Source organism: Amblyomma maculatum, chromosome 6, assembly GCF_055883805.1.
Source record: "Amblyomma maculatum isolate TAMU_Amacu chromosome 6, ASM5588380v1, whole genome shotgun sequence".
Taxonomy (NCBI): domain Eukaryota; kingdom Metazoa; phylum Arthropoda; class Arachnida; order Ixodida; family Ixodidae; genus Amblyomma; species Amblyomma maculatum.
Window position 1 is genome coordinate 111,749,095 of NC_139349.1, and position 71,271 is coordinate 111,820,365.

Here is a 71,271-nt window from a genome sequence, read left to right on the forward strand (position 1 = left end):
GCAGGTTCACACGACACAAGGTCCGTATACCGAGTTTTCAGTATTGTTTCTGCCGTCATATGATTGTTGGAGGCGGGACCGAAAGTGGTCCGCCCAACTGGCATCTGTTTCCAGTGTTTCCACCAATAAGATGAGGACGGAAAAGATACTTCTGAAAACGGCACCAACTATAAAATACGAGACCAGTAGAGATACGAAAGAGGCATTCTCCCATTGTGAACGCATATTTTAGCCTGATTTGGTGATTCACAATGCGTGGGAACGCTTGACTGCCGCATTCGACTAACTAGCAAGCATACGGGCCGCTCCGATTAGTTAGAAACCAGGAACAGATTCAATAAAACGCAGACTTTTTACCGAAGGCCTTCGCTGTTATTGCAGCTATTTCTAGTCATTTTCATTAGTTATTAATTCGCGTAAAATGCTCTAGTGAGCCTCAATTACCTGATTCGGCTCTCATGAGCGAGAAAATCATAATCTGCTGACGGGCGAAGTCGTCTCGCGCCACTGCCTAACGATGTGCGTATCCCTTCGTATTTCAACCTGAAAAACGAATCGTATGACGCTGGCTATGCGCTCAAGTGATGAGGACAGCTCCTTGTAAAGGCGCAGTATAGAACTTACCTCATCTCCCAGTAGAGTGAGTCAATTCTTTTGTCGCTCTGTGGTTCGTCCAGCACTTTCCACAGCCACTTACTTGTTGCGATGGCGTGAAATGTTTGTCCGACATGGTCAAAGGCGAGCTCGAGTAGGTTTCGCATGCCTGCATCTGCATTGCCTTTTGGTGAGTCAATCAACCAGTCGAAATGCTTGAAAGTGAACTATACAGTAACTCAGGGATAGAAATGTTGCGCGGCAAGTACGATTTTAACACAGCCGCTTCTCTGTCGTAGCTTCAAAGACTTCCACGCGACTTGAAGAAAGTAAGAATTTTTTTTTTTTTGTATGCTGCTGCATTGTCGAGTCGCTCTATACCTATAGTTTAAAGATTAACTGTAAAGCTGCTGCACTACGATACAGCATTGAACTGTAATAAAATTCAGCATTGTATACACCCGCCGTGACTCAGAAGTCGCGACTCTACTTTCTTGCTTACCAGTGCTCATCAGTCCCACCCCAATGTGTTCTTGAAGAGTCCGGGATTGAATTCCTAACCATGACAGGGCATCAGCAACAGCTTCATGGAAACCTAGGAGGGGCAGAAAAATACAAAAGCGATTGTTCCCCAGTTCACAACGATCGAATTAGACAGCAACATAAGACGTACAAAATCCCCATTTCCCTCTTCTTATTTTCTTTTAGACAAAACACGACTAGCCCTTATTTTCTGTATTTATTCCTTGTCCATGAATGTTATTTCAGTAGGCAGCTCGAGTCAATAAGTGCACGCTTCCGAAGATTATTGAAAACATTTGCCCTCTTCAATCATGACCATCATCGTCGTCGTCATCGTCATTAGGAGCAGCAGCAGTGGCGTCGACTGCGGTTAGAATCGCGCACATTTCCCTGCCTGTGCTGGTTGAATTAATTAAGCGGCGAGTGCAATTAGAAATGAGTGCAATATTTGTCTGGGGAAGAGAAAATTCGCTTGCCTGGGTTCGCTCCTGTCCGGAAGACGTGGGGTAGGTGCTTGTACTGCATGAAATAATACACGTGGGCCAGCTCGTGATATGCAGTTTTCAGACCGCTTAGCGTTGCTTCACTGCGCATCTTGATCCTTGATTTTAAGAGGCAGACAGGATGCATTAGTAAACACATAGACAGCCTTACAGCGTGCGTTTGAATCTAAACAAGGTGCGTGTTTTTTTTTTTTATATCAAGCATGCTTTAAAGACTTCGGAACGGAAAACCATCTTTTTGAGGAGAAATTACGTGTTAGTCTCTTTAATGAGAGAACTCCGTTCGAGAACTCCGTTCGCGCATAATTCTGACATATGTACCCAATACAATGAAATAAGCGAGATCAAGCACATCCAGGAACTTTGGTTTTTGACGGTGGTGGTGCTAACGAGCGTGCTGTTTCGGTTACAATCTTGAAAAACAACAGTTGCTAAATATGAGCAGTGGTGTGTATTACTACGCTAAAGAGCAAACAGAATCAGTTTATAATATTTGAGTATAACAAGCAAGCCAGAGGCATAGGAAATTCTCGCACTTTTAATTTGCTCCGATGGTTAGCTTTCCATTTTGATAACCATAAAAGCCATAACAATGGACTACTTTCTGTCGCGGAGGAATTTTGCGTGCCGGTTACTGCAGACCGGTTAAGTTGTACCTGACTATAGTATAGTGTAGTACATTACTACTACACTATACTATATCTTCTGACGCAGAAAATTACAGTACTATGTAACCGGAGGATACCACCCCTTCCATCGAGAAAAAAAAAAAAAAAAGGTCCTTGTTTGAACTGAGCAAGTAAGCGTGCATGTGTTCAACCCTTGGTTCAACCAAATAGTCTGACATTGTGTTCGGCCCTGATTTGCTGATTCTTGCGGATGTACTTGCTTTATTATTTCTAACTTTGTCAAATTTAAAGGACACGCCCACTGCTGGCTATTTCGTACATATCCCCTATGCAAGCTTTTCACGTAGCTATTATTACTTTTGCCCGCATTTGCGGGGCACACAGCTTCAAACCTGTAATCGCGTCCATTGCAGAAATCCCAAGCGGACGCTTCGCAAGGAAAACCAGCTTCACTAGGAGAGAACTCAATCAGTGATCTCTCCCAAAATTCCGGCTGCAGCTTCGGCAAACCGAGGGAGACATAGAAGGATTCCGCCACTTCCAACATTCTGACCGCAGTGAGGTTTGACAGCTGAAACAAAAACAAAGCCTGGGTAGAGTTCAATTTTTATTTTTTATTTTTTATCGAGACGAACGAGATAGTTAGAGCCTTATTATGTACAGAATCGATAAGAGTAATTCGACAGCGATTCGCATTCACAGACACGCATGGCTTCAGCGGACGGCCGGGTATTTCTATAGAGGGTTTCGCGTACCTTCGAGCTCAAGTGCAGCGTTTCGTTCCAAGTCGCTGTTGCCGGAAGGTCCACCTCGTCGCTCGTCAAGTAGCCTTGCGCGCCTGAGGAAAAAGTTCGTGCGTCAAGTTTTTCCTTGTACTGCAAAATTTATAGAGCCACTCGGGAAAAATTGAAATTGGCTTGTATGAATAGATTACTTCAGCCTAATGCAAAAGCGTTCACTGACATCAGAAATACGTTAGAAAAGGGAGAGAAATTGAAACGCGGTTGTCCCCACGCATCATATGCCTCGTTTTGATGCAAAATCGTTATGAGTATCGTTCCCCGGGAAATCCAGTGTCAGAGTTGTTGGAGTCGGCGTTGAGAGAGAAAAATCGCGGACATGGCTGTGGCACGTGGTAGCTGGCAACTCGCATGACTGGGCACTAATTGGTCGCAGGGTTGTGCGACCTCACGCGACATGCTTGATTTGACAGGAGATGCCAACTCTGGCCTCTCCTTTCAGATTGAAGGGTGAGATTATAATCAGCCTGCCAGGACAACCGCATTCTTTGTCAAACACTTTACCCTTAGACCACGTAGGCACGCTCTTACATGCCGCTTTTCGATGGAGGCGAAAAGCAAGGCGCCCGTGTGCTGTGCGATGTCAGTGCATGTTAAAGAAGTGGTCGAAATTTCCGGAGTCCTCCAGTACGGCGTCTCTCATAGCCTGAGTTGCTTTGGGACGTTAAACCCCACAAAACTAAAACCATACGTCTTTGTTAAGCGGGCTGTTACATATGACGGGTTGACTAATTCACATACGACTGTTAAACAAAAGGTCACGAAATTGAAAATGTGGTGATAACGGTGCTATCACGTCTGCCCTTAAGGCGAAGCTTAAGTGTCCCCCTTATTTTTACAACAAAATAGCTATGACCCGAATACTTTTTTTATTCGTATATTTGCGGTTAAGCTAAATCGCTACGCACTTCGAAACGATGATCAGCAAGTCGTGTTCATTACCGACGCCACAACTGGAATCGCATGGCGGGAAAATGTGACATTTTTCAATCGTATGTCTCTGACAATCAATATTCTTCTCTCTGTCGAGTAAACATCGACACAGCCACAGAAAGCAATTAAGTCAATCGATTTTCAGAGAACTATAATTTCATTGATCTGTCCTGTGTCCGCATACCTCGCGAAGACTGTCATCGCTATTTTGTTTCTACAAAAGTGATAAATACGTGATACGAGACTAAAGCGATCTTTTTTATTCAGCGGGATTGAAACTCAAGCAACACTGCCGATGCCACTGCACACAGGAATACTTCTGTTCCTTAATTGACCAGTTGGTTAGTTTAGCCTTACCCACTAACTCTTTAAGTCGCTATCTATCCTCGAAATATTCGGTCAGAAAGATTTGGCACGACTTGAAACACCAAATTATGTTACTGCTAAAAACATAGTTTTAAACTTTTTTTTTTTCAGGCATTAATTGTACTATGTGCAGGAAAATTTATATGTCGTGAGCCGTCTGCATGGGGCGTGCCACGTAAATACCGAATACATATGTTTTCTGCCTGTGATGAGGTTTTCAATCGGGTGGTCATGATACGGGCATATCAGTTTTCGTTCGTCACTGTAGTAATCCTGATACCCTACTTTTTCTTTTTTTCGTTTCGCCATTTGCCCTTACAAAACTAGTTGCTTCATTTGGAGCCACTTGGGATTGTCGATAGGATTTTAGAATGACTTCTTGGATTTGCATACTTCTTCATCTGTACTCTCCCGAAATGCACTGCTAGATTTAAAAACTATGGCTCAAGCAAAGTGCCTCAACCAGTGAACAATGCTCACAAGTCAACTTCGAGCATTCGCAAACAGCACACAGATCACTTATATGGGGCACGGAAGGCATTTCAAAATGTTGCAATGCACAAGAAATATATGTTATAAAATAATAGAAAATTTTAAACATAACAGAATATATGCGAAGGAAGAACATAAAAATCATTCCCATTAAAGCTGAGCACATGCGGGAAAGTGTGACGAGGAAAGAGACATGGACACATGCGTACCTAAGAGGTGAACGTCAAGAGACCCCGTAGGCGACACTAGTTTTGAGCCATACATTCTGGTAAGTCGTCTCCGTACCAGCTCATGCATTGGTCGGTAGAACGGGAGCAGTGCGTTCCAAACATTTTCCGTGTCTTCTCTGAACGTGGGCCACTCGGAAAGGAACATAACGTAATCTGCTGAATTGTTGAACCCTAAAAAAAATCCACCATAAAAATAAATTTTTGGAACTTGTTATTAAAAAGCAGCTATACTGAAGAAAACAATACAAAAGGAAGTATTATATCGTTTTTTTTTTTTTTTTTTTTTTCACAAAATGTGTTGCTACCGTTCAGCTGACTCTCCATGCCGATGATCTTCAATAGTTCCAGGAAATCTCCTCGAAAACTTTCTGTCTGTCTCATCCACTGTTTAAAGTAGTGCAGACGCTCGCCGCTGTTGTCCGATAAACTGAAAATCCGTATTAAATCTTGAGGAAACGTGTACTGGATGCAGTGAACACACCAATGATGTCAGGCACTCTGAAAGTTAGGTTGCATGGATGGCATACCTGCATATGTCATGTGACAGTCAGCGTCAGAATCCTCGCGAGCACCTCTGTACTGGCACACGGTGACATTCCAGCGAGCATTTGAAAGCCTTGTCTCTAGATAAAGATACTTCGGCGCAAAAAAAAAAAGCATAATAATAAATAAATAAATAGAAGGCGGTGTCGTTTGCAGTCACCAGTCCCGGCACGCCGTCACAGAATATCGAAGAGGCTGTTCAGTTACGAAAGCCTCTTCCTGAAAAAGCGAAACTGAAAACACGCTTTCAGAAATGCAGTTTAGAGGAAACTATAAATTAATTCAATGGAACTTAATTTTTTCCTCCTTACATTTGGGCCTGGCATCTGTTTAAGAGTAACAGGCGGACAGCCATGCATATGGGATGCGGTCCCTGCGTAAACATCGTTTTTTCACTTCGGAATTTCGCGATTTCGAAGGTTTGACGAGAATACGTTATCGCGTCTCGGTTTCTCTTTTCAGGAGGTTTTACCGACACAATAAAAGGCTTTTTATATTAACTCTTCACTACGATAGTCTGAACTCTCACATGGAACAAGACGCCGTAGTGTAGCTGCTTTATTCTCCATTCAGTTCCAAATGGAGCATCGCTAAGCTACTCTCTGCTTTTAAGCTCAAATATGCTTTTATCTCCTATTATCCGCCAAATGCTCCGAACATGGTACTGAAAACGCGGAGAACCCGAGGCCAAAACTTGAAGATGGACATACCCTAAACATCCCCAACCTCTGCGCCACAACCATCCTCCTTTTCCCTAAAGAGAAAAAAAAACGCTTTACCGTAGTCTAGCCCCGAGTGAGATTCGAACTAGTGCTTTCGTTTTCTGTTGCTTCGAAGCGCCCCATTTGCTAAAGTAGAGAAGTTGATCAGACCACTCGGCGATTGCGGCATTCTCCCGCACTGCGAGTTGTTTTTGGCCTCTTGCAACTTGCTTGTTCTAAGCTGTTTTCGTCATTTTTCACTCGTTATTTCTGCTGTTAGGCTATACACAGAACACTATTATACACTCAGAAGCAGAAGGCACTATAACTCAGTTGATAGAGCACCGTACGTGACATGCGGAAGTTGTGGGTTCTGACAGCGGAGTTTGGCTGTATTTTCTTCCGCTTTCTTTAAGTGCATAAGTGAGTAAAAAAAAAATAAATACGCACTTACTTTTGCGATATTTTTTTCTTCCAGTGCATACTTGCCTAGAAAGGATAATTTTCCAAACGCGCGTCGCAGTTCTGTATTCGTGAAAGAAGACCAGTTAAAACGTGTCACTTCTTTCCAAACCTCGAAATGGTGATTCGAGTGATGCCGTAACATGTCCGCCTTGAAAATGAAATGAAAATAAAGAAAGTCTTTCACTTTTTTTTTTTTTTTTACTTGAGTCTCGGGTTACATAAGAGCACTTATATACATTACGCAAGCAAAGGAAGTGCATTTTCCGTTGCGTAAATCCATGAACAACTTGCGTGAATTCACGGCTTGAGGGAAAAAAGAATATCGGCGCCGCAAATGCAGCAAAAGCCGAATATAAATGCTCCTTCGGACTGTTTTCAAGAAGCAAGGGAGGAGAAGAGAACTTGATTTCACTAAATTCCCATTTCAACATCGTGAAGTTGAGGGGCACACTCAAAAAGTCAAGAAGAGGGATATACGAGAAATGTGCCCCCTTATGCTCGAGCATTAAAGAATAGGAGGCAATCAAAAAGGCAAAAATGTGTTAATTTCAAATTTAGGACAATATAACCACAGTAAAAATGTCATGTATCACTCCAATAGTAAGTACAAAGCTATAAAGTAATAATATTGTGTGTCCCCATCAGTGGGCAAACCAAGAAACGCAAAAATTGAAAGACAGTGTTATTGGTTCACTCTAGTTTTTTAAGCAACGCTGAGTTTTCATATATTGTTAAGGAATTTGAAGAAACAAAACTCGAAGCATTTGGCGACAATGTAAAGTTAGTTCGGCAAAAAGATGTGTATATGGTGTATAGTGTAAGGCTTGCCTTTGGGGATCAAGTCAGCCAGGAGGTTAAAAAAACAAAAACAAAAAAAAGAAACGCCTTTTCGCTATTTTGGTTGCTTTTATATAATAAACACATATTAGCAAATATTTTATTGACAGGTTCTAATTTAATGGTTCAAAAGTGGAAATTGTATGAAACGTTAGCAATGGTGCAAAGAATTTTTTTTGAAAAAAAAAAAACTATAATAATGTATAGTACCACAACCGTAACAATAATAATGTTATGTTCCGCCAAATTTTGCAGCACCATATGCCCCTCCAGAAAAGGACAAGAGGGGAAAAATGAGAAAGTGGCATGAAAATTTGCACCCTTACTTCTGCACACTATCTGACCGGTCTTCAATCTCTAAAGGTAAGGGTTAATAAACCTAGCAGCAAATAATTCCTGAACAAAGCCCTCGTCAAAAGCTCAATAACGTACACCTGGCCGTTATTTAACTGGCTGGTAACGGAAACGACCAATATATGACACTGACTCACCAGGACGCCAGCGTTTGGATCACTGGGCTCCGTGCTGGAGTTCCAAAGGGCAGACGCGATCTCGCCACACATCCGGCTCTGAGCTGATTCCAGCTCGCCCAGCAGATATCTTTCAGCTACAGCCTCTTCGGCGCTCGAAGTGGACTCCGAAGTTTCTCGAGTCGACAACAAACTGCCTATCGCACACATGATGTATACCTGGAAAATGCGTTTCATGTCGGAGGCTGTGGTATACACGGTCAAAGCGCAATGCTCGCCGTCGCGTATCGCGTGTGTGTCTCTTCGGGTGACGAGCACAGCGAGTTAAACACGCACCGCCAAACCGATGCAGCGAAAGCACCAGCTCTGGGACGTCACTGGCGAGGAAATGCGCGCCCAGCGGAAACAACCCGTTGATCCCGAAGTGAGACGTGCCAGGAACTGCTCAGCCGGCGGGGGTCAAGGTTACGTTGTCTAAGCTGTCAGCTGTGACGACCTTTCCGGGTGCGTTCTCCGTATCTCTGAGTGCAGCCGCTAGTTCGCCTGGAGGAGCTCCAAAGGGCCCGCGCTGGCAAGGACTCACTTTGCAGTGCGTAGGAAAGTGTGGCTTGACACGTAAATAAATCATCGCAAAATAAAGTAGCATGTAGTACAGTCAGTCGGAAACTCATTCTTCCTCACTGGTAGGGGCTCCAAAAATGGTTGGCCACAGCGGACAGGTCGTGTTCTCCGCCATTCAAGGTGCGGCATTGCATGGTATGGTATGGTATGGTATGGTATGGTATGGTATGGTATGGTATGGTATGGTATGGTATGGTAGGGTATGGTATGGTATGGTATGGTATGGTATGGTATGGTATGGTATGGTATGGTATGGTATGGTATGGTATGGTATGGTATGGCATCGTATAGTATGGTATGGTTGGGTGCGGTGTGGTATGGTATGGTATGGTAGTGGTAGGACTGTTGTGGTAGTAGTAGTAAAAAAAACTTTATTTCGAAGCAGAAATTAACTGCTCAAAATGAGTTTCGCCTGCCGCACCAGGCCGAGATGACCCTCTTCGCAAGAAGCCAGCCAGGCATGCCAGGAGAGGACTGAGAATGAGTGAGGGGTTAGAAATAAGATTGGACGGCAACGCGGGGCAGTAGAAAAGACAGTGTGCAAGGTCCGCGTAAAGCTCAGGGCAGTTGAGGCACAACCTTGCTGTTGTAATGAATGTGTTTTGAATTTTACGAAGGGTGTGAGACTGGGAAACAGAGACGGGGGTGTGGGGCAGGGAGAATAGCAAACTCCTGCCTGAATTCGAGGTAGGACTGCGATATGGCTTTTCCAATCAGAAGACCCTCGTCACACAGCGATCGGCTGGACCAGCGGATCGCTGGAGCCCGGTTAATAGTTTCTTGGGCGAGCTGATTACACAGCTCATTTCCAGCAATCCCTGAATGCCCATGTATTCACCTTATTTTATATTTTTTTATTTACAATACATTACAGGCCTCCAGGGAAACATTGTGTAAGGGGTGTGCAGAACAGATATACATACATAAAACAGTGCCTGAAAACGCAGCAAAATCCGTAGCAACGAACAGTGTTAAATACAAAAATACAATAAGCAATCATTGCTAACATAACAACTAAGCAAAAGAAACAACGCAATACGAAGCACAATAATTAAAATAACAAAACATACATAAAAAGTAGCCCGGCAGAAAAACGCGCGTATCTTACAGATATGGAAATAGTAACTAATAGCAGCCGTATGTGATACGACAGGGAAAAACAAAGTGAAACAAGAGTCACTACTTTCTGATACAGATGGGAACGTCCTAAGTGGAATTGTCGATAAAATGTTTGACTAGATGATCATGGAAAATTTCATGATTGCGCTGAGAGGCGATTTGGTTTGAAAGATCATTCCACGGGCCTATAACACGTGGGAGCGCAGAAAAGTTAGACATGAGTACTGCCATAAATGCGTGTAAAACTGAAGTTAGTGTGGGATCTGGTTGACGAATAGTGCGATTATACGAGATTTCAGATAAAAAAGCGCCACATCTGTAGGTCAGAGTGTATACATATGGGGGAGTGGTTCTCTATTGAAAGGCACGGAGGGTGGCTTGGGAGTCAGTGTACACAACGTATTGTTGGGTTGGAGGAAGATGAGTGAATTCCTGGACAGCATGCACAATCGAGAGAATCCAAGGTAGTAGTGGGTCTCCACTGGTAAAATAAACGGGTTCAGGGGAAAAAGAAAAATGTATGACCTGGGCTGCAGCACCTAGCGCCTATGAAGGCGTCGGTGTGCGCTACAGTGCGACTGTGTAGAGGACGCGTGTGTCGGGCAGCTTGGGCCTTCCTGCGTCCAGAGTGAAGGCTTGGGGACAATGGTATCCAGGGAACTGAAGTGCAATGGGCATGGGTTTGATTTGATCCGGGGAAAGGATCCACCAGCCTTACTGTGTGGAGGATAGACTAGCATGGTATGGTATGGTATGGTTTGGTTTGGGGGGGGGGGGGGGGGGGGTCCAATCCCTAATTCCTTGAATTTTCTCCGTATATTGACATCACAAACTGCATGCAAAAGTTAATCTCTGTGCCGGTGAGATCATTGTCCTTGACTGGCCTGAAACAGCGTGCCATGAACTGCAGAGGACGTGGGAAGGAGGCGATGCGCCGATGCCGGTATGCCGACTGCTAGGAACTGCGGTGGTTCGACTTCTTCCAGCTCCGCGCCGCCCTATGTTCGGACACCCGAGACGCTTTGCAGCCAGTGCAACAAACACTGGAGACATTAGGGCCATTTTTTTAACCTACACCGGCTACACCAGTGTAGCAATTCCCCAATAACTCCAATAGTTTTTTTGCTAGACTAGTGTAGCTGGTGTAGGTTTAAAAAAAAAAAATGACCCTGTTATCTCTCTCGCTCCCTCTTTCCGCGCTCTCCTCTAGCATTCCTTCCGCTTTGAGAAAATGAAGTATATTCTGAACCTCCGTGCTTTTAAAAAGCCCTGCGAAATATCGATAACTAGGCCAGAGATATTAGTCACCTTCGAGTGTAACCGTGGTTAAACCGCTGCCACTATTTTCAATTTCTCCTCCTTGGATATGCGGCCACCCCGGCCGCAATTTGATTGATCGCGCTATCTTGTACTCAGCAACCGAATCTGAATGACCACCTACGGCGCCTGTCGACGTACAATGACTAAGATAAGTGCTACTTGAACAGTCGGCCGAAGATCCGATGCGCAACAAAGAAGCAAGCAATCGCAGTTCAATGGAGATGTGGGCGAATGTCAATTTTTTCTATGCGTTGAGTACGAATAATACAAATTTGTTGTGAATAAAGTTTCGAATACAGATGCATGCAGTTTAGACTAAAAACAAATGCCTTTGACTGTGCGCAGCAATGAATATAAATTTAAAAAAATGGCAGTAGGTAAGTTGCGCAAGCAATACTGCAATGGTTGCGCTTAATGTTCGGCATGTAGTGTAGCTGCGGGTGTAGCTTGACGTGCGCATGCAACATCGGACCTTGCTCGCATCGCATGCGGAGAGAGAGTGCGATTCGGGGAACGCCAGGAGTTGTCTTTTACGCTCTTCACACCGTTTTGCCTGTCTGGCAGCATCGCGAACTCGTTCTTTCTCAAGCCTTTTCTCTCGTTCTTCAACAGCCTCCTGAGCACGTCGTTGTCGCCTGGTTGCATTCCACCGTTCTTGGCTACTCTGTGATTCTTCTCGTCCTGTTGTTGTTGCCGAGTCATCACTGTCCAAGGCATTCTGAAGACTCCGTGCAGGATCATCACCAGACGTACAAGTGTCTAGAGGGGCACGACGCGCTCGTCTAGCAGCGGCTCGCGCTCGCTGTTTTGCTAGCCGTTGTTCACGTTCTCCAGCAGTCTCTTGAGCCCGTTGCCGTTTTCTGGCTTCGGCGCATCGCCGATGCTTCTCCTTGTAAGACTGCATAGCAACTGATTTACCCCGACACGAACTCCTATTTCTCTCTCTCCACTTTCATTCCTATTAGCGATCGTCTTGTTATTAATGCGCAATTCCTTACTCTGGGCGGCGGCCGTCCGCCCCTAGGACCCTGAGTGTTGCGTCGCGACCACCGCTTTGGCGCTTTATTTATTTATTTATTTATTTTTTTTGTAGAGATACTACATTCGGCTACCAGTCGAGCATTTCGCTGTGGAACTGCTCTGTAATATGTAGAATGCGCCTCGGAGAGGAGGAGCATGTTGATTGATTGATTGATTAAAACTTTAATTTCCACCGATTTAGGAGGCCCCCTACTCCCCGCTCCTGGCACGCAGGCCTGAGGAACGGGGGCTGGAACCTCCGCGACTAAGGACTGGCGAATATACATTGGTTATTCGCGGCCTCAGCCGCCAGGCGGACGGCTTTCTGCTGGTCAGCGGGGACGTCGCTTCGCAGCAGGGTTACCCAGGCTTCTCTACTTTTAATGTTGTCCCTAGCGCCCGGAGACTTAGGGCATTCCCAAATTATATGGTCGAGGGTCCCCCTCGCTTCGCAGGCTTTACATTTATCGTTTTTTCTCTCCTCTACCTTGGTGTGAAACAACCAGACAGGGTTCGGGAAATTTCCGGCTTGTAATCGCCGCCAGGCTATGGCCTCTTTATTATTTAAGCTAGGATCCGGTGGCGGCATCAGACGTCTTCCTAATCTATAATTTTCGATTATTTCTTTATAGGTTTGCAAACGTTCGTCCATCGCCTGGCAGTCGGGCGGCTCCGCGTTTGCCCGGAAGTAGAGATCTCGCGCTAAATCATGGGCCGCCTCGTTGCCGGGGACGGACGTGTGTGCTGGGACCCAAATTAGGGTGATTTTGCGATCAATTTTAGTTGCAGCTTTTAGAATTCGGGCGGCTTCTTGTGAGACCCTGCCTTTTCCGATATTCCAGAGAGCAGTTTTACTGTCGCTAAAGATCAATCTAGCCTTCGTTCCGACGCAAGCGAGCGCTATTGCGACCTCTTCAGCCGTGTCTATGTTTCTACTTCGGATGGTGGCGGAGACGACTGGTGCGCCGCTACCATCGACTACCGCGGCGACTGCCGCCCCTGATAGGCCGCTTGCAGCGTCTACGTAGGCAACTTCTTTTACTCTGAATTCTTTTGCACTTTTAACCAGTGCTTCTGCTTTCTTCTCCCGTCTCTCCTTGTGGTATTCTGGGTGCATGTTGCGGGGGAGAGGACGGACAATGATGTTCTCGCGACATTGTGGTGGTAGGAAAACCTTGTCGGCTGTGCCCCTATCTAATTTTCGACCCACCCATTCTAAGATGGTTCGACCCGTGCTCGACCTACTTAATCTTTCATGTTGGGCGATTCTTACCGCTTCAGCAAGTTCCGTCCAGCTATTATGCACTCCCATTTCTATCAGGAGGAGCATGTGCGTGGGGCGTGACATCAGAACTATATCAGAGCTTCGCTGCCAGGTGCGGCCGCCGCTGCCGCGTGGTTATGCGCATGCGTGGCAACCAAAGATGAGCAGCTGACGGACCGGCGCAGCGGTAACGTGCTCTAGAATATTGTTCTAGAGCACTTTAGTAGCGGGAACTGCGCGCCCACACCACCGTCGGAGCCGCGCTCGATGTCACGCGGATGCCACGGGATAGCTATGTGCACAACTGCGCATGCGCAGTTGCGTGTATAAACGGAGGCGAGACATGGCGGCCGCACCACAGTCGCAGAGATATCAACAGGAGAGGCTCAATTCCTCAGATCTAGCACTTGTCGCCTGGTAATTGACCATTCAGCAGAGAAATAAAGAATACCGAAAGGCCAAGCGAGCAGCAGAGACGTCTGAGCAGAGAGAACGTCTCGCCAAGTGGAGTCGCCAGGATGCAGAGCGTAACATGCGGCGCATAGCAGCTCAGATGAAGCCTTCGGAAGACCACATGCACATAAAGTGGGGGACTGCCATTGATCTCATATATCAAAGAGAATCTGTACCTTCAAAATTCTGCATACATTCAATAGAAACGGCCACGTGTTACTATACCGGGCCGTCTTTCTTTCTGTGCATGAAATAAAAAAAATGATGTATGACGATCAACGTCGCTTCATTGCTAATCAATATAAGCTCAACAATAGGCTCGGCAACATGCGGAAACCTGAGAAAAGTAGCTCTCGCTACGTATATCCTGCCCGCCGAGCTAAGCCGTTGCCATTTTTTTTTTTTTTAGTGGACCTTCTACTACGCCATATCTTGTCTAGGTCAGCCTACGCGACAGCTCATGGATTTGGAGTCGCTGGGAAGCGATAGTGGCCTCGAGGGCCGGGATTTTGGGGTCCGGCGTCTGGGGCTGCGATTTCCGGCTTACCGATGATATGGTCTTGGCGGAATTAGCGGCGGGGGTGGAGGAAGCCTCCGACTTGGGCAAAGGCGGAAAGGGGATAGAGCGGCGGCGGCTGGCGGACTGTGCACCACGGGAAACAGACCGGCGGCGGGGGCGGAAAAGCCGGGAACACTTGAAGATGGGCCCGGCGGGAGGCGGTGGTGGGGGAGGCTGCTGCTTGGAGGTAGCCGTTGGTGTCGACGGACCGTTCTGGTAGTACCGGAGCCTGCACGGGCGCGAGCCTGTGATGGGCTTCCTTGCACAGGATGCAGCGGGGGACGCAAGTGGGGGGCTCGACTAAATGTGGGCCTGACCGCCGCAATGGCAAAGGTCAGACATGGGCTTTGTGCATTACGTCCGCGCGGTGGCCAGCAGCCCAGCAGTTCGCGCAGGCCTCGTCTTTGGTACGGAACGGGTGGCAGCGGTAGATCCCGCAATTGAACATAATGGTGCGGGGTAGGGTGGTCGGCGGCACGGGTGATGGCATAATCGATGCTGGCATGGGTGCAGAGAATATGAATATGGAATACTGGGCCGGTATTCCGAGTTTGCATCGTTACAGTGTTCTAGAAGCATCGTTATCGAAGTGTCGCTATCTCACGTGACCTCGAGCCATCTGATTGGTCGAAACGCCGGAAACAGGTGTTGCCACTCCCCGGAAGAGGCGGCACTATCATGTTCCGGCGTATCCACCAATCAGGTTACTCGAGGTCACGTGAGATAGCGACACTTCGATAACGACGCAAACTCGGAATACGGGCCCTGTTGTTGTTGTTGTGGCTCTAGGAAGAAGGAAAAGAAAATGCACGGGCCTGCTACTGGCTCTGTAGCTGAGCCACCTCCGCTGCCTCGTCGATGCAGAGCCCCTGCAGTTCGACGATGACCTTAACACCTACCAAGATATCCTAAATCATTACAAATTAGGCAGATCAGTACTACCAAAAGCGTGTAAGCAACTCACTAAAAACGAGGAGGTTATGTGGCGTAAGCTACAGACTGGAGTATTCCCGAACCCCCAGCTTTACAGCAAGTGGCACCCGGAAATTTTTAGCCCCAGGTGCAAACGTTGCAATGGCATAGCGGACATGATCCATATGGTATGGACGTGTCCTAGATTTTTAGAACCTGACCGAACAGATGAGTCCTGGGAGGCACTACTTCTCAAGCAGGACGAAAAAGGGCAAAGAGAAGTCATCCGTCTTGCCCTGGCCGCTGCTAAGATCCAAAGGATCCAGGTCGACGGCTGAGGGGGAGGACATGGTTGGGACAGAGCTTCGCCTCGGATCCTCACCAACCTTTTGACGGGTGCAATAAATGTTATTTCTCTCTCTCTCTCCGCTGCCTCGTGCAGACAGAAGAGAATATAGAGAGGACAGAAAAGGAAGAGGGAAAGAAAGACGCGCGCCGCAACAACAGCCGTCGTCCACCACCAGCGGTGGCGTGTGCAATGACGGCCTACAACAGATAAAAATTCGGTGCCAGGCTAGCCCCCGCCGCAAGCGGCGGTGACCCACCTGTACCAGCCCCATCAGGGGAGAGGGCGTTCGTCAGCGGAGGTGTGTGGCCCTGTGCAGATCAAGCCCACCTCCTAGTCCGAAGACGATTTTGAAGCCTTCCGCAGGGAGGCGAGGGAGGGTAGCGTGTCGACGGAGAGTGGCAGTAGGTATAGTGTCCTAGAATTGAGAAGTGTGCCGTCTGCCACCGGCGAGCTGGTCGTTTCAGCGATGACAGGAGAGAGGGCGCTGTGTGCAGGAGGAGCGTAAAGTCCCTTGATAATTTGAAAGTAGCGACACTCTCCTCCGCGCCGCGCTTTCCTCCTCGATTCTCCTCGCGCGGCGGCGGCGAGCGCTGCGCACGACACGCTTTTTCCCCCTGACGCCCGCCGGCCGGCCGCAGCAGTGAGTGAAGCGCGAGCTTTTGGGCCAGGTCTGCGCTCCAGGAGTGCACAAAATTTTTGAAAAATTGCGAGAAAAGCATTGAGAATGCCTATGGTAAAGTTCATGAATTGATTGCTTTCTTCTTAGAACTGTTTGAATGGGGAATACTGATAAACAAAGCTTTCAGGCGAGTTCTGTGCTACAGACACTTTTTAAGTCTCATGATAAGGTTTTACTTTGTGCACTTAATCTAGTACTGTCTCTGACTTTGTGTTTGTTTTTTTTAGAGCATGAAATCTGTCACCGCGGTAAAACTTCAGAAAACGATCCAGGCTGGTGCTTTGAGCTTCAAGATTAGAGAAGGTTAAAGCAGGACTTAGTCTATTTCGCTACTGTCAAGCTATCTCTCTAAGCATAGTATATGTCACGTGGTCAACCATGAGATTGGATTATTGGTTAATTGTACATGTATTTCAATCAATTACTGGGCCAAATTAATTGATAGTTAGTAAATTGCAATTAAAATCTAAATTTTAGCTGCAACACCGAACCGTATACAGTTGGAAAGCTTAGGCCAAGTGTAATGGCACTGTGCTAGTTAGCGATCCGCGATAATCTGCGTTCATTAGTTAATTTTGTATAAAATCAAATTTTGAGCTGTTCCTTGCTGCTTCGAGGCAAGGAACAGGTTTGCCACGGCAGTCTTGATATGATGCTGATGAAGGAATTAAATAATTTTATGAGTACGTGGCCCCTCACTGACTTCGCGTGTGGTTAAAAGACAGCAGGGTACACTGGGAGAAGTGGTGGGCCCTATTGCCGATACACTGAAGTTCTGGGGCAAGCATGCTGTGGTCTCATGCGCTGTGTAAAAGAGCTTGATTTCATTGAACGCAACCATCAAATAAAAAAATTACAAGGTGCACATAGGTCTTCAACGTGCGGAAATGAGAAAGCATATAACTGCCAATTCATTAACTATCGCTATCCTATCTATCACTATATCTACTAATGCCAGAGACCTATCGTAACTGTCACTATCCGCAACGAACACTATCACCTCACTATCCGGGCCTATTACTATAATTTACTATTATTATCCGTAACAGTCACCATCATTACCTATCACTATTCATAACCATCACTATTTAATCTGATGCCCTCCCATGACCCATTGATATACTTCAATTTTCATTGACTTACGTTGTCAGTCATATCTCTATTATCTCATAATATCTGACGAGACAACTATACATTGACTTTTAATTCTTATACTTTCTTGTTTTCTCATAAATGGAGGTGGGAAAAGAGCAAGCCACAGAAATAACTGACTACTATCAGCGCGAGGTTTATGTCTCTGTCGAGGAGGCTTCCTTTACTTCAGGACAGGTCGGTGAGAGAAAATTGATGGAACTGCGTTTGGTCTGTTTTGTTTTTTTTCGAGTTCGTGTAATATTGGCGGCTCAAACTGGTCTTCAGTGAAATGTAGCTAGAACATACAGCGATGAGATAATTACTCAGGCTAGGTGAAAAAAAAATCTTGCATACAATTGAAATGAGTAATATGTTACAGTGTTAAGAATTGTTGCTCGCAAAATGTTCCCCTATTTTTACATAATAACTATAATCATCATTGATTGTTTAAGTTTCGTAAATACAGAAAATTGATGCAATGATTCCGGCTGATTTGGCATCGATGGGATAAGTTTTCTCGCAATAAATGAATACGTGGAATCGCGCTTTTAGAGCTCCAGCTTTCAAAGCGAAGGTAACCTGCCAACGCCTCGTAGTCATGGTCAAAGTGAAGCGTGTGTGATCATATGAACACCTCCTGCACATTGGCCGTATCCCTGATAAAACGAACGCATATTTTTTAACCCACGCGTGCGTCGAAGCATGGCAAGACACATTCAAGAATTGAAAAAAAAAAATGCCATACGACCTAACTAGTGCAGATTACCCGCAATACCTCGGGTTTACTTGCCAAAGAGTTTTTCAGGGCCAGCATTCAATGCTCCCGAGTAACCGACGCACACTACAAGTAAAAGCTGGAAAGGCTAGCTCCTCTACAAGCCCGAATTTTGATTTTTAGTGAAGGAGGCCAGGGATCCTAGCATAATCGCGACAAATGCAATCGAGAGACTGTAATTTTCCAGTTATTTCTGACAGCAAAAAGCAGATTATAGCGCCCTGTTTCTCACTGTACAGAAGTCGAAGCGTGTTAAATGATGGAGCCTTGGAGCCTCGCAGAATATTCAGCATGCTGCAGAGGACAACCTTATTTTTATACAATGAACATGCTGCCGCCGCAAAAATATTGAGCAGCAAGCAGGAATAAAAAACGCAGCGTCAGGTGACGCGTAATTACGGGGAGTAAGAAAGGCACTCGACGTCGCAAACAACTCTGTTGTTTCTAGGAATAAACGTCTTTCGACTAATCTTGTGAATCCATTGACTCGTGCGCAAGCCGTCACGCTTGCCTTGAGATATCATGAATACCGCATAACCATCTTCAGGTCGCTTGCTGCAGTTGTACGCGCAACAGCACGGCATAGAGCTTGCACGCTGCAATAAAAGCACAGCGCGCAATATTCGCTCGCCGAGACTAGGGGAAAAATGGCGCCAAAGAAAAAGAAAACACAAGGTAAACGCCGGACGCGCGTCGGTTTCCAATGGCAACGGCAGGGAGACCAATCGTCGCTCAGGAAATCGGGCGGAGAGCCGGCCTTCAGCGAAGGGGCGCGCAAGGGGTGAGGAGGAGGCGAGGAGGTAGCGCGGCGGCGGCAAAGTTCAATCGTTGGCGTAACTTTCAAAGTATCAAGGGGCTTTAGAGGAGCGCAGTGAGCGCGGAGCAGACAGCTGGGTGAACCGTCGCCGCAAGTTCAATCGGATTCCGAAGGCGCTTTAGCTCCCACACGCTTGTCTAAATGTATTAAAACGGTTATGTTCATGAACAAAACAACTAGTTCCCTATAAAATAAGCGGCCGTCGTCAGGGAACGGCAATACAAATACAGGCAATGTAAGATACAGATTGCCGACGAACTGACAAGCAACGGCAAGATATATTTCCTGAACGTATTGGGTGCTTTATTTCTCGAACACTAGCGGGAGGTTCAATGACGAATGTCTAACGTATTTCTATGATCATGTAATTTTTTAATATTGGATGCACCGGTTTCTGCGGGCTAGACTGAAGTCTTCCATCGACGCTCGCACGTACTGAAAACGCAGTGAATGGTGTTTTAGGCTAGGCTAGCGTACTTTTTGCGCCACATGTAAATAGACGTATACGAACTTTGCTTGAAGACAGAAATTATGCCAGCGCTTACTGATGACTTTATTTAAATGTGGGCGAATACATATGAACTGGCAGTCCTACTCAAAACGAAATGAATGAATGAGAGCACATAGCAATGAACGAAACCACATAATGGACGACGTGAAAAAAAAAATCGCGACTTAGTGCAGGAATATGGTACAAACGTATAAAACTGTACAGAACTATATGAGAATATTAATGAACTGTACTAGGCCGTGAATAAATTAAGGTGCTAAACTTGAAAACACACAAGAGAAAGGCAGAATGATTAAAGTCCTCAAACACGATTACTTGCACCTCCTCAGCTTTAGGTGCTTTACCTGCTCTGGTTTAGAGGTCTGCTCTTGGTTTAGCTTTCTGGCATATAAAAACGCAATCGCATGAGGACGTAGAACTTCACTATGTTAAGTGTCATTTCTTTGTCATGAGTAGAGCAACCAAACTTGGAAACCTCTGCGCTTTGCAAAAACAAAGCAAATTCACGCATGCTATTTGCGTTAATCTTTCTTGAAGTAAAAAAAAAAAAAAAAAAAAAAAAAAAAAAAAAAAAAAAAAAACCGTGAAAGACTCTTCCAGCGTGTGCACGAGCTTTGCAAGCTCCGAGGACGGATAAAGACCTCCGTGGACGAAGTTTGAGATAAATTGATTTTCTTCTTTTTGTGCCGCGCACGATTTACTTGAAATGAGATAAGCGGAGCAAGTACTGCATTTTGACTTCTTCATGAACTTTCTAGCGACATACCCTGCAATATAAGCTATGAGACGGCTAGAACTGTGCCTATGTGACGTATCTGTGGTCATCTGAAGGAAGGGAATTCAAAGTAGCTTCGACGTCCTCGAGCCTTTCCTCGTCAACCAAACGGTCAAGCTCATCAATAGGATTTGAAAGAAGCTGAGTAGGTTTCTCGCTTGTACGGCTAATTCCAAGTAAGGCATTTACAATTTCAGCATTACAATTTCCTGTCTTTGGGGGCTTCGCTAAGTTGTAAAATGCCAGGGCATTAACTGTCACTAAAAATTGAGCCGGCGTGGGATGATCGTTGCAGTCATTAAATTGCCTCACGATGCCGAAGAGGTTTTCTTGTTTGTCTTGGTTTAGTCTCGATGTGATAATGTATGTAAAACCGCATTTTGCAGATAAGTAGTCAACGAGGTCGACTGTGGACTGCAAAGTTACCCGAAGGCCTTCCGCGGTGCTGTTGCTTAGGGAACCATGTTTTGATTCAACCATGCTTTGAGTGTATTTCGAGAAGGGAAGGGTTCGAATAGGGAAGGCAGCAGAAAGATCGCGCAATGAGCAATAAGAAAGAACGAAAGGAAGGAAAAGAGCATTCAGTAAAAGAAAAGGGGGGGGGAGGGGCGAAAGTCATACGAGACGGACGGAACTGTTACTGTGCTCTCTGCAAACATGTGTTTTCCTGCTTGACCAATCATCGCTCTTCGCTCAACAACGCGCCATAGTACAACAGCCAGAGAAGCAACGCGATGCAAGAAAATTCACGCAGGAAGCGAGCCGCAGAAGCAGACGCCCCAAGCGTTTCCTCTGCGGCGCGCGCGCTTGTGATGCGCTCCTACGGCTGACAGCGCCACCTACGCTTTTCATCGCTCCGGCGACCACGTCGCTCCCATTGCCGCGCGCCGAAGACGGCACACTTCCCAATTCTAGAACATTATACAGTAGGGTTGGTGGTGGTTAACGGTGGAGCTTGGATGAGGTCGAGGAAGGCGGTTGTGATATGTTGTGAGCTGGTTGGACGCAGCTGCACAGTGTGCCTTCACGGCCCTGACCGAGTGTGCTTCAAGCTCGGCTGGAGTGATAGAAACGCCTTCGATAAGCAGTGTCGGCAGTTTCGAGTTTTTCGAACGCAGGTGTGGCGTTGCGTAGAAAGGCTCGGTGTCCAGCGCCGGGCGCTAGGCTTAGCGCGTCGGTGGCGTGGTACAGCACGAAACGTTGTCCAGAAAGGTCGCAGATGGACGGAATCGAGCTCCGAAGGTGACCAACGGATCATCTCACCTTCACGGATGCGTAGGCTAAGATTCATGTAGAGAAGTTGGAGATATCCGGTAAAGCAGGTCAAAAATCAGGAAGCCTATGCAAAGCACGTCCGTTGAGCTCCGCGTCTGGAACGCGAATCGCTTCGATGGGCAGTTGTACTCGTACATCGTCGTCGAAACATAACCTACCTTCGTCTGTGATATAGCCGGCGGATGTTTAGTGCATGCGGCGCACACCAGGTGTGGGGCACTTTCCCCCTCTCGCTAGCTAGCAGGGCGGCCGAGCAGTAGGTAGATAGTAGTAGTAGTAGTAGGTAAGGCTCAGCATGCACTGGGCTTGAAAACAAATTTTCTTGGACTTTTGGCGAATTCTATTCCATCGCCATTCATAGGTGTGTATATATTATACCGGGTCTCCCAGCTAAATGTCACCAAGGTTTTAAAATATAGTGAGCCCTAACTTAGTGAAATCAACTAAGAGCTCTTCAGAATCGCCTATCCTAATCACTGAACTGTATTTTTTTTTTTGTTCACCAGTTAATTACCAAATACTAATGAGCTATTTTTTATTGGCTTCTGGAAAAAAAGTGTCAATGCAAAAGCTGTAGATCGCCTCGAAAAACGGCTAGCAACGTCGTTTCGATACAGGTAACGATTATGTAATTTTTTACCAGCTGAAAATGATAAAAAGCTTCCTCATGCCGGTGGCACCACTTTAATGTCTCAAGACGTGCCCCAGATAACAAAATCTGCATTTCTCTGCAGTGCCCTCTCCGATGAAGCTTTGTGTAGTAATTCGTGAATGATTTAAAATAGCAGACGGTCTCTTGACAGTTTTCATGGAATCGTAGCATGATCGAAACTACGTAGATACCCGTTTTTCGAGACATCTCTCGCATTGGCACTTTTTTCCTGCAGTCAAAGGACCCAAATTAGTGTGCAGCAAGGATATACGTACACATCAAATTAGATAGAAAATATGAACAAGAAAAACATGCACCACACTATCTGTGTGTTCACTGTGCTGGCTCGGACTTAAATTAATGGTACACATAAATGCACTGCAGCCCTGTTCATGCAGTGGTGAATGTCCACATACTATAAAAACTGCAGCAAGTACTACCTGGCTGTTTTCTTTTATAAAACGTCCTACATTTGAACACTTTGCTTGGAAAGTGCAAATTTTTATAGCATCAATGTGCACAAAATGTTTGTGATGAGACGAAATGTAATTACACACATGAAGAAAAAGTTCGAACTTTACATGACATTAGTTCAGGTAAATAAATTTGGAAGGTGTGCGTGAAGATTTATTCCTAATTGCCTAAATGACCTTTATCAGGTGGCCAGTGATTCACATGGTCTCTTTAGAATATGAAAAAAAAAATCAAATAGCAAAATGCAACCCTTGTAGAGAACCACCACACTAGCAACTAAATATCTGACTTAAATATTATGAGCCAGTATTAACTGGAACAGAGAAAGTTCTCTTTCATGTGTTCATATCAATGAATCAATCCAGTGCACCACATACGAAGCTGCTAAGGAATGTACTAGTACCGACATACTTGATCACAGAATTTCTGCCCTGATAATAATTCACCCATCAAGCATCTTGTTGCCCCTTTCAAGCATTGTTTATGTACAATAAGTGCTCATTTCCTGTCCAGTGCAAATCTGTGTGCGCACAGGTTGGCATGCCAGTGACAATGGTGCCAGATAAAGCGTTCAAATGATGCGAGAACCTTGTCAATATTATTCTAATCACAGGGAGTATGCAAATAAGTTTTAAATAACGAGATTATTCAACACTGCCAATAACTACTCCCACTGACCAAACGCAGCTACAGCTGGCCACACGAGCCAGCATGGCATTCATGACCAGGCCAACATTAGATGGCGCTGCTTCTAGACAACGGTCTATACACACTTAAATGCATCATTAATTTTCATTGTATAAAAGGTATTTTATTTATCCCGACAGAGAACGGCTGCTATTCCTACAGGTAATCACAGCATTTTATTTAAAAAGCTTCCTCCTTAACAGTACCTAAAAACAATCTTCACTACATGCTGCCTTTCTGTTGAGACCAATATGTAGTTACAGGCACTGCTTGATTGCCTTAGAAATTACTGAACTATTCTAGGCACGCACTACATGCTGCCTTTCTGTTGAGACCAATATGTAGTTACAGGCACTGCTTGATTGCCTTAGAAATTACTGAACTATTCTAGACACTCCCAACATAACAGCAGCACGAAAACGTTCCCAGCAGCGAGCCGCACAAGCAAATGGATGCTGCACGCACCTAGTTTATTGCAAAACAGCATGCTAAATTAATATGTTGCATAAGTACCAACATACTTAGGAAAGTAAAATGCAGATGCTTGTAGGACTCACACACAAAAACAGACTACAAGAATAAAGGTGTTAATTCAGCACTTGATCCTTGTTCATGTACGAAGTACTGAACAATGTTTTGTTCTTATGCTCAATTTTTTGTGTGCAGAGTGCGGCAAGCATGAAAACAAACCAACTAGCCCAACTGCAAGTATTGCAAAACGCAGCTGGAAAGGTTTGAAAATACTAGGACTGATATTCAATACCCGCTATAAGAGATTTTACAATAGAGGAAATGCATAAAGTATAAACCAACATGACCACATGCTAATTTTTCTTCATTACCAAGTGGCCTACCAAAATCCATATTGAGTTATTCAGCATTTTCGATACTGCTGGCACCCTTTTTCACATTTTATGTACCATAGACGTGCTGAACTGGCCCAAAAACATGTGCCTCCACTGACTGCTACATATGGTTTTGGAGAAAAAGCGTGCTGTGTGCAGTGCTGGGAGCAGGTTGGTGAGGAGATGAGGGAGGAAAGCACGAAGCGGAGGAAAGTGTCTCTACTTCGTGTCGTCATTAGCGTCGGCCTCGTAACCAGCTCCGCCCCCCTTTAATCCCCCCAGTTCGTGCCGGCGCTTCGGCAACCGGAACCTCGCAGGAAGAGGGGAGGGGGTACACTCAGCGGACTTGACTCACATACGGCGTCAGCGGCATCAGTCAGTCGCTGCTATCTTCACCGCGCAACGTTCCTTGGGCACATGCGCTCCCTCCCACAACCTTCCGATAACTTAATTGATCTCTTTGCTTCCCCTCCAATGCCACCCATGTGCGGTGGCAATCAAAGCGCTGGATTGGTGGTGGCGTGAAGTTATCAGGGGGCTTTAATGGTAAGGAGCTGAAGGCTGTGTGTGGACAGGAGCAGGATAGGAAGGGGCTTTGGGAAAGGGGCAATGTGGTAGCTGTCTTACCGAAACGTCGCATCACCAGTTAAGAGTAAAGAGGGAGGAAAGAGAGAATGACGTGAGGAAGTCTCACAAGCCTGCCAGAACTTAACCAGGATGAATGTGAAACAAGAGGCAAAGGTTTAGAGACAGGCAGCAGGCCAAATAACCTGCTTAATGAAGACTTCTTTTTTTTTCATAAAAATGATCAGCAATACTACATGTGCAACCCACTCTATCGAGTCTAAACCAATTTTCCATTGCCTAGTCATCAGCATCACAGGTGCAGACAGAAACAAAAAGGTTATAAATTAAATGTAAATTTATTCAAAATGCATATATGAGTGATTTCAAGATACACCTTTTGAAATCAGTGACATAACAAATGTAAATAAGCGCTTTTCAAGCATACTGCCGCATGAAAAAAAAGGTTGGCACAGCCCGAGACGTCAAAAATTGTGCAATTTACACAGGTGTGCCAAAATAGAAACAGTGGAAGATGAGTGACCGTACAGGTCGCGGTAATGATGCATGTCACAGCTCGTCACTTGCTTTCTTGTTTCGTTCCTGCAAAATAGGGCAAGCAGCAACATTATTTCTAGTTCTAGTGCTGGGTGTCCACCAACTTTACCAGACCACTGACGAGCTTTGAGATCAATTGTGATTAGCTTCACATTACAATGAGATAGGCAATTTTGGAATATAATCGCCAACAAACCACCTTCTCCTGTACCCACAGACTACACAGCATGGAAGTTGGCATCTGAAACTTAGATTATGACCAAGTGAGTGACGAAGGGTGAAGAAAGTATATTTTTCAAATGTTGTGATTCATAGAAACAACAAAAAACCCACTTTGCAATGTCATATATAATTTAATTTGTGGAGTATTTTAAAGACAGGAGCTTGATTGAATGAAATATTCACAGGACCGCCATATCCAAGTTGTTCATTATTGAGATTAGGTATTTTTGCAATGGTGATAAATCTGAAGCAGCAAATATTTTTGTCACTTTTTATACTTCTCACTGATAAGTGCTATCATGTGCTCTATTTCCTAAAAAAAAAAGAAAAGAAAAGATATTCGGCTGTTACAATACAAGGTGTATCCACATTTTTACAAAAGGCCTGATAGCCACATAATCTAATAAACAGATGCAAACTATAAAATTCATCAAAAATTTTCAGAGATTACTGCAGAATCTGCAATAGAGAAATGTGTCAGCGGGACTCTGCGAGTGATACTGGGCCCTTCCTTTTCTGTAAACCACACGACTGGCTCTATGTTTCGATGGAGGTGAAACGAAGAGGCGTCCGTGTGCTGTGTGATGTCAGTGCATATTAAAGATCCCCAGCTGGTCGAAATTACTCCGCAGCCCTCCACTACGGCACTCCTTTCATTCTTTCCACTTTCATTCCCAACTTCCTTCCTTCCTTTACAGTGCAGTTAAGGTGCCCACAGTACAGGTGTGACAGGCATTGTACCTTTTCTTTTCTGTGAACAAATTATTACAGTTATTGGCTCTAATTAATTACCTAATTAAACCACATCGACCATTTTGTCACCTGCAAGCCTTTCCTTGACGCTCTATCCCAGGGGTTCTTAAACTGGGTTCCGCGGAACACAGGGGTTCCGCGGGCTGTCTTCTTGTGTTCCGCGAGAACCCTCAGAGCTCAGGGCAAGCACTGCTCTCAAAGAGAAATTTAATGGTGAAGGCTTGGTGACATTTTGGATGGGTACTACTCCACTGTTTCCATGCCTCTTTGAAAGGGCAGTAGACATTTTGCTTCCCTTTGGAACTACATATGCATGTGAACAGGCATTTTCAGCCCTCGCCTGAAGAACAAGCACAGGAGCCGTCTTGACCCGGCGGCTGATATGAGACTAGCTCCGAGTGCTACTGAGCCACGCTTTGACTTGCTCTTAAAAGGGAAGCAGTACCACCACCCATCACATTAGTATTTGTATTAATCTGTGCAATAAACATTTAACCTTTGCAACTCTCTCTTTGCAAAAATGCACTTGACGACATTGCTGGTAAGTGAAAGCAAAAGGGGGGGGGGGTCGGTCCCTGGAACTTATTGAAGGCTTTTCGAGTTCTTCCAAGAAAAAAAGTATGAGAACCCCTGCTCTATCCGATGGTACCATTCTTTTTCCGATATACCAACTAATTCCTCTTTTACAGCTCCGACAAGGTCACGCCCATGCAAAACCCACCTACATAGGCATACAATGCTTAGGCATTAATAATGCCTTACAACTATTCTAATCCAGACATGAACCTGAACTAAATGTTACCCAGGACCTGCTGAACTTTATCCCTCTCATCATTATCAAAGCCACATCCACTGCATACAGACCTTTGCCATACATCTCAGATTCTCTCCTGCACCATTTACAGCCACCGTACCCCTGCTAGCTTCATTTCAGCTGCTCAAGGGACTTTCAGCTGGCTTCTGCTAAGCTTTTCTCGAAAGCCCCATTCCTTTGTCCTAAACAAGTAATGAAGTGGATTAAGAGGTAACTGAAATGGGTAAACAATTATTTGCTTTTCACATTACATGCCACATCCATGTCAGTTTCCCCTTGACTTCAGCAAAGATATCACAAAACGTTTTTGATCCTTAACTAACTCCACTCTCTTCTTGCCCCTTAACTTGTTTTCCTTTCTATGGCTCCCCGCATTGTCTGCAGCAACCTAAACTTATTTTACACTGGTTCTGACAACTTACTTCAAGAAATAAAGACCAATGACCCTGCTCCAAACGTACCTGTTCTTCAAAACGCTTTCCATAGTATGGCTTATTTTCTATTGTAATTGTCTCAAGCCGATCTTGCTCAATCAAGTAATCCTTTGCCTCCCAAGCTTGTGAGCCATCCTTAAATGTGAACAAGGCTCGGTTGTCATCAAGGATATACCTGAAATGGTAGAAATACATGTGCACATTATTAAACATGGTTTTGTGTGTTGCCTGATAACTGTCAACTTTCTATCAAAGAGTAAGATAACAAAACTACAGCATGGTGTTTTTCTTTACACTTCAGATAAAAAGGAGTACAACTGGTAGAAAATATCAATTTCCCCAATATGCAGAACAAATAAAAGAATGAAAAACTGAACAGTACTATAACACAGCCACAGCAGAGTCTCAAAACAAAAGAAAAGTATCTTCAATACAGTTAATTGTGGGCAGTCACCAGCATTTAGAGAGCATTCACAAAACTACCAGATTCACTCTATCCTAAGCGCCTCCTTTTTTCATGATTGCAAAGAGCAAAGTGAGGGGGATGCTTAGATTCGAAAAAGGACACTGACATAGACTTCGGTGCTGTACCAAGAATAACTGAAAGTGTATTAGGCCTTGTTACCACATCAAGTGGTGCTTCTGAATGTTAGGTTTGAGCACTTTATCACTGCTAACGACAACTTCACTGTGGTGTCATGGCACCCCAAAATGACCATCCAAGAAATCTTCGATCAGATAATTCCTGCAGATGATGCAAGTAGCTATGATGACAGCCAACAGGAAAGTGAAGAGCGAGCTTCAAACCAATTGAGCGGCTACAATAGAAGTACCTGTGGACTGACATCGAGGAAGCACTGAATTTTACTGATTTTGTCGACAGTTTCATTCTCTCAAATATCGCCAAGTGTCACTGCTGTTTTTTAAAAATGAATCTTTGTGTGAAGGGCCAGCATCCCTACTTCTAGGTTCATCTTTACTAGCAACATGGAACGAAATTAGAGATCTCGCATGTTTACACCAAGCTTTAAATTCAAAACTGTTTTCGCACCTGTGTTGCCCATCTTACGAGTCTTTAGCTTTTGTTAGTCAGCAGACTTGTTTGTGGGAATATGTATGGATACTTAATGAACAGATCATTGCTCAAAATTTTACTTCATTTTAACGAAGTAGTTTGTTCAGGAGAAATTTTCACAAGCCAGAGAGATAAATATGGAACATGGTGTCTACGTCCAAAGACAGTAATAAAGGTTGCTTCGGGTGTAATGAAGTACTGGTTTGTTTAGGAGAATTTTTCACAAACCAGACAGATAAATATGGAACATGGTGTCTACGTCCAAAGACAGTAATATTACTTCGGGTGTAATGAAGTAGTTTGTTCAGGCGAACTTTTCACAAGCTAGACAGAAAAATATGGAACATGGTGTACAATATAACAGTTTTATCAAAGTAATATATTTCTATGTCCAAAGACGTTAATGAAGATTACTTTGGATGCCTTTGTGGACTACAGTATTTTTACTCGCCACTGCAGAGTGATGAGGTTGAGTCTCGCAAAAGCAAACATGCAAAAGTATTCTTATTTATGTGGGCTTAATTTGCAGCTGTATTGCCTGTGACTAAAACTATTCATTATTGGAACCCCGCCCCCCTCCCAATAAAAGGATAAAAACTTTCCAGGATGTTCTTTATTGCACCTTTAATCTAGGATTGTTTACTGCTGCTGTGGTTAAAAAGTAGTGGTTAAACTTAGTGGTTAAAAAGTAGTTGTAGCCCTGGTCAGTTCAGAAAAAAAAACTGTAGCCTACTATACTCTAAACAGATAGTCTACTGTCCCCTACATTCCTTTGGCAATATTGACAACAATGAGAGCATAACTTGTCTTGGTACAGTTATTTTTTAACTTAGCAAAGAGTGCCAACACTCAGAGTTTTAACTCAATGCCAATACTAGTTGCATTTGCACCAAGCTTCGTGCTAATTTCTTGCACTTGGTTTCAGTGTTGCATATAAAAAGGACCATATTTCTTTCCACTGCTAGGATTTTAGCGATTTTTGTTCTTAGTTTCAAAAAGTTGACAGGGTGATCATGAAACCTGATGCAAGAAAGGTGCAGTAGCAGTTAGATTTACCCTAAATGATTATACTTTTGTGGCTTTATTCTAAACAGGCGCAAGACACAAAATTTTAAGGCAGAGGGTGTCACACTTTCGAGGGCGATAGTTAAAAATAAATAAACCTTGTCTCCACCGGGAATCGAACCTCCATCCCTTAGATCCCGAGCAGAGCGCTTTACAAACTGCGTCACACCCCAGATCGTGAAACGCTCTTCGTAATTCCTCTTTTGTACCGTTAGAATAGCGGGATTTCACAAGGATTTGCACCCTTAATTTCCTGTAAACGAATTACAGAACATTGATGGACTTTGATGCGTTCAGTGGAATGCTGGTTGTGTTCGCCTTTCGTTTGGCGCTTCCTTGAACGCCGCACCATACAGCAAACAGAAGCAGGTCCAGATGTCTAGGAGGCGTTAGTACAGCAGGCATCAGAGACGTTTGAAATTGATTTATAGGATAGAAAAGGCGCAGCATCTGTCACAATTCTCCGCGGACACATGTACCATGCCATAAAGGAAGGGAGGAAGGTGGGAGTGAAAGAAGAAAGGGAGTTAGAGGTGCGGTAGTGGAGGGCTACGGTCCACCGCGCTATAATGGCTTTCGCCTCATCGCACTTTAGTGGTCCAAAGTGCCCTCTAGAATTTTTTGCTGCATGTGGAGGGTGGGTGGAAGTAGAGGGCGTGTGTGGGTGGCGAATGGTGTGCTTGTAGGGCAGCTGGCCTTCTCAGAGTCTCTCAACTTTATTTTGCTGTTGCATTGCCACTTTGCTTTCACAAGAAAGTAGGTGGATTGGAGGATGAAGAAAGGTAGGTTGGCAGCGGGTGGCACTCCCAGCAGGTGAAAATTAAAGGGGATTGGGTGGAGGAGCAGACCCAAGGATGGCGGAAGTGGGAGCTGCAGAAAAAGTGGCTAGTGGTTTTGGAGGGCGGAAACTTTACTGCCCAAGACTCAATGCCAAAAGTGCTATTGTTACTGACACTGCAGTAAAACTGATGTGGCACCACCTTGACCATGGCTTTAAATTCACTGCTGGCACTAACCATCAGGCTGCGCCAAATAAAAAGTTAACTAGTGGGTTTTATTTATAATACTCTGTCAGAATTAATTTTACAATAACCTATGTCTGCCGCCACTGACAGTTTGTCCCTGGCAAGAGTGTCCATTTCAAGATCCCTATGTTTAGAAACATTTGAAAGTTTTCACTGGAATGTCAAGTTTACTACACCTAGGGAATAGGACTCAATGCAATACTGAGTTATTCCTGCTTGAGAAAACCTCAGAATTTCTTCCCCAGCCAACTAGCCATCATTTCAGACATGGCTAAATTTTGACTTCTCATCACCCCTTCAAATGAGGTAGATTGCCAATAATATGCTGACAGTGGCACTGCCATCAACAGCGCATGCTGCCACTGATAGAAAACAGTAGCCTGTACCTGCAACAGTTATCGATAGTCTTATTTCGCTAATACTTCAAAACCACCCCATAGCTCTAAACTAGTGATATAATAAAACCTATGCCGCAGATAATTCCGTGCTCAATATTGCTGCTGCCCGCCACCAAGCAGTAGGCAGCCATTGCATTTGTAACTTGGTGATTAGCAGACACCAAGCAGTAACTGCTACATGGAAGTGACATCCAATGTATAAAAAAGAAAAAAACTATTTCCAAATTTTCCTGTCCTGTTTGTCAGCCCCATAACCTGGTATACACCATTTTCTCGTGGAAGCCATGTTGGAGAGGCAACACCATTTAGTTACTGGTTTGGGCATGACTACACTGCTGGCTTGTGTGGCCAACCGTCGCTTCGTTTAGCTGAGCAGGAGCATCCACTGGCTACATTGTGTAATTTGCTTCTTCTGAGTGTTGCTCTCCTGGATGGTGGCCATTTTTAGGACTGCTCATCCGACGTGGCTCGTGCAGCTGTGCCAGTACTATCTCACACTGCTGTCGCTGGCCTGCACTGCCTTTGCACGCAAAAAAGTGCACTGGACAGGCAACGTGTGTTCACAAGTGAATCAGTGGCACCTGCTAGCATATGTACCTGTTAAGTATCTCTCAATTTTTACTGTGTTCAGCATAAAAGGAGTTATGCTGCCAAAGAAATGCTCGGCAATGTCCTCGTGAAGACTGTGAAGCTCGAATTAACATGTGCATGAAGACTCACTTTGTGCTACGTCAAAAAGGGCGTGCTATATACAAAGCTGACATGAAAATTTCCTGGAACACTTGTAGTTAAAACACTAAGCATATTAATGCTTAAAGGAAACATTCAGATGAAGCCCGACATATTTTTCTTCAATACCTGACTATGCTACACTATCTGACATAGAAGCAATCACTCCAGCAAAGCAGAGAAACCTTGCAATATTTTTATTGCATTTCATTATTCTGAATAATCCAACCGCAGTCCTGACACGTGCATTCATAACTGTTACAGTACTTCTGCTCTAATAACTACATTATTGCATTTCATTATTCTGAATAATCCAACCACAGTCTTGACACGTGCATTCATAACCGTTACAGTACTTCTGCTCTAATAACTACACAATACATGCTATTCAACTATTCTATTTGTCGCCACCTTGCCAGCACTATTTGCAGCACAATCATATTACATTTGAAGACATTTGTGGACACTTTTCATGGAACATGTTACACAAGTATATGTTATTATTAAATCCCTGAGCAGTTTACTTTGTAATAAGTCAAAATGATTTGATGCACCATCATAATTTCGCATAAAATGTACCATGCTGCACACGATGTTGGTATTTGTTTTGGATGCACTTTTGAATGATTTTACGAACAGCTTCAGACAGAGCTTACAAGTAGTTTCCGAATAAAAATAAAATATTAGCACTTTTCAAAGCACATCAATGACACTAGAACCATCACAGAATGTTGGTTCCTCTCATTCTGTGCAACTTGAAGACCTGGATCAAAATTGGAGTTCTTTCTTGAGGTGACATTACCACACCTATTTCTCATTACTAAAGAGTCGAGTCTCTCTACTTTCTCCATAATCATAAAATAAATTTTAGCAGATCATTTGTCATTTTAACAACAAGCCAGGAACAGGCAATGTTGTAGCTTTTTACATTCGCATATACTTTACTAAGGAGCAGCAACTAGCATACTAATTTACTTTTGGTCTTTCTAAGAATGCAAACAGTAATCCAGTGACAGCCACACTCAAAAGGGAATAATTTTTCCTGTTTGCTACAAACACAGTAACAGAGACAGGAAATATGCCTTTGCCAAGCTCGTAACTGCTGGAATACATAACCAGGTAGTTTGATATTCGTGCAATACACAGATGTTATGTACAACATCCTTTCAGGCACAGCTAATATGACATTAATAGACCTTTCCAGTAATTCCGCTGCACAAAGCCCCCTGGCAAAGCGGACCACTGCCACGCTCATGTCCCTCAGACTCTGCTGGTTCTCAGGCGAACTTTTCTCTGCCATCTCTGTGCCCTTGCTGCACTGCTGCTTCCCGCTGTTTTTCTTAGCAGTGCCCACCATTCCTTTGCATTGCGTTGCACAGTTGGGTGTTTTATTCTAAATTCGTGGATCGTCAGCCGACACGAAAAGTCTGGTGTTCGCCCACTGCAGCTCTACGTGGCAGCGCGCGCATGCGTAGTGCGGAAACAACCCTTCTCCACCTCTCCGCGCGCTGAAGCGTGCACCTGGAGCCCAGCGACGGAACACCGCCATGGTTACTGCGCGTCCGCTGTAGCAGCATGTGCCACGCACGGCAACCTTGGCTTTACATGGTGTAATGAAGGCTTCAAAATTCACGAAAAAATTGCACAAAGACTGGCAGCTAACCATCAAAGCAATCTGGTGCTTGCTGCATTTTGCAAGGAAGCAACAATAGCGCGCACGAGAAAACGCATGATGACAAAAAGCAGCGGGGCAGCACGTCATCGCATTTGCCAACAGCTAACACTGGAGGCGATCGTTCCATTCTCCCATCATGCTTTACGCGGATCCGCCAGGAGATGGGACGGCGCTGCAATTTGTGGAAAGGTCTATTTACCACATAGCTGGCAGCTTTGGCATGTCTGAGACATGACTGAAATGAACCTGAACATTATAACCTCGGAATACTTTTAATAGATGGAGCTGAAACATGAAAATGCTTTAGTCATCTGAATGTAAGCATGTTGTACCCATTAAAAATTAGTTCAGAAAGTTCTCCTTGATAAACAGGATCAATTCAAATGCACTCACCTCTCTACGGCGATATGATTATTCATTAGGCTTGTTTGCCAGATCCGCGTAATATCATCAGTTTCTTCTTTTGTAGGTTTTCCTATCGAGAACAATGAGAGAAGAGTCATTCCATACAGTAGATGCTAACAAGAATAAAGAAGGAATTTGTCAAGCAAACTGGAACTGCCATAGAAGCATTAACTTCGGTCGCAATATGCTAGGAGGGCTTGAATCCACACAAGCAAGATAAAAATATCAACATTTTGCCAATTATTTGAGCTGGCTGACATGTCACATGTTAACTGTTTAGTTTAGCTAATAGGGCTTAACGTCTTAAAGCAACTCAGGCTATGTGGGATGTCGTGGTGGAGTGATTTGGAAATTTCAAGCACATGGGGTTCTTTAACATGCACTGTCATTGCACAGCTCCATCGAAAAGCAGCCGCCACAGCCAAGACTTTCTCATGTCCTTGGGTTCAGCAATTGAGTACCATTACCATTGAGCCATCCCAGCAGTCACAGTACCTAAACAACTGTGCACATATTAGAGGACAAGTATGATAAGGCATTTTCACCAAAAAGAAAATGATTCTGGTGCCGGATCCAAGATGATGCCCCTTTTATAATTCAGTGCCTTGGATAACCATGCAAACAAAAAGTAAAAGACGAATACAGGGTGTTGCACAATTAGACCCGCGCTGTAGAATGCTTCTCCCAGCTAAACCGCGGAATCCTTGCAGTTCAGATTTCGCACAGAAATCACATTTTGTCGCTAGTATTTGTTAATACTAAATTTGTTTGTGGTACTTGCCTGATTCGATCAGAAGAAGTAAAATATTCCCATCGCCTGCGGCGGCGGCGACGCCAGACGAACCGCTGCCCCAGTGATGGGACTGGTGGCGCCACCTCATGCTGCTTACAACAACTCAAACCTTCTGCCAGAAACGTTCGCCCCCTCTTTTCCTGCTACAGAGTTGTAAGCAGCATGAGGTGGCGCCACCAGTCCCATCGCTGGGGCAGCGGTTCGTCTGGCGTCGCCGCCGCCGCAGGCGATGGGAATATTTTACTTCTTCTGATCGAATCAGGCAAGTACCACAAACAAATTTAGTATTAAAAAATACTAGCGACAAAATGCGATTTCTTCTGCGAAATCTGAACTGCAAGGATTCCGCGGTTTAGCTGGGAGAAGCATTCTACAGCGCGGGTCTAATTGTGCAACAAATGTGGTTTGATGTCACAAAGGATACACTTGGGCTATGAGGATCTCACTAGAAGAGTCTTGAACCACTACTACCTGGCACTGTTTACTGTGCACTGACACCGCACAGCATATAGGCATGCTTGCATTTTTTATCCCCAATAAACTGCAACCTCCACAGCTGGGACTGCGCCATAACCTTCGGCTCGGCAGTCAAGTACTGGAACTACCAGAAACCACTGCAAATTAAGCAAGAGAAAAACTAGAACTCTCAAACTTTTTCACCTTTCTCCAAGGCCCACAACAGTTGAACTCAGCGGTATCATGTGACAGTGCAGAGTCTAGTTTCATACGCGCATGATCCTTAGTTCACCTGGATAACATTTGCATATGCCAGCAGGCAGACATAGGAGTACAGTAAAATGCCACTTGAACGAACTTCATTTAAACAAAGTATTCAGTTGTACGAACTTTTTTAAACCCCCCACCGTAGCACCACTGAACCCAATTCAAACACCCTTCAGTTTAACGAAATTCAGGGAAGTGCACATTTCAGTTGTACGAACAGTTTCCAAAGCGCTATCCCATGTCTCCTACATCATACTGAGCACTTCAACAAGTACAACCCGCCCTTTTACCGCGCTTTTTTACGTTGAGTGCCTCGCCGACCACGCTACATTACCGCGTTACGAAAAGTGGCCATTTAGGTTTGAACTGGATTGGCTACCTAAGTAAGTTCGTAGTCAGCAGAAGCCATTGCTGGCTGCTTTTAAAGACACAGCTTCAGCCCTACTAGGTTTTCGGACATGCTACGAAATCGTACGAGTGCTTAGACACAATAACTGAGTTCATAGCTGCTGCAGTCTTAAGCGTAAATGTGCAGCAGAAGAGTACAGCCTTCTTTGCAAGGTGCTAGTTAGCAAAACGTGAGCAGGGTGACAAATAGTTGGATAGATATACAATCGGACCCACCCGATATTTTTTATCTAATGGCAACAAGCTGTCACACACTTATTTCAGTTGAGTGAAGCTTCACTTTAGCAAACTTTTTCCTAAGGTCCCTTGAATTTCGTTGAAGTGAAGTTTCACTGTACTTGGTTATAACAAACTACGACATCGATGCTGACATACCCCTGCCACATAGGCACAAAAAATGACATTAAGCACGTAATTCCTACCTAATACTGCTAATACCATTATTTTCGTGGCCGATGCTACACGACAAGATCTAATGCCATTTAACTTTTTGATGATTATATAGCATTTTCATAAATAAGTTGAAAAGGATGTAACACTATTTTTTATTCGCTGAAATTGCTTCAGTGTTAGAAAAATATAAAAAAGAAAGTATCTTTTGGCAAATCGTGTTTATTCTTAGAAAACAGAAAACTCTGTACAAGCCAAGTACTAGCCGACCAAGGGCCGCTTGTAGTCATATTCGAATGTTCACAGCAATAAAATGTTGCAATGAAGTTGAAAGCAATTATTTGTATAGCTGCTGATTTAAACTAGGTATTAAAAATATGTTCCTTTTAGTTAATGAAGGTCTTTTTATATATATGCAAGATGTATGCTAGCAGGCGTAGGCACTGGACACAAGAATAACCATTTCATTGTTAGTCGAACGCAGGTCGAATGAGTTGTGGCGAACTCATTACGTTGCAAATGGCATTAGGTGGAATGCCATTACTTTTCGTGTGTGTAGCACCATGTGAATGACATTAACACATAAGGCATTATGTACTTTGTGTCATTTTTCATGCCCGTGTGGCAGGGGTATTTATACATGGGAAGTCACTCATTACAACTATCACTCTCGAAAACCAACAAGTGTGCAGTGTGGCGCATGGAAGAAATCCTACCCCGCCCTTTTTTTTTACACTTTATAAACAGCCAAGGTTCATCAGAAGCATGTGTACCACGGTCATTATCGACTGTCTTGAAAACTTGAAAAGGGCTATCATGACACACTCATGACAAGACAGTTGCAAGGTGTGTGTGGCCCGTGAAACAACAGGTGAGACTCATTGTTGCAGGTACTACTAGAACTGACACAATATGCAGTTCCTAATGACGTTACGCTCTCAGCAGATCAGCCAACTGATCGTACAGAGCACTCAAGTGGTGTGCCACACAATAAAGCGGCGCCTGACCGCAGGTGCGAGGTTCCGAACCATGCCTTAATTCTCTCGTAAAAAAAGATTGAATCACTTTGAGCTCGGTTGCATTTAAGTTGTGCTTAACTACTTGTACTACAGTACTACTCCTAAATCGCAAAGATATACAGGTAATGCGGAGACAACCTTCTAACCTAAAACCCAACAGATGGTGTCGTTGTACTGTTTTTTTCGAGCACGGTGTTAAAAGCTCTGTAAAATACCTGACAAACCCTTTAACCATGCTTGCCTAACATATCGCATCATCAAAATTGGCCTAGACATGAGAAAAAGCCCAGCTAGAGTCCTATTTGTGCAGCTTGATTTGCGCGTGACAGCAAATATCTGGCGCAGCACTCTCTCTGCGTGCAGTACTGGCAATACTGATAGTACCGGTAGTACTGTAAAACCAGTTTATGAACTGCAAAATGAAATACGAAACGAGGCGTACCCGCAATTGGCACAATGACGCAGCTTTTGACTGGATTACGCTTACCTGACACAGTGATAAATGTCATCAGCATCCTGCCCTTTTTGGACGCTTTCAAAATGTTTTCTGGGTTTGAAGAGTCAAGCTTGCTCATGTCAATTTTGGGGGCGGGTCGCATATACTCTGGAAGTTCATCCGGCTCAAGCGGATCATCATCCTCCTGAAGAAAGAAAATGCGGAGAGAAACATTTATTACACATGCGCACTTTATAACTGTATTCGTGAAAGGTTCGCACTTGCCTCCCACTGCTCGTACAACCTTTCCAAGTCGGCATCGTTGTAGTCGCGTGGGTCTTTCTTCGTCCAAGCCGGCTTTTCGCCTTCTTTCGATTTTTTTGCCGATGATATTACTAACAATACTGCAAGAGCTGCACTGATTAACAGATGCCTCATTTTGGTTCCTATCCACTGCACGCCTGATGTCACAAATTCCCCAATGAATTTAAAGTCATGCCATACGTCGGCACGTCTCCGCTGCTCGGTTCAAAACCGCACGGAAAGTTGTCAGCGCGTCGTCAGCGTAAGAAAGTGATTAAAATAAACTCCACCACCTCCGCACTGTGCCGCTAAATTTTACCAGCCACCTTGTAGCAAAACTTAATAGAAATGTTCTTCAAGCGGTCAGTTTACTGTTGCTCTAAATAACCGTTATCTCTAAATTTTTTGTTTTTTAATTAACGATATATTTTTATTATTGGCTTGTCTTTGCCTAGTGCGCCAAGCACTCGCGAGATGGCAATAGCTGTCTATCGGGAAAACAAAAAAGGAAAGCAAATTAAACGCGCAAAGACGTCACGGTCATGTTGACTACCCGTTGGGCAAGTCGGCAAGTGCCTCAAGCAGTTACAGGGGCAATCCTCGGGCAAACCCCCATGGTGGCAATCAACAGCATAACGACAGCACACTCCGGTCGCCTCTCGCTGAGAGTTAGAAGTCATCTTTCTTTGCTGACAACTTTCGTGGTTCACGCGCCACGCACTCCGATCGGATAAATTGCATCGTCTGCACTCTGTGCGCGCTATGCATAACTGACGTAAGTGTTGCTGGTTGCATGTATGCTGTCTATGCTTTGTTTTCATATCCCCTCGTGGCATCCAGCACATATAGTTGAGATCAGCTCGAATTTGAGTCTGTTTCGTTATAGTCGATCATTCATTGTTTTTCTTTGGCGCTGTTTCAGATTGAATATATTTTCACGGCCTGCCCTGGCCTGTGCTGGATCGTGATCAATGCGCCTAGACTTTTACTCTTCAGCTCTCATTGTCTACGTCTTAACTATCTGTGAAAAGTTTGGGAGCACCGCAGATGATGGACCCATCATATTTCCTATTCGACTTGCCACACACACGATCAACTTTACAACCCTCGAAGGAAAAAAAGTGGAGGGCACCGGTTCGGTGGGCTTCATTGCGCAGGCCAACATCGGAAGACCCCCACAACAGGTGCGCACAGATCTGGTGTCATGCATATTTGCATTCATTTTGTTTGCATGCTCTTTTAAACTTGCCCCTGAGAACTTGACAGTATAACAATTATGTCTATTGGACTTGCTCAGTGCAGCATACCTTTTCTTTTCACACTTTTTGCGCGTTTCAGATGAATCTGTTCATAGATACAGGAAGCAGTGACATTGCAGTCATATCATATGAGGAAGAAAACTTAGTCTCACCTTTTTATATGAACAGGTATGTGGCCAATCATTCATGCCATTTCGTTTGTTTGTTTTTGTTTGTTTGTTTTTTGTTTTTTTTGTTTTTTACATCCTCTTCTCTGCGGATGATATTAGTTTTGCTTAGTGGTGATGCTCTGAAACTGGTCACGTCACTGAACATGTCAACCGCTTTCTCTGCAAGCCCTGATTTGTTAGACCTTTGACTTGGCATGCATGAAAGGATAAAAGCCCATTCACACTTGCGAGCCGCAAAGGACTTGCAACCGGTTATCACATGCGCCTATGGAGCTGCTCAACTCAACCAGTGTTTGCATTTGCAAACGACCCATGGTTCATCTTCTCGAATTGCTCTTGTTCAGAATGAGGCTTGTCGATCTTGACTGCTCACTAGCAGTAGAGAAGCTGAATGTAAAACGAAGTTTCATTGACTACAGGTATGCCGCTGATTGGTTACTGATTTGCAACCAGTAGTTGCAAGGCTGGATAATCAAGCAGTGCTCGACTGGCCTGCGATTGCCACTTTGAATCTCTTCATGAAAAATGTCAGTTCAATCATATCGAGCAAATTTCCTTCATTCTGCACATTTTATGCTCAAAAACACTTATTTTCTTAGTCTCAGTTGTTGCATTCTTTAGTGAAAATAGTTGTGCCGGATGGGGAGACAACTCTTGCACGACCTTTTTACATTAATGACCAGGGCAGCCACCCCAGTTCAGCTCGTGAAATACTTTAAGAGCCCATCGAGGACAAATTGAAATTTGCCTGTATCAATGGAGTGCCACATGCTTACTATAAACATGCTGTTGTCAAAATCTGAGCATTTGTATGCTAGAAAGGGTCAAAAAATAGAATATGAATGTTGCTATCACTGCTTGTTTTTGCAAGAAAATTGCTGTGACATGAAAAAAGTTTTTATTGTGGAGATACTTGAGGCAAGGCAATACTTTGATTAACTTCCATATAATGATCACCGAGTTCTTTTCGGTCTTGACATCAAAGTTTGAATCAAGTGTGGCAATGCTTGTATTTGTATTCATATTTATATTTGTTTATAAAAGCATTTAAATTGCCAGCTTTGCTGTGAAAAATAGTGTAAAACATAAAGTTACTTTATTTTGCTTTTCAATGTCTCTGAAGTATGAGATTTTTATAGCCTCGAGGCACTGATGGTACATTGATCATGGCCCGCTTCTATATAACTGTTTCTGACAAATCAGCCTGAAAACTTATATTCCACAATTATTTTTGACATCCACTTTCAGGCTCTATACCTTCATTTTTATTTTCAGATTTCTCTCTCTCACCTACATTTAGCAAATTTTGGATCCAGCTTTTTTTATTATGTGCCATAGGTACCGTTTACTTATCGATTTCTTGGAAAAAATGTTCCTCTTTGTGCATTTCGATGTCCTTCAGTCAACAGAAATGCTTACATTTGTGGCTCAGTGATCTTTGAGTGCACTAGCATAACATGCCTTTTCTCCTGTGGCATGTGGCAGGGAAAGACAAACAGTGCCATAGTACTTGTCACCAGTATGCATTGTGTCCAAGTGGCAGTGCAAAGGAAACAGACTGACAGCAACAAACTTTGCCTGCTGTGTGACCTCCAACCATCTGTCGCTTGTGGGAAAAACAAAAAAAAAGAAAGAAAGAAAGAAAAAAGAAAGCATTTGGTCATTATGTTTCATGTAGCTTGAAAATGCTGGTATACAATAGAATCTCGGTAATATGAATCTGGTGGATCGCAAAGAAGTCTGTATCATCAAAATGAACAATATCAGTGTGCAGAAGTGTGGGAAATCCATCCATGTATGTCGATTTACATCTGAGGAGAATTATTTTCGCCCTTGCCACCATAGCTCACTTCTTGGGTTGAGCAAGCGTGGCTGGCAATCACGATTTATGCAAAGCACGAGGTGCACACAAAGTGCTTGTGCATACAGTGGGTCTGGTGACCTTGGCACCGGCAAAGTGCGTGCAAACCGCTCTTCACTGCAAACTGTTCCCTGTGCATACAGCACACAACCAGCAGTTGCAGCGTCAACGATACGCAGGCCGCGCGCCACTCCATACTACTCGTGGTGCGTGGAGTGCAACTGGCGCCATTCTCACTCATCTGCTAGCGACAACCTTCCCACAAGCAAAACATGCAGTGCTTTCTGCTCACTTGTCTACTTCATTGATGAGGCGAGCATCTGTGGCCGCTTATGATCACACCGTGCGTACCATGTTCTGTGACAAACTGCAAGGACTTCAAGAATTCAGCCAGCGTACGATCCTAGATGCTCGCCTTCAGCACTATGCTGGCGTGCAATGTTCTGTCCCCCCCCCCCACCCCCCACTCCCTCTTCTAATTCTGATCTGCCCCCCACCTCCTCTGTTCCTTTTCCTTGGCTGCACTCTCACTTGCACTTGGCTGCACTCTCTATACATTTCAACCTACCCCATTTCGAACACATCTTCGAAATGTTAAGAATCTCAAACGCAATGTCGTCGATGTGCGGGCAGCATGTAGCGTTTGAAATTGCAGTAACAGCTCACGCATTCATATCAATCATAGTGGTGTAGGAGAATGTTCCAGACATCTGAAATTTTGTACATTGAACTTGTTGCACTCTGACCAGGGAATTTCATGAATTCAAATCAGCCGGATTGTATCGCTGTAATTCTACTGCATTAGCATAGAAGCATTCTAGTTGTTGCATTCAACTAGTCTGACTTTATGCGGTCTTAAAAATTGGGCAAGCCTGCAAGCCTACAAAAAGAAATGAGAGGACTGCACTACTTCAGCTGGTTAGTCAGTCAGTTAAGTATCATGGTGTTGTGCTTAATCTTTCTTTTTGGCCATTTTTCTACTGCCTTCTTGTTGATCAGAGCCCACCAGTTAGCCCTAGTGTTTATTTTTCAAAGTCCGCAAAATGCTGTTGCTGCTCATTTGTTAGCCATAACATTGTTTTTGGGGGCAGCAAAGTAAAAGAAAAAAAGACTTCTGGCATGGCTGCCTGAGATGGCTTTGGAAATCTATGCAAGCTTAAACTGTCTCTAGTGCAATGCCACAAGGAAACCCCTATGACTGGCATTAAAAAAGTTTGTTGAAAGCTGCACAATGGAACTCTTGGAAATGATAGTTGCTCAGGGTGGCTAAATAAGAAGTGTTACTAGCACAACCATCTTCCTTTTTCTTCGTCTTCTTTTATTGTTACTGTTGTATGTGTCCCTTCTGTTTTTAGGTCATCATCATTTAGGCCAACAGGAGAACTGGCATTAAAGAAATTTGTTGAAGGAGGTTACAATGGAACCATTGGAAGTGACATTCTAGAATGGGGAGCAGCATCACCAATTAGGACGCCCATAATTGCCATAACCTCCTCCGAAAACATGTTTCCACACCACTCGCAATGGCAGGGTCTGTGGGGTTTGGCCTTCCCCCCTCTCACTAAGGTGGGTACTTCCTGCTCGTACAAATGGCAGTCCTGAAGTAGAGTGGGCGACCAAAAAAAATTCAGGCGATAAATGTGATTCATTCATGCATTTGAGCAACTGGAATGTCGTGTATACATATTCGCTATGCACCTTGCATCCTTCATGACACTGACGCACATGGCAGTAAGGGTTAGCATCTCCCTTTCCCCTGCCACCCCTAATGTGCTCTGACAGTGCTTTTCTCCCGTCCATTTCTCTTAATTGGCTGTCAAGCATCCTCGTCTCCACATTTCACTCAGGAGTATCACATGACACCAGACGGACTGATTTTGTGAAGTTGGTTGGACAAATGTTATTGTGTTTTAACTAATGTTGAGTATTTTTAGCAATATTAACGACTTTCATTATGTCAGTACCAAGGGTGTTGCTACGAGGCACATCAAAGTGGTGGGATTTCTGCCTTGAGAACTTTTAAAAATGCAGTCTTGATGCAGTGGTGGCCTTGTCTTCTGAGCATTCTCCTCCTGAAATGCGGGAGGCGCGAGGTTTAATTTTGAGGGCTACCTGGTACCGAATGGTTTTTAAATAACTACGAGGTTTCCCTTCCCTGGCCTGTCGCTCGGTATGTCAGGGGTGAAACATTTGGGTTTTAAAGGGGCCTTTTGCCTTTGAAGAATTTAATTACATTCAAAAACTTACAAGAAGTGAGTTTGCATTGGAGTGTTCATCAACAGTCTCAGTTTTTTTTGTTATGGTTGCTGTTGTTGTTTTCATATTTGCTGCTGGCTTATTTGGTTTATTCTTGATTTCAAAAGAAGGTTCAGCACAACAACTTTATGGAGAAAATGGGGTCAAGCTAGATTTGTTCTTGAAAGCTTTTTCTCAATTCACTTATGAAAAATAGTGTACACTTTTGGAACAGACAGTTGCCGTGTCTTCGTGCACTTAAATATGGATGCAAAATACTTTTGTGAAATACTTCTTTTTGATAACCATTAATGATGTTGTGAACTTTAGAAGTGTGCATTGAGCTTTTTGAAGCTGCAATTTTTTTGTCATATACTTTGTATCGTAATGTTTTACTCATTGTGTCTTAGATTTGAGTGGTGCATGTGGCATGCGTAGAATTTCAATTGCTTCTGGATTCATTTTAGTTTCGTGATCATTTCCTCGCTTAACAACAGGAACAAAGTTTCATGGAGGCACTGAGGTTCCAGAAAGGCATCACTCACTATATTGTTTCATTCTGTGAACAAAATGCAACAGACTCTGCACAAAGCTCTGGTGTGCTAGTGAGTATATATTCTTCTGACGCTATTCTTCATGTCTAATATATATCCTCTGCTCAATGGTTTGTTGTTATTAATGCTTGGTGCTCTTATATATAGGCATCTTTACGTGCGCAAACGATTGGGATTCCATCACTCATCTCCACAATGGTAAATTTTTTAGCAAGTTTCACTAAAGATATCAGCGATTAATGCCTCATTTTCTTGAAGTACCTTGCAGTACAGACAGTAGTGTTCATCTGTTGTTGTAGACAGCAAAACCAAACAGTTATGTACAAATTCCACTCTCTGTATTTCTCGAAGCCAAGTGAGTGTAAACTGCTACGAATGCAGAGTGCCAGAATGTCAGATTGTTCACAGGGAAAGGTAACCCTCCTGGCAAGGCAGCCTAAAACTTCATTGCATGTATTGCTACGCTAGCTTGTGGAAAGATTTTTAATTTTGCTGTTTATTTATTAAAGCAATATAATTGAAAGCTTCATTCTCCAGAAAATCCGGCACTGTCGGCACTGGGAGCGAAAAACTACAAGCGTATCTCTGGCAAGGGGTAGTCAGTCAATGACATTACCAGGAACTGGTTAGTCTGCAGGTTGTGAGACATTGTGAGACCATGTAACATCAAGCTGGCATGAGCTGCCAACTTGGGTAGCTCATTTGATAGATGGAGGGTGAGATGGACATGAAGCCATTGCATTGGATTGCAAGCCAGATACACTACTTCCAGGCCGTGCAGGCATGTTTGTAGGGCTTGGTTGAAGTGGGGCTTCATATCTATGTCAGGTGGTTTTTCACATAATGTGGTAGGTTACCACTGCATGCTAATGAGTATGTTTGAGATAATGGAAGCAGAAATTTAGGGATTATGGGTTAAACGGGTAGCAACATGTACGTAAGAAATGAGTATCTGCAGGGGGAACTGCAGACAGGGGCCATTAACACTGCCGCATCCTACCCTTAAAAGCAGAGCTTAGGTATCGACTACTATAAAGTTTTTTAGTGCACACATATCCTTCGGCAGCATGCTGCCGAAGGATATGTGTGCAGTTTTATCACATTTGGATGTTCAGAAATGAGCATTATTTGCCAAGCTTAGTGATGCTGCACTAATATTATATTTAGCAATAAACCTAGCAATGTTTTGCACTTATGCTAGATAGGGGCTAGTAAGTAACAATAGGATTGTATAAATTCATAAATTTTTATCCTACTATTTTTGTTTTTGCTCTAGCATTGCAGGATTTATTTATTTATTTCGTATACCCTCAGGGCTGAAGGCATTAGAGAGGGTAGTGGTTGCAAAAAGATGCAAAAGCATAAAGTACAGCGAAATAATCCATGTTACAAAAATAGATAGCTTCTAGTCACACATATTAACTAATTAACTCTTAAATTGCTGGATAATAATAATGCATAATACAAGGCGTACAGTGAAACAAATATAGCATAGTAATTGGTAGTATAAAATTAAATTATTCTGCTCATACCATGTTATCTAATGCAGTTTTGAAACATTCTTTATCAGCAATAAGAGGTTGAAATGGGAAGGTGATTCCACTCAACTGATGTGCGTGGTAGGAATGACTGAAATAAAGCATTAGTTTTGCATAAAGGAATACCGGCTTTATTGGTGTGGTCTAACCTCTGTGATATGAATTGGTGGGGAGAGGTCAGCTCATCACGAAGTGAAGTATGGTGAAATATCTTGTGAAAAAGTGAAAATCTAAGGATTTTACGGCATGCTAAAGGTGGCAAAATAAGGCTTGATTTCATTGTAGATATACTGGCAGTTTGGTTGTAATTAGAAATAATTAAATGCACGGAGTTGCTTTGTGCCATTGCTAATGAGTGAATTAGGTTTTGTTGAAAGGTAAGAAACTATGAAATCTAAAGTTTCAGCTGATTCTACTTTGCTGGCAAATCCTTTCTGCGGTTTAGGCTTCATCTGATCTGCAATGTTGATGAATTCTTTCTGCTCGCTTTTCACCTTACAGAGCTTCAATGGGAAGGTCCCGGAAGGAACAATTTTTACTTCTGTTTATATTCCGGCATACTTCTCAGTTTATGTGACAAGCATTAAGCTTGGTGCAAGGGAATGGCCAGGCTCATGCAGTGAGGTAAATTGCATGAATTTTATCCACACCCTGCAAAAGGATTATTAAATCTTTGCTGTTGTTATATTGAACTTGCTCAATTCAAGCTTGTGGTTGCTCTGGGACCATTGGCTTCATTAGTTCCGACTACACATAATATATGCTAACTACACATGTATTATGTTAACTTTATGTTATGTTATGTTATGTTATGTCATGTTATGTTATATTATGTTAACATTATAACTTCGAGTTTCAATTATCGACAGTTGACTGTATGTATGTGTTTGAACAATTTCAAATGGCTACTTGGAAATTCAGTGTATTTCAGTATATGCAGTCGAGAATATTGGTGCTGCTTTTAACGGTTTGTTAGTCATTCTCTAGCACCAGAGTTGAAATTAAACTTCTTGCGGAAATGTGCTGGAGCTTATAGGTCTGATTATGTGCACTATGCATCTTTGCAGCACTTTGGTTTGTTGATTATTCTGACATCCTCTTACTTCTTGCAGCCTGTTTGATTGGCTTAGACTGTAGAACAGTTAACATATTGTTGTGGACAAATTTAGTGGTCCAGCCACATATGAGATTGCCTTATTTTTTATGGGCTGCAAAACTCTTTAATGCTGCCTGGAAACTCTGCTGAACTGAATAATAGTGGGTGGCAATGCTCATCCAGGTCAGAACGGTCAAACAGTGCTTCTAGAGCCAAAGGTTTATATCAAATTAGGTATGATTTACTTCACTAAGTCAAGGGGGGGGGGGGGGGGGGAAGAAAGGTGGAGGCATGGTCTCAGTTTACTTAGTGTAACTACAGTTTCTTATTCTGAAATGGTAAATAAAGTCAGTATATACAAAAGCCCGCTTTGCCTTACGATGGTGGCTGCGTGGTTAGACTGCTTGACTGCTGAACACAAAGACACTGGATCAAATTTTTGGCCTTGACCGCTGCTTTTCTATGGAGGTGAAAAGCAAAGCACCCATGTACTGTGCGATGTCCATATGCATTGAAGAACCCTAGGTGGTCAAAACTTCCACAGCCCTCCACTGTGGTGTGTCTCACAGCCTGAATTGCTTTGGGGCAGAAAAAAGATCGAACTAAAACAAAAGCACACTTGCACTGTAACCCTTACCAGTTCCTAAATTGCCAATCTTAGAACTTGTTTTAAATTTCATTCCTGTGGATGCTGACAAATTTAAGTTCACTTCTTTCAACATACAAGCAACAGTGTTAAGGATTTGCAATTGGGAAACATTTTGAAACCTAAACGCCACTTGTGATAAGATAACTGCTCCAGAGTTCACTTTTGTTTACACTTGTTCATATTAGGCCTTGCATGCCACTGCGAATGTAGAATGTTCTTAGAGAATAGTAACCAGCCAAGGGACGAGGACGAAGAAAGACGATGGACACACGGAAGCTGGATTGCGTGTGTACATCGTCTTTCTTCGTCCTCGTCCCTTGGCTAGTTACTATTCTCTAAGACTATGTACCAACTGACTCAGATTTCAACCCTCCTAGAATGTTCTGATGCAGCCTTTCTCTCCTGCTGTACTTCAGCTGAATGAGAAGCCTGTGATAGTTGACTACGGAACTACAGACCTAAAGGTCCCACAAGTTGTATTTGACTGGATGTTTGATGCCTTGTGTGAGCAGGTGAGTGTATATACCATTATTTTATCTGGGCTTTTTATATATATGCTCTTTTTTTGGCTGGTAGGAGCTGTCTTGTTTTTGTTTCAAAGAAGTGGTTGCCAAAATTTGCTTTTCCTTGCAAAAGTCCTTGCCCGAATTTGCTTCTCTCTCTCTCTATTTGCCGGCTTTCCATGTGAATGCATCTCTTTGCCACAGCTGGGCTTTTATAGGCATAAAAATTTAAGTCACTGCTCGCTTTTTTTTTTTTTTTTTTTTTTTTTTTTTTTGCCACACACTAAAAATTTTTCTGGCTGGGGCTATATTGTCTGGCAGATACCTGGGTTCTGAATTGAACCGCTACAATGCACCAATGCACAGGATCATATAACTGACTACAAGACAATGGTGTGCCATTTTTTATTTTAGTATAAATTGGTATCAATATTTTTTCAGATTTTATCGGTTGGGCAATAGCATTCTCACATTCGCAGGGCACCAGTTCTTCCTGTAATATGTATACCATTTACAGGCTGCGTATAACTTTTCTAGAGAAGATAATGCCGTTTACTGTCTGGAAGATGGACTTTTGAGGGCTGATCTCCCAACTCTGGAGATCTTTCTACCAGACACACATGGCAAGATTTTCAGTTTGAAGCTCCCACCTACAGTAAGCAGCTTCCATTTTTCACGTTTGCTTTTATATATGTATTATATTGTGCGTGACAATATGAAGAGTAGAGACGTTATCACTCTTCTGTCACTAATACTTCCTTGAGATTGTAGTAATGCCGGTACTCATCATAAAGCACAGTTTGACGTTCCCTAACGCAGCTCAGGATTTGTTAGCAGACTTTCTTTTACTGAATAATGGTTTTGTTTTACTCTTTGAAAATCATGTGCATTAAACAGTGACATAGGTACCCAGCACGCTTGCAGGTGGTATTAATTTTGCAGCAGCTGATGGCGCAGTTTCATTGTCAATTTGACAAGAATGTGTGTGACAGAGAGCACAAAAACGATTGTGCTTCTACACATGGTGCGCGATAATGAGATTGGCAGTGATGAAGAGCAATCAGACACTCTGTCAGTAACAAAGAATGAAGTAAAGAAATCTTTAGAAGCTATGATGGTGTAGGAAGGCAGCTGGGGAAGACCAGGTCACTGCAGATTTGGTGAGAATACTGTGCCGCAAAAGCTGGCCACTCTCTATGCACAATGCATCATGACATCAACAGGATGGGAACCTTGGAATAATGTTAGCATTATATTAATCCAAAAGAAAAAGGACACCAAGAACTTGAAAAATCACAGACCAATCAATTTACTATCTGTAACGGACAAGGTATTTACTAAGGTAATCACTAATAGAATCAGGACAGCTTTAAACTACAGTTAACCAAAAGACCGAGCAGGTTTTCGGAAAAGGTACTTGACCGTCGATCATATTTATACTATAAATCAGCTGATGTATAAATGCTTCGAATATAACTAGCCTCTACAAAAAGCATTGATTGATTACGAGAAAGCATTTGACTCAGTCGTAACCTCAGCAATCATACAGGCATAGTGAAATTGGGTGTAGATGAGCCATATGTGAACTAACTGGAAGGTATCTAAAGTGGCTGCACGGCAACAATTGCTCCACATAAAGAGAGTAATTAAATTTCCATAAAGAAAGGCATTAGGCAAAGAGACTCAATCTCCCCAGTACTATTCACCGCTTGCTTAGAGGAACTACTCAGAGATCTGGATAGGGAAGAGTTAGGAATAAGGGTTGATGGAGAATACTTCAGTAATCTGCACTTCGCTGATGACATTACCTTGCTAAGTAACTCATGAGGTAAATTTCAAAGAATAATTAATGACTTAGGCAAGCAAAGCAAAACAGTAAGCCTTAAGATTAATATGCACATGACAAAGGTAATGTTCAACAGCCTCGGAAAGGAACAGCAGTTTACAATGGATATCGAGGCACTGGAATTCAATGGGCAGATAAGGTTAATAAGTTTTGCAGTTGTCAAAATGGATGCAGCTAGCATAGGATTGGAGGAATATGGGGTAGGCATTTGCCTTGCAATGGGCATAATCCAGCTGGTGATGATGAGGCGGCATGCTGGCAACTTAGTACGAAATGACCTTGTATGAGCTGGCTTGGGGGCTTTTACATATTTCTGTCATTCACTTTGTTCTTGTGTCGTGTGGTTTAAAAATACAAATTTTAGATTACAGCTTGCTAGAATTTTTCAGGATTAAAGCAGCTGCTGCAAAAAAAGCATAGAAGTGTATGCATGCTGCAACTCTGCTAGCTCCATATGCACTGCCTCCCTTCTGCTGACAGCCGCTCAAGCAGATCGGGACCGGTGGGCGCTGAAGACATTCTGCATCTGAACAACGGCTGCAAGAAATAGCCTCGCATATTTTTGTGCATATAATGCACCATACGCTTTATGTGTTACGCTTATAACCTAACAGTAGTGACCTTATGATAGAGCATCCATCTCACATTCAGGAAGTGCTGTGTTCAATCTCCAGTGCTGCCGGGTACAACCAACAGTGCTGCCAATTCAAAAATAGAAAACCCACACAACAGGAAGTCCCAACACTTTTAAAAAATCGCTAAATTCTATATTTGCATCAGAAATCTAATATTTAAGCATGTTTGTTTCTTATTTGGTCTATAAACAATATAACCAATATTCTAAATATATATATATATAAAGGACTTTTTTTATTAGAAACTTCGGATTGCAAAATAGTTTCACAGGAATATCTCACTTACCTTTTGTAGGTTTAAATTAAAGGTGCAAAAGCACCACTTTCTTTTCTGACTATGGGCTGCTGTCTGCGGGCACTATCACTCGCAAAATCTCATCGTATGCATCATCTTGGTTTGGCCAGCACTTTGCGGATGACCTCTGCTGGTACCATTGGTTCTGATCGAATATTTAGGGGAATCCCCCAAGGTGGAGTTAATTTGTAATAAGGGAGTAATTACTCATTAACATCCACCCAAGCACAGCCACACGACTATAAAGGAAAGCTCTAGAGCTTTCTCAGAAACTTTGTAGATAAAGAAAAATTGGTCCTGGTCCGGGGATCGAACCCGGGACCACCGCCTTTCCGGGGCAGTCGCTCTACCAACTGAGCTAACTAGGATGGTCAGCGGACAGGTGGTAGGGCAAGAGTGAATTGATCAATAACTCGAAGTAGGAGCAGTGTTGATCGAATATTTAGGGAAATCCCCTAAGGTAGAGTAGATTTGTAATAAGGGAGTAATTACTCATTTGCATCCACCCAAGCGTGCTTGTGCGATGTCGGCGCATGTTAAAGAACCCCAGGTGGTCGAAATTTCCGGAGTCCTCCACTACAGCGTCTCTCATAGCCTAAGTCGCTTTGGGACGTTAAACCCTACAAACCAAACCAAACCAAGCGCAGTCGGTTCTAGGCAGGATTGCAGCACTGTTGCAACTACACATTCATGTCATGCCGATCTTTTCTGGCTTGCATTTGTGAGCAGTTCGTAGTTTGAGCCGCATTTACTCTGCCTTTGGAGCCTGCCTTGGATAATTAACACAAATAGGCATCATTTGCAATTGGAACTTCCAGCAGCCCACTCTTTCTTAAACTTTTATGCATATTTGACAGGCCCCAGTCTGCCAAACCACATGTCCGGCAACAGCATACTCGATAGTTGCATTAATTATGTAGCATAAATCAAATCAAGGTGTATTGGGCGTGTACGAATATTCACCTCCTTGAGATCTTAGAGACATCATGTGCTGACAGCAATTTTCTGTTGCAGAAAACATTGGTGGTACTCAACCTCTGTGAACCTAGTTTAACGAATGTAAGCTCTGTAGGTTTTGCGCTGGGCTACACCAGCAGGACTGTCCAATTCAGGCTGTTACTTGCAACAGAGTATACATCAACGGCCCAGACACCGCACCATGCGTATCTAGACTGAGATAGCAAGCTGCCGTTAAACAGCTTATATACCCCCTCTCTGCGGTAGTCATGTGGGAACGGCAGCAACGGCAGCAACGGTTTGAACAAGAGGCAGAGGAGGAAGGCACGGTGCCACAGCTGGTCACGTGATTGCGAGATTGACATCACTCGTGGTTCATTGGGCCACGAGCTGAAGGAGCGAGCACGCGGCACAGCTGTGGCGAGGCGAGGATGAAACTGGCGCATGCGCAGTACCTAGCTTGTGCAGATGAACGACCTAATGACCTTGGAGAATGGTTGCATAGAGCTTGCGCTCTAGTAAATATAATTTTGCAGAGCTTCCATTATTCTATACAAATGTTATTGGTCCACCAAAAACCGCCAATAAAAAAACTGACTGGTCTTCAAAATTGCTAAATATCCCGCCTCCTGTAATGCAACATTTTTGCCCACTAAACAATGGAAAACCTGCGAAGTTTAACAGGAAAACTATTACAGTAGAATCTCGGTGATACGAAATTCGGTGTGATACGAATTCATAAAATTCCCCGCCGAATTGCATTGCGTTCAGTGGGCAAAAAAATCGGATGTTCCGACCGGTCGAGGCCCACGCACACACGCACAGCGAGAAAAGCGTGCGCAGCGGCGCAGCACTGATAGCACGGATCACGCACACGCGCGCGAAAGAAGAAAAAAAAATTACAGCGGGAAAAAACCGGCTTGGCAACCCGCGGCAGCAGCGAAGTTGGCGAAGGAAGGCGGCGATATCTTGCCCCCCCCCCCCCTCCCGCTCTCTCTCTTTCTCTCCCCTCCCCCTGCATTTTGTTTTTCTTTAGTTGTGCGCACGGCCTTGCGGCCCTCTCCACATTTCTCCGCCGCCCCGCAGGCCACGCTCTTCCGCTTTACGGAGTCTCCGCTGCAGCGGCAACACGTTGCTACACGTTGCTTCGTTTTCTGGTTTGTTGAGGCTGACATGGCGTTGATAGCGCGTCGTTTTGTGATCATCTCGACAACGCAAAAAGGTACATCATACTGCAATGTCACGGGAGAGAAGGGCGCTGACCTTTAAAGACAAATTGGAAATTTTAAATAAGGTGGACAATTGGTCAGCGCGACCAAATTGTGCAGAATGTGCAGCACTTCACGATGAATTCTAAAGAAGCCAAAACTGCCCACCATGTGAAGTTGGAAGAGGTTCTTCTAACGTGGTTCAGAGAGGTCACGGCGGCCGGTGTCAACATCGACGGAAAAGTGCTTCGTGAGAAGGCAGCGGACATCGCACTCACACTTGAAATTGGTGACTTTCAGGCCTCCGGTGGATGGAATCACCGGTTCAGGGTGCATCATAATCTTTCCTACAAGACCGTTTGTGGCAAAGGAAAAAAAGTTGACGCCTCCGCCGTGGAAGACTGGATGACAACCACACTGCCGTCTTACATAGCGGGATATGAGGCACGTGATGTTTTTAATGTAGATGAAGCAGGGCTGTTTTACAATCTCTAGCCCGAAAAAAGTTTGTGCTTTAAAGGCGATGCCTGCCGGGGCGGACAAAAAAGCAAACAACGTATCACAGTTTTGTTTTGTTGCAACGCCGACGGATCGGAAAAGATGCCGCTGACAGTCATTGGCAAATATCAAAAGCCCCGATGCTTTAAGGCAGCCGGTTGATTGCCCTGCGTCTACAAGGCGAACAAAAAAGCATGGATGACGTCTTCTTTGTCTATGGAATTCGTCACGTACCTCGACCGCAAGATGTCTTGCCACAACAGAAAAATAGTTTTGCTGCTGGACCAGTGCACCACCCATCCAAAACAAATGACACTACAGAGTGTCAAGGTGGTGTTCCTGCCCCCGAACGCAACAAGTCATTTGCAACCACTGGATGCTGGGATTATAAGGAATGTTAAGCACCATTTCAAAGCTTTGTTGGTGCGCCGCCTCCTCGCGAAGATTGAAAGGAAGGACGCGAATCTCCAGATCACTCTTCTGGACGCTGTGCATTTTCTTGCAATTGCCTGGGATCGCGTCGTTCCTACGACCCTCGCCAATTGTTTTGCAAAGTGTGGGGTTTTCAAATCTGCTGTGGCTACTGCCTCGCAAGTGCCAGACCCGATTCCCATCGATGTCTGGAATCAACTTGACGTCGACTGTTGCGTCGACGATTTCGTCACCGCGGACGATGACCTCGCCACCTGTGGTCTCCGCACGGTTGAAGATATTGCGGAGGAAGCGTCATCACAGCCTGGCATTCCATGCAGTGACGAAGATGACGACGACCAAAGCGTTGATGACACACCGCCGACGGCAGTAGAAACGATGCACGCCATCGATGTTCTGCGGTGCGCCGTGACCTCCGAGTCTGTGCGGGAGAAGACAGCGGCCCAATTTTTCAGTTTTCAAAACTCTCTGTTATCAGATCTCGCGGAAAAGAAGGTGCAGAAGGATATACGGGATCTCTTTCAACGAAAATAAATATTTCGTACCTGTTGGAAGGCTTGAAAACGGATTTTGCTCGTTTTTTGGTGATACGAAATTTCGGGTGATACGAAAATTTCCGTCTCCCTTTGAATTTCGTATCTCCGAGATTCTACTTAACTTGGTAACACTGACCATTGGTTTTTCTATTCGGTACAAGATTTCCCTCATCCTGATGATCGGTCCTTCGTAGAGGTATACTTGGAAAAAGGGTCATGTACCAAACCATTGTGTTATGCTTGTTAAAGAGTGTTATGCTTATGTCTTCATTTAGGTCCTCTTCCAAGAGGTGTCCTTAAAACGCGGCGACCATGGCTGTTTCAGACTTGGAGTGGGTGCATTACCTAAAGGTGAAAATTTTGCTATTCATGATGGAATTGTCAAAGCACGTGCTGGACCAGAGATGTGTTCATTCTTGCTCATATGGTGGTTAAGTAAAGCAATAATCGTTTTCCCTGCAGACTTCCTCATCGGCTACAGTATCCTGAAAGGTCTGACAACAGTTTTCGACCTGGGCAATAAGCGAGTTGGATTCTCGCCTTTGCATTGCGATGCAAATGATGTGATAGTCAAGTATGTCGACAAAAATTACACGGGTAGGTTTCGGATTTAACTTTTTGTTGCACATCTGAGACATATCTTGCTGTGGTACAAGAGTGGGATCAGGACATTCATTCTGGTTCATGTAGTCAATTACTTTCATTCATCAAGTCATTCTATGGTCCTTTCGCAGCTTGTTTTACTATGTTCATATAGTGCCCTTGTACAGGTATTGTCAGTGTGCACCATAAGAAAGGTATTCTCTGGCACAGTATAGTAAAACCTTGTTAATTCAAAACCTACAGGACCACGTAACTTATTCGAATTAAATAGTATTTCTAATTATCAGAATATCAAGTGAAGTAAGAATGCAAAGCATGACAGGTTGTACTTCATGCCACTTCTGTGATCAGATATGCCACGCCTTCAGTACAATGATTCACTGTTGCACAGCACTACTGGTATGAAGAGAAAGCTTGTTTCAGTTTGGATAGAAAAAGCATTGGTTGGTACTGTAGCCTTTTCAAGCGTTATGTAAACTATCGCATACACAGAGAGCTCCCAGCTTTTGTTTCTGAAGCGTGCTATGCATAACCAGGAATCTTTTGCTACAGTTAAATATAAAAGTCTTTGTTATTGCTCTGTGGTGCTTTCTTTTTGTTAGCTAGCAAATATGTTGAATAATATTTCTCTAAACTGGTCAGCACACTCATATTAACAGATTTCTTTTCCTGTAATAATATGTATTTTTTATTGCGAGTTTCTAGTGCCATATACATACTCAAGAAAAGGTGGGTTTCATGATTCCCTGAGTGTTTATTTAAAAGATCTTGATGCTTCAATGTTACAACTTTCAACCATTATTATGTTTTCTACACGAATTTTGTACTTTCCTGATCAAAATTGCCAAATATGTAGTAGTAGTTATGCACTGCAAGAATGATTGGCTTTCTTGAAGCTTGCATAGAACATTTAGGCTATAAATATAGAGAGAGAGAAATGGCAAGTTGAGTCCAAAAAAAAAATTCAGTATTCACTAACGGTGCTGTCAAAAGATATGTTGTCTTTTAATGAGTGCAAAGTTGTGGAGTTGTTGCATAGCACTGTTGTCACTTTGTTGATGCTTTTTTGCTGTTTATACAAGGATAGGTATTATTATTAATGTTATTTTAGAGTTTTTAAGCCAAGCTACTAGTTTGCTACTCCAACTCCTGCTGGTTGGCACAAAATGTTTCAGATTAGCATTTCATTGCCTTTATTATCTGTTTTCACTTGAAATGCCAAGCAACAAAATGTGTAACTTGCTGAATCAGCTGTTGTGCAAAGTTTTACTTACCATATTTTCTTGCGTACATAAGGCATGGTTATTTTACGGAAATGTTGCTACTGCATCTTGTACAGCGGTGCATACTATATGCTTTTTCGTTTTGTTTTGTTTGCATTTTATGCAGCGTTTCTAAATGAAACCCAAGCATAGTGCGAACAGATTTAAAATTGTCTAAATTCATTTAAAACAGCTTTAATGTGGTGCAAAACACTCTATATGTGAAGGTTGAGTCTTATATGCTGGAAAATACAGTAGCGTATTGTGTTCTTATTTCTTCAGTCAGCATTCTTTCATATCAAATGGCTTTGTCAAAAGTAATGTAATGTGTGATGATATCACGTATAAAATGAACTCTGCCACATAATGGTAGTTGGAAAATGTGGTATAAATCTTTATTAACTATTTTTGCAGTTATCTGAGCTCCCCCTTCAGACCATAAGAATACCATGTGAAACAGTATACCTTAAATGGTGTTTCCAGCTTGCAATATGTGGCAGTCTTTATCAACGCTACCTCCGAAAGGCTATATTTTGTGCATATGCACTTGTAAAGTCTTGCATTAATTACACCTGACATTTGAGCTAGCTAATACTGATTTCGGGTTTAAGTTTAACATTCATTTTTTAATGATTCAGAGACTTAATCATGCACTCCTTTAATTTGTAGCTGTTTGGTTATGTTTTCTAGGCCACTCGTGCAGGTGGGACTTGCCATCAGTGGACACCGGCAAGACATGGGGTGTTTTTCTCTATATCATTGTAGCCACATGCCTTCTGTGTGGTGTGCCTTTTCTGATCGCCGGGCTCATGTGGCTAAGGAAAAGAATACTAATTTATCGGGGCAGAGCCGTGTCTGATAGGGTTGGACTTATTGAGATATAACTATGCACATTGTGAGCTTTTTACCGACACTTAGTCTGTTCTGACAATCCCATTCTTAATGTTTGCTAGTTATGGTTTTACACCTTTTATGTCTTCTAGTATTTAGAATTTATTGTTGCTTTTAATCTTTGTTTTAACTTAACATATTTTTGCATGTTTATACTTCTGTAGCAATCTATTTATAGTAGTACATTAAGACAAAATACGACAAGGCCTACAATTTTTTTGCACTTATTTTCTTCGTGCTGTCTGAAATTATGTTTGTGCTATCTTTTGTTCACTTTTACTGGGTCAGGTATGTACATGCCTATGGTGTTCCTCAGCATCTTGAGCCTCAGAACACAATTTGTTTACTCTTGCTTGGTTAGATATGCTGCTGTGGTGTTTCTCATAATCTTGAGTCTTATAACACGGAAGGAAAACATGTCAGACTGATAATCTAGTAAATTATAGACACACTAGACGATGTGAAATTTTGAGCATGTGTGCTCAGTTAACATATATAGAACTAGAAAATTATTTGTTATTTTACGTGTGGGCACATTTAGCATATGCATGTAATACATTTTTTTTTTTTGCAAGCTATTCACTCATCTACAGTTGATTGTTATAGGGGAGGGATTACCTTGGTACATTTTGCCCAATATCTTGGTTGGTGGCAGTGCTCGCTTATAGGTAAAGACATGTCATGGGAGAGCATCTGTGATTTATAGCAGAACATTCTTAGATTAGTAGTCATTTAGGATGAAATTGAGCTTACTGCAGATAGGTGTTTAGGTGAGAATTAGCTTGCATCATAAAGAATTATTTTGTGCATTGAGGGCAGAACTCAGCAGGGTCAGTGAGCTTTCTTTTAGTTATACAAAGCAGTGGCCATGAACTTAATTTCTTTTTATCTAACAAAGAATGTTCACTTTTGCATTAGCTGAGGGTGTTTTTCTTTTTTTTTTTTGTCTTCTTTTCCTGGAGCAGACAATATGTTTGTGGCTTTGGGAAGAACATAGTTCCTTGTGTGTTTTCTTGTGTCTGTTCTGTGTTCATCAACAATCACTCGTTGTGTCGGCATAGCACAACCAACAGCCCTGGTTCAGAGTTTGGAATTGAACCCTCTGAACGTTAGGTTTGGGACTTTTTATTTGGTAATTCTCAAGGGACACAACTTTGGAGACAGCAATGTCAAGGCCTGTTTACATAGGAGGAGCCAGCTTCATTGTGTGCTGCCTTTGAAATATGGCTTAATAAGGCTCTTACAGTTTTCAAGCACACTGTGTTAGGTGCAACCTTGCTCATACATAAGGGTGCTAAAAGGAGCATATGCTTGTCTTCAACTGCATTTGCTGCAAATACCTTATGCATTACATCACCTTTCTTACTGTCAATAATTCGACAAAGAAGCAAGGGGACGTTTTTATGCTCAATCCCCTAGATTTTGGGCATGGCTCCTGCTATTTGTGAATTTATTGAATGCAGTTTTTTGTGTCGCATGCCATGAGCAAAATAGATTTCTATTCACAGCAAGCTACTGAGCATTTCTTTGTGGTCAGAAGACATTGTTCATTGACATTTGACCAATGCATTCATTCCTTTTGTGTACCGAAATAAAATGTGGCATTGTCTTGGTTTTCTGGAGGGACGCACTTGATTTCTTATGGTAGCACTAGGTGCTGATATGACTTTCAAGAACTTGTGTCTATAAGGAAAAATTGTTTCAACAGAAAACATTTCGTTTTTGCAAGACATGGCAGAATACAACTACGTTGCAGCCAGCATACATAATTATGCTCATGATGTGTTTGCAGCTATGCAATAACCATATAGACCCTACACAGATCATGCAAAAGAATTAAATGCCAACGAAAATCGTGTTATTTGTCCTCAGGTACAGGTGGCCACAATATGAAAGGGAACACATTTTCTGCATTCAGCCAATGGCTGCTTCATAACGTACACATATGAAATTGCACTTTTTCCTTTTTTCTACATAGTTTTCCTGGGCAGGTAACACTCATAAGAGATGTTTAACTTGGGTACCAAAGTAACCACAGAGTTCAAACATATGTGCACACTGGCTGTTGCCTTTCATATCAGATGTACCTGTACAATAATCTGCTAATGCTAGATGTGCCCAGCACAGTTCAGTTGAGACAGCGACGGACGGCCAAACACGCCGTATCGATTTCGCGCTGGCCGCCCGTGTTCGAGCGATACGGTTTCCGCTACAGCTGCCGCGATCTCGCGTTTCTTGCGACACGGGCCTACCGGCTTTTGTTTGCTTTTTTTCGTCGACGGTCAAGGGCGCAGTGTCGCGCACCGTTAGCAGTGGTTACAGCTGCCGTGTCCGCGTTTGCCACGCCATGGTGAAAGGACGCATCTGCATGCGTGCTGAGGATGTCAAGACAGGAAAATCGGCTGCGTGGAAACCGGGTTCATATTTCGAGTTTGCGTCGTTATCGAAAGTGTCACTTTCTCCCCGACCTCGAGTCATCTGATTCGTGGGAACACCGGAAGTGGTGGCAATCAAACTGACATCTGGTTCCGCTGTTTCCGCCTATCAGATGACTCGACGTCAGGGCAATAGCGACACTAACGACGCAAACTCGGAATACGGTCCCTGGAACCGACGCGATGGATTATGGCCGCGTAGAGGTGAAACGGCCAGTCGGGACGGAACACTCGAGCAGACGTTGGTTGGTTGGTTGCACAGCTTTTATTTCCATCGAAAATGGGCGTCCTCTCCCCCCCTCCAGCACACGTGCTGGGGAAGACGGGGAGTCGTGCGCCCGTGGATTAGAGGCTGGCAGGTAGCCCTTGGCTTGTTCGGCCTCTTCCGCCAGGTGGACGGTGCGGTGCTGGATCGCAGGGTCCGCGCTTCGCAGCAGGGTACCCCAGGTTTCTCTACTTGTTATATCCCTGGAGATTGTGGGCACTCCCAAATTATGTGGTCGAGGGTCCCTCTCGCCCCACAGTGCTGCACTGATCATTGTCCCTAGGTCTGGTAGCGCGTGATACGCCCAGACCGGGTTCATTATTAGTTTGTAGCCGGCTCCACGCCACAGCTTCTCTATTATTTAGGCTACCATCTGGCGGGGGTACCAGTCTACGTCCCAATTTATAATGATCGATGATTTCCCTGTAATTTTGCAGACGCTCGTCGTATGCCCAGTGTTCGGGGGGCTCGACGGCTACCCGGAAGAGAGCTCGGGCTAGCTTGTGAGCCGCCTCGTTACCAGTGGCGGCAGCGTGAGTGGGTGTCCAAATTAACTGAATTTTTCCATTCAGCGTTCTTTGGGTGAGGATTTTGGCTGCCTCCGGCGATATCCTCCCCTTTCCAAAATTTTAAATGGCAGTTTTGCTGTCGCTAATTATGAACTTGGCTTCCGTTCCTACGCAAGCTAGCGCTATTGCAACTTCCTCCGCAGTCTCTGTTGCGGCCTCTAATGACTGCCGCGGATACTGGCGCCCCTCGGCCATCGACTACCGAGGCTACCGCCGCACCTGTTCTGCCACTTGCCGCATCAACATAAACTACTTTCTTCGCTCCCATGTTCTCGAACCGTCGCTCTAAAGCTTCGGCTCGTTTGGCCCTTCTTTCGACATTAAATTCTGGATGCAGGTTTCTAAGGAAGGGTGGGACTACCAAGGCGTTCCTGCTTTCCCTACTAATTGCGACCTTCTTTTTTAACTCCTCTGTCTGGGTTGAGGTCTACTTTTCTCGACGCTCTCGTATGAGATCGCTTGACATGACGTCACTTCATCCGGGGCGTTTTACGCCAAAGATGGCGTCCCACTTGCGACTTTTTGGGACCGGGACCAGGGTACAGTGACCAGGGTGTCGAACCGGAACCGCACCCGAATTTTTTCCGCCATCTTGGAACTGAACCCGAGCCGGAACAAAGAGAAAGAACTGTTCCGAACCGGTTCACGGTATGGTTCCGGCCCACTTTTGCTGGCAACATGTTTATTTTTTTTTTCTTGTATCGCTGCTTGTAAAGCGCCTTCGCAATTATTTCCCAAGCGCTACTGCACACCGCAAACAATGCAACCATATTTAAAAATCGTCCCTTGCAATATGATGACAAGAACGAAAACTATATTGCCACATGCATAGCACCAATCTCTGGTGTCGGGTTATCGTTTCATCCCGAACACGGGTGGCCGCTGCACAGCACAATGGTAGAAAATGGCGCATGGATACATTTGAGAGCCTTCAGCAGTGAAACATTAGCATATAGTTCGTAAATTGAGTTACATATTTAGATAAATACAGAACCATGTGCAATTCAAAAACGAAACTATGAGTGGTAAAAAATGTCGGAACTCGTTTCATTTTCCTATCGTTCCACGACGTCACAATGAGTCATATGGCACGTGCACAGCAGCTGTATGCGATGAGACGCCAGCAGATGCTATTTGGTTGGCCGAGATGACATGTCGACGGCGATGCAGGGAAGGCCGCCTGAGACAGCAATTTACCTGTCTGTCCTTGATCTGTATCTGAACTTAGTAGAAAGATGATTCCATACGCCGATTTCCCCTTTTGTCTTCTCTTCCTTTTGTACCAGCGATGGCTGCTTGTTTTATTTCCTTGGCAGGTTAAACTATGCCCGGAGTGAAGCTCCAATGTTCAAACGTGAAGACTGGGTGGATCAAAGAACTGAGTAGGATTACTGGTCGGAGTTTTAATTCACAAGCTCTATTTGGTTGCTATCGTTTCGGCCCATGCAACTACGATGTCGAAAAAAGAATGCGTTTCTTCGCTTTAACCACCATCACTGATGCGAATACCTAAGACTGTCTAGAATCATGGTACTGAATGCTAAAGTACACTATTGGTCTACGGGTTTCTCATTGACGAGGAAGGGGCTGGGACAGGTAAATCGCCGCTTGCGTCGGGAGCTAAACTGCCACCGAATTTTTATATTGTAGGCCATCATTGCACCCGCCACCGCTTCGGTGGTGGACGACTGTTGCCGACGCGCGTCTTTCTCTCCCGCTTCTTTTTCTTTCTTCTCTATTTTGTCTTCTGTCCGCATGAGACAGCGGAGGTGGCTCTGCTACAGAGCCAGTAGGAAGCCCGTGCATTTTCTTTTCCTTCTTCTTACAGCCACAATGACGATGGAGGCATACTGACAAAAGCCTTGAAAAACGAGGAGAGTGTCGAGGTCAAGCGGAGCGAAGGGACCTGTGACTAGGCCCTAAGAAATAAAACACAGAGGAGGCGGAAATGGCAGTAACTGTGCAATCGGTGAACTACAGTGTGAGACCCTCAATATATTACGTTGACCAGTCAGGAAGTATGCCGAGCAAAACCGCATTTTGGTCACCACGTGGAAGCGGCTTCATAGGATCGCCGACAACTGGCGGCAGCAAAATTCCCCCCCCCCCCCCCCCCTTCCCTCGCCTAAGAGCCTACAGGCTAAATATGAGCTTGAAGCGTTTCTTATGGAAAGAGGAGATGATGTCTGCAAGTACTCGGAGGCAGCGGATAGTTTTCTCAAAAATGGAGAAGCACAGAGCCTGCTTTACACATTCGAAAAGATCCCTGGATAAGCAGACTACAGTGTTTTGAAATTTTTGGAGAACTGTATTCACTAGCTACAGCAGTGCTTGCTGTGCCATCTACACAAGTCAGCTTCGAGAGGGAATTTTCCGGGATAAAGTGTATCCTCTCTTGTCATCAAACCCGGATGACTTCAACAACCTTCGACAATGTCCTCATCCTTTGGTCTAATTATGCTGACAGATAAAAAAGTTGGCAGCAATTACTGCAGTACATAATGAAACATTTGCGAGCAGCCATGATGTCATGCCGTGCTTGTTGTAGGTTATGCGACTAAACATATAGTCTAGCCTCAACGTGGTTCTGGAAAAGGTATATAATGCACCTATGCAGGCAACCATGACGCGCAACAAGACGGTGGTCGCATCTTGTCGCGGTCACAGGAGCGAGACAATTTACTAGTCTGGAAAATACGAAATGACTCCAACCCCAATATGTTGCAATGGGGACTCTTGTCAGCGCCTTTCGGACCACAACACACTGGTGCCTTTGGATTTCACCTTCATAGACGCGAAATGCAAAGGCGTTCGCGTGCTGTGCGCACATATGGCATATATCGTTAGTCTTGGGGCTTGGTTCGACTTTGATCTGATTTCAAAGTCATTTAGTGGGAGCCGGACGATACATTGTTGTACATGCAGTATTGAAGGTTTCAATCTAAAACATAATTCATAAATAGGGGGCCCCAAGCTTTGGGGCCCCCAAGGAGCTTGGGGCGTCGAAATGCGCATGCGCAGAACGTAAGGCGCGCTTGGGGTCTTGGGTTAACGCTAGGGGCGGCCCCTATTTTTCGGAAATAGCGTTCGCCCCAAGCCGCCGTTGGGTCGCTTGGGTTACGGCAACATGGTGGCGACCGGCCAAGCGGCGGCCGCTCGCCTCGGCACACATTCGTCGTCCCCGCTCCATGGTGTCACGCGTTCATGGCAAACGAAAGGCCAACGAAGCTTATGCTATGTCTCATGATGCCCGCACCACCAAATTTTAGCAATAAAACGCCCTATATTTTCTGTTTGCTTCCGGATTTACCGAGCTGCTAGGCCTAGCGAGTTCGCCTCGTTTGGTTGCCATGGGGACCAGACGACGGAAAGCGCGGAAGGTTCAAATGAGTTTTCCCGGCCTCGGCCTGGATTGACAATTGGCCGATTTCGTCTTGTATGACAAAAACAGTTTATATAACTGGTAGTTTTAATATAGTTTTGTACAATAGTAGCACTTTTTGATGAACAAAATAGCGTTGTTGGCTCTTATATATTTAAATGCTTTTTCTTGGTTTACCGTCGTGGCGCTGCAATCGACGAACGCAAGCCCGGCTTCGCTGCGCCGCTCGGCTAGCACGTTGCGCCGCCGCACGCTATTTCCTTGGGGGCCCCAAGCCTTGGGTCCCCCTATTCTAAAAAGCTGGCATCGGAGTATGCGGCGCACACGGGAAAGCCCGTCGAGCACGACCGCCCGTCTTCTGGTTCACGACAGCGAAGCGACCGGTAAATACCGCACGCTATCACCGCCTTCCGCGGCAGCGCCCACGGGAGATCCCGGCCGCCATATTCCCGGCACGTGCAAATCCTTACGTAGCCTTGTGTTTCCAAAGAAAACCTTGTTGGTGTACAGCTAGCAGGCATGCTCTGCATTATTTACAAGTGCAATAAATAGCATTCGAGTATTAACGCTGTGTCCTCCCCGTTCTTGTCCCTTTGTTCCCTCCGCGAGAGCGAGGACGCTGCATCCGCGGAATGGAGTGGGAGCGGGGTGAAATGCTGCCCCCTCGTAGCCCCACACTTTATGGATGAGTTACGTCCTAGGGTTGATCTGGCTGTGGATCCCAGATGGTGACCAACAGGCCATGACGTGCGGCGACCTATCCAGTCCACTCTACCAGTCGCCTTTGTTAGGCCGATTCGGAGCTGGAGACTGCGATCTCCCAACCCTCTTTGTCCGTGAGGTTTCAGCGAGATGTTGGTTGGAATTCTCGGTGGAGATATAAAATGTGGCCACAGTTGGCTCTCGGAGCCCCACAAGGAGAGCATTCGGGTTTCTAATGGCCTGGGTGGATAAGGGCTAACAAAGCCGGTGAAGAGAACATATGCGAGCCTGGAGCCGTCTACAGGTAGTTTGTTGTTTCTTTGAGAGGGAGATGTGTGATGGGGGATAGACGAGTCTGTGTTTCCTGTAATGGAGCGTTATTTCATGATACGTGATGAGCCGGTCCCTAGCGTTACCCTGGTCTACGGTGTGCCCTGCTCGGTTGACGTACGCTCGAGCAAGAGAGTGGGCCACTTCATTGCCGGGGTTACCTGCATGGGCTGGTACCCAAACTATTTGAACTGGTCTGGGTTCTGTGCAGCAAGAATTTTTCGGTTGGTAGAATGAATCTGTCCCCGTGCAAAATTAGTGATTGCTGTTTTAGAGTCGCTCAGAATGAGTGTGGCAGCGGAGGAGGAAATGGCAAGCGCTATGCCTGCTTCTTCGACTGCAAGTGAAGTTGTCTTGATCGAGCCCGAGGCTGTGTTTGAGGTCATGCGACGCTACACTGATGGCGTAGGCCGGATTGTGGATGTACTCTGCCGCGTCCACGTCTTTGTCGTTTACATGAGCTTTATGTGAAGCATTGGCACGACGTTCGCGTCTGGCCTGGTGGTGAACTGGGGGTATGTTTTTGGGCAGAGGGTGAACTATGAGTTAGTCCCTGGTGTGTGTTGGGATGGCGTGGGTGTTGTTGGGGGGTGGACCTTTTGGCTGAATCTTTAGAGAGGCGAGAATGTGTTTGCCTATATTTGTGGAGCAGAGACATGTCTATCTGAGCCGTGCGGTGAATTCAGTTAGTTAGTAGTTATTGTATTTTCCCAAACGTAGGAGATGAGGTGGGTGCTTGTTGTGGGGGATTTAAGGCTGACTTGTATGCCTGTCTTATTAGGGTATCTACCTTCTCCTCTTCCGCCTTTGTGAGGTAGAGGTAGGGAAGGTAGTAAACCATCCGACTAATCACGAAAGCCTGCACCAGCCGCCTCAGGTCATCTTCACGCATGTCTCGGTGCTTGTTCGCTAGTCTAATTTTTTATTTTATTTATTTTTATTTGCAAGTACTGTTAGCCCTTCCAGGCTGTTACAGGGTGGGCAATGTACATTTAAGCGGCACAACAAATTTCCAACTCTTTCTCAAAAGCTTCTAAAGAACAAGTTTTTTCAAATACGCTTCGGTCAAGGTTGTTCCATTCAATGATTGTTTTAGGCAGAAACGAAAATTTAAATACATCAACTCTTGGCACATACGACATCACTGCAAAGGAATGATTAGTGCGAGATGACAGTCTCCCGGGCGGCCGCAAGTACAAGCCGGAATCCAAATTGAATTTATTGTTATAAAGTTGATAAAGGAACTTGAGCCTAGCAATTTTTCTACGAATAGCCAAGGTTTGTAGCTCAGCAAGTGAAATAAGTTTGGTTGCGGACTGTGTTCCTCGATAGCGAGAAAACACGAACCTCACTGTTAATCTCTGAATCCGTTCAAACTTATCTATGAGATATTTCTGGTTTGGATCCCAAATTATGCTCGCGTATTCCAGACTTGGCCTTACCAATGATTTATAAGCTTTTAGTTTGACAGCCGGTGGCGCATCTCTCAACTTTCGCCGTAGGAATCCAAGCTTTCGTTGGGCTGCTCCACAAATATTCTGTACATGATCACTCCAGTTCAAATCATGAGAAATCGTAACACGTAAATATTCTAATCTATTGGAACGTTTATTTCAATGTTATTAATTATATACGGAAATATTAATGGGGTTTTCTTGTTCGACACAATCGTAGTAATTGACTTTTCAAAATTGATTTCCATGCCCCACTTAACACACCATTCATACACAACTTTTAAAGAGTCATTCAAAAGGACTTGGTCTTGCAGGCTTTTTATGCGACAGAATAATACGATGTCATCAGCAAATAATCGAGCTTCAACGAGAGGGTGTATGTCCTTTACAATGTCATTTATGTACAACAAAAATAATATGGGACCAAGAACGGACCCCTGCGGAACACCGGATGACACTGGTGATGTTGATGAGTAAATATTATCAATAACCACAAACTGTTCTCTGTTCAACAAGTAAGCCTGAATCCAACTGATAATTTGCACGTCGATACCGAACTCTTGCAGCTTGCGCAAAAGTTTCGTATGACACACACTGTCAAATGCCTTCGACAGGTCCACTGTAATCACATCAATTTGTTCTCTCGAGTTTATGGCTGTCGCAAAAGCATGAGTAATTTAAAAAGCTGTGTTATTGTTGATAAACGACTCCGGAAGCCATGCTGCTTACTGTAAAATGTCTATTACTTTCAATGTATTCTACAAGATATTTACATATTATATATGCTCAAGCATTTTGTATGCACAAAATGTGATAGATATTGGACGATAATTGGAAACAACAAATTTGTCGCCAGATTTGAAAACCGGAACAACTCTTGCTAACAGCCAGTCACTCGGTACAGTGCAGTCACGTAACGATGCTACGAATATCTTCTCTAAAAAATAGGAAACCCATTCACAGTAACGCTTCAAAATATCATTAGGTATCTTATCAGGACCAGGTGATTTCTTAGAATCCAGCTTTAAGAGCAAGGAGGCTGTATACCTTCCCGTGATATGACAATACCATCACTGTAATGCCGGTCTCACGCTTTCATCGAAGGTTCGTCTCTTTTTGGAGTAAATACAGATACAAAGAAGCTATTAAAGGCTTCAGCGATTGACCGGTTCACAGCTTAAAGTGCCATTTATTAGTACTCCATTTACTCCTTGGCTGGAGCTAGAGAGATATCTCCAAAATTTCTGCGGAGCGCTCTGTATGTACTCCGCCAGCGTGGTAGAAAGGAAATGCGATTTGGCTTTCTTCAATTCCCTTCGCACTTGCGCTCTGAGAGTTGCAACTACACTGTCACGTCTGGGTTTCTTTTTGCGAGCATGTTGTAGACGGCGTTTTAAGTGAATAATACTTCTCGTGATCGACGGATTTTGTTTTCGTAACCGTTTTCTTTTCAGTGGGATAAACTGCTTCAAACAATGCCTCACTGTTGAGATGAAATATTGCCACATGCTCTCGACACTATCATCTTGTGGCATTACATCAAAGGCAGATTCCAAGTAGTCAATAACTGAAGTGTCATCAGCCGCGTTGAAATTGTAAATGTTTACCGTCTTGTTTTTAGAGGCGCATTTCTTGTTAATATTAATAGTAGCAAGTACAATTTTATAGTCTGAAATTCCATCGTAAATATCTATTTTATAATCAAAAGCTTCTCCTGACAAAAATATTAGATCCAACAACGAATGACAGTTTCCTTGAGTTCGGGTAGGTTTCTGGACCGTCTGAATGAAGCCGTACTTAGTTATAATCTCTAACATGGTGTCACAATGAGACCGGTCGATAGCCCCTGGAACACGTGCATCCCAATCTACACCAGGTAAATTAAAGTCCCCTACAAGTATGATTCTGATTCTATCATTGGTTATTATGCTTAGATGCTCATCAATGTTTTGGAGGTATTCGACAGGGCTTGCTGGAGGCCTATAAATGACCCCGATTACTAGTGTCATATCAGGTATAACTAGTTTACACCACACGCTTTCGTGGTCACTAATGAAGGGGAGGGGTTCATATTGATATTTGTCTTTAATGAGTAGCGCCACACCTCCTCCTCTGTTTGATCTATCCTTGCGGAGGACATTGTATGAGCTAGGAAAAACCTCTTCACTCCTAATATCTCCGTGCAGCCATGTTTCTGTCACAGCAACAACGTGAGGATTGTGCAGTAGCGTTAGGCACTCGAGGGATTCTGATTTGTTTAAAATACTTCGCGCATTTGCGTTTAGTAATCTTAGTTCATGCTTTTTCTTGTGTCATTCCTGAGGACTAGGTGGGTTCCCGTTGGTAGCCGACAGCTTCACACGAGAGTTTGTTTCCAAGTCCCAGATGTACGCAGTGTTGTTGATAATCAGTTTATCGTGCACAAGCTTCACTTTCGCCCCCTCGCGCTTATTACTCTGAGCTGATTCCCAAAGAAGTTTCCTTTTCCGCAGAGTTACTTGTGAATAATCGTCGGAAACACTTACTTTCAGTTTGCCGCAATTCTTAAAAATGGCTACTTTTTCACTGAAATCATATAGTCGCATGATAACTGGCCTGCTGTGTCCAGTCTTTCTTCGCCCGAGTCTGTGTATCCTTTCCACTGACGTCACAGAGATGCCAAGCTTATCGTAAAAAATTTCCCTTACCACTTTAGTTTCAATGTCTGCTTTTGTTTCTTAAGGATCTTCTAAGACACCAAATACAATAACATTATTGCGTCTGGATCTGTCTTCCATATCATTTAATTTTTGTTACTGCTGGTGCACAGTGCGCTCAAGGTCACAAACGGCACTTTCAAGTTTTAGCAGTTTAGCGAACTGGTCTGTGAATGATTCTAGTTTGTTTTCAATATCAGCCAGACGAGTTTCAATCCGAGCTTGTTTGTCTAAAATGAGTTGAAGCAATTGCTGATTTGTTGGTCCCGGATTAGTTTCAATATCACCACAAGCCATAAGCATAATACGACACCACATGATAGGCAAGCATTCACGCAACTTCACTGGGAGCGGCAGCACAATCAGGCAAAGACAATTTGAACGAAACGTTCCCGTATAAGAATTAACGAACCTGTAAAGCAAGCCAAGCATGCTCAGGCAACATGGTCGCTGCGGTGCTGCCGCCCCCACTGAAGGCCGTCGGTTGCAGGGAAGGCTGCCGGAAGATGCCGTTCCGCCTGTCGCAATTTTCCACTTGTTCACGATGACGTCGCTTGCTTCAGGAAATGTTGGTGCAGTCAGGGCTGGACATCCGTTGCTTGATATCGTGCAGTTGATGATTAGCGGCAGAACCTGCAAAGCAAGCCAAGCATGCTCAGGCAACATGGTCGCTGCGGTGCTGCCGCCCCCACAGCAGCCGGATGGTTTGATATGCCGTGATTGTTAGTTTGGAGATGGTCTCCGTGTTGCTTCCATTGTTCTGTAAGAACATGCCTAGGATGCGTATCTAACGCTCAGGCTTTCGTATAATTGGTGCACTGGAAGGGAAAGGTGCAATATTTTTTACACTTGTTTCTGTGGACGTTTGAAACGCGCGTAAGGGAAGGGATGAAGGTAGGAGTGAATGTGGAAAGAGTGAAAGAGGAGTCGTAATGGAGGGCTGCGAAGTAATTTCGACCAGCTCACCTGGGGATCTGCCACGCAGCGTCGGTCGGTCGGTCGGTTGCACAACTTGTATTTCCATCGGAAATGGGCGTCCTCTTCCCCGCCCCCGGCACGCGTGTTGTTTTTGTTGTGGCTGTAGGAAGAAGGAAAAAAATGCACGGGCCTGCTACTGGCTCTGTAGCTGAGCCACCTCCACTGCCTCGTGCGGACAGAAGAGAAAATAGAGAAGAAAAAAGGAGAGAAAGACGCGCGCCGCAACGACAGCCGTCGTCCACCACCGAAGCAGTGGCGGGTGCAATGACGGCCTACAACAGATAAAATTCGGTGGCTGGCTATAGCCCCCGCCGCAAGCGGCGTTGACCTACCGTCTCAGCCGTAAGGCCAGGAACTGCCACCCTCATTCGCGGTTGGAGGCTGGCAGGCAGCTCGTGGCTTGTTGCGGCCTCTTCCGCCAGATGGACGGTGCGGTACTGAATCGCAGGGTCCGCGCTTCGCAGCAGGGCATCCCAGGCTTCTCTACTTGTCATATTTAGTCCTATATATCCCTGGAGATTGCGGGCATTCTCAAATTATGTGGTCGAGGGTTCCTCTCGCCCCACAGTGTTTGCACTGATCATTGTCCCTAAGGTCTGGCAGCGCGTGAAACGCCCAGACCGGGCTCATGAAGCTATTAGTTTGTAGCCGCCTCCACGCGACAGCTTCTCTATTATTTAAGCTAGAGAGAGAGCAGAACTTTTTATTTATTCCAGCGGATGAAGAGGCTCCGGCCCTCCGTCGCTTGGGATGGATGGCGGGTGCCCCGCCTCAGACGCAGGCCGGCAGGCGTTGTTGGCCGGCGGCGTCCCAGGCCAGCTGGATGGCGGCTAGCTGGAGCCCAGGGTCCGAGCAGCGCAGCATGGTCTCCCAGAGTTGCGGCGTCAGATTTAGACCCCTTCCGGGAGAAAAGGGGCAGTCCCAGAGGATGTGTTTGAGGGTCCCTCTCGAGTCACAGTTTGCACAGAATTCAGATCTTTCTCCTGGGAGCATATGGCTCACCAGGAGCGGGTGTGGGAATGTCCCAGTCTGAAGGCGACGCCAGGCGACGGCCTGCCTGCAATTTAGGGTAGGGGCTGGCGCAGCAGCCACCCGTATACTGAGTCTATAATGCTGCAGAATTTCTGTGTAAGATTTGGCACACTCTATGCTCCCCGCTCCAAGCCCCCGCTCTCTGCCGCCGGCTCGGTGGTAGAGCCCTCGAGCCATGGCATGGGCGTATTCATTGCCGGGAACACCAGTGTGCGCTGGAGTCCAAATCAGCTGTACATCTGGCGGGGGTACCAGTCTACATCCCAATTTATAATAGTCGATGAT

General features: G+C 44.3%; 3 protein-coding genes and 1 non-coding gene across 5 annotated transcripts in view; 1 reads left to right on the forward strand and 3 right to left on the reverse strand.

The window, feature by feature from the left end:
* LOC146186596 (angiotensin-converting enzyme-like) overlaps window positions 1-8,414 on the reverse strand; it is a 12,262-nt gene extending 3,848 nt beyond the window's left edge. The window contains exons 1-11 of the mRNA XM_084607320.1: window positions 8,107-8,414; window positions 6,768-6,926; window positions 5,597-5,705; window positions 5,375-5,515; window positions 5,049-5,240; window positions 3,004-3,086; window positions 2,641-2,819; window positions 1,593-1,717; window positions 1,097-1,189; window positions 625-769; window positions 445-543 (exon numbers count right to left, since the gene is read on the reverse strand). Coding sequence (XP_084463446.1) covers window positions 445-543; window positions 625-769; window positions 1,097-1,189; window positions 1,593-1,717; window positions 2,641-2,819; window positions 3,004-3,086; window positions 5,049-5,240; window positions 5,375-5,515; window positions 5,597-5,705; window positions 6,768-6,926; window positions 8,107-8,322 — 1,541 coding nt within the window. The 5' untranslated portion in view covers window positions 8,323-8,414. The remainder of the gene's footprint in view (window positions 1-444; window positions 544-624; window positions 770-1,096; window positions 1,190-1,592; window positions 1,718-2,640; window positions 2,820-3,003; window positions 3,087-5,048; window positions 5,241-5,374; window positions 5,516-5,596; window positions 5,706-6,767; window positions 6,927-8,106) is intronic.
* A 16,816-nt stretch (window positions 8,415-25,230) lies between these two features.
* boca (LDLR chaperone boca) lies at window positions 25,231-38,408 on the reverse strand. Its single transcript, XM_084607323.1, has 5 exons — window positions 38,098-38,408; window positions 37,864-38,017; window positions 34,032-34,113; window positions 27,699-27,846; window positions 25,231-25,493 (listed from the first exon to the last, which is right to left on the reverse strand). The coding sequence occupies exons 1-5, from the start codon at window positions 38,248-38,250 to the stop codon at window positions 25,461-25,463; spliced, it is 570 nt and encodes a 189-aa protein (XP_084463449.1). The 5' UTR covers window positions 38,251-38,408; the 3' UTR covers window positions 25,231-25,460.
* Window positions 38,409-38,607: 199 nt separating this feature from the next.
* On the forward strand, window positions 38,608-58,765 carry LOC146186598 (beta-secretase-like). Of its 2 annotated transcripts, none has more exons than XM_084607321.1 (11): window positions 38,608-38,890; window positions 39,038-39,299; window positions 39,454-39,542; window positions 42,761-42,971; window positions 44,138-44,245; window positions 46,234-46,356; window positions 47,855-47,989; window positions 48,498-48,635; window positions 54,663-54,738; window positions 54,850-54,984; window positions 56,943-58,765. In XM_084607321.1, exons 2-11 carry the CDS (start codon window positions 39,087-39,089, stop codon window positions 57,134-57,136), a joined length of 1,422 nt encoding a protein of 473 aa, XP_084463447.1. In that variant the 5' UTR covers window positions 38,608-38,890; window positions 39,038-39,086; the 3' UTR covers window positions 57,137-58,765. The 2 variants fall into 2 exon arrangements, with proteins under 2 accessions (XP_084463447.1, XP_084463448.1); XM_084607322.1 differs by having other exon boundaries at window positions 38,613-38,890; window positions 47,894-47,989.
* TRNAS-GGA (transfer RNA serine (anticodon GGA)) lies at window positions 51,051-51,124 on the reverse strand. The gene has a single exon. It is a non-coding gene; the product is annotated as a tRNA-Ser (tRNA).
* Window positions 58,766-71,271: the final 12,506 nt, after the last annotated feature.

Excerpts from the sequence above, each read along its gene's own strand:
- LOC146186598 (XM_084607321.1), top strand. The coding sequence starts at position 39,087 with ATGCGCCTAGACTTTTACTCTTCAGCTCTCATTGTCTACGTCTTAACT. Across the intron at positions 39,543-42,760 it reads TCACCTTTTTATATGAACAG|GTCATCATCATTTAGGCCAA; the intron begins GTATGTGGCCAA and ends TTCTGTTTTTAG. Across the intron at positions 54,739-54,849 it reads AGTGGGTGCATTACCTAAAG|ACTTCCTCATCGGCTACAGT; the intron begins GTGAAAATTTTG and ends TTTTCCCTGCAG.
- boca (XM_084607323.1), bottom strand. The coding sequence starts at position 38,250 with ATGAGGCATCTGTTAATCAGTGCAGCTCTTGCAGTATTGTTAGTAATA. Across the intron at positions 34,114-37,863 it reads GACATTTATCACTGTGTCAG|GAAAACCTACAAAAGAAGAA; the intron begins GTAAGCGTAATC and ends TGTTCTCGATAG. Across the intron at positions 25,494-27,698 it reads GAAAGCGTTTTGAAGAACAG|GAACGAAACAAGAAAGCAAG; the intron begins GTACGTTTGGAG and ends CCTATTTTGCAG.